The sequence below is a fragment of the Leuciscus leuciscus genome, assembly GCF_965113295.1.
Source record: "Leuciscus leuciscus genome assembly, chromosome: 4".
Classification (NCBI taxonomy): Eukaryota; Metazoa; Chordata; class Actinopteri; order Cypriniformes; family Leuciscidae; genus Leuciscus; species Leuciscus leuciscus.
Window position 1 is genome coordinate 47,580,210 of NC_138728.1, and position 72,089 is coordinate 47,652,298.

Here is a 72,089-nt window from a genome sequence, read left to right on the forward strand (position 1 = left end):
GTTGGAAACGTGAGTTCTCCCTCCCCTGTTTTCCTGGCCTGCCTTGGAGAGAAACCATTACCTGCATACTTACCATTATCTGGCCTGGAGCCGATCTGTTGAAAACGTGAGTCATCTCTCTCCTGCTTTTCGGGCTCATCTCGAAGAAAAACCATTACCTGCATGCTTACCATCATCTGGCCTGGGGCCGATCTGTTGGAAACGTGAGTCATCACTCCCCTGCTTCCTTGGCCTGCTTTGAAGAAGAGCCATTCCCTGCATGTCTATCATTGTCCGGCTTAGAGCCGATTCAGTAACGAAGTGAGTCGTTGGCCCTTGTTCCGAACTGCCTTAAAGAGGACTTGTTATTCACGTGTTCACCATTGTACAGTTCAAAGAGGACTTTCCAGCTATATACTTACCCCGTGTGTACGCCTCGACCTGAGAAGAGGGATACCAGGGTGCTGAGGAGAAGAGGTCGACGGGTGATATTTTACTTAGGAAATTACTTTTAATTAAATAAGGACGAACTTTGTACCTTCTATTTTGCTTGTCTTGTCTTTGGGTGCTCTGTTAGCTCCTCGAGGTGGTGCAGGTAACAGGGGCGGTGTGTAAGGTTCCGGTTGTCCGCCCCGGCCTGTGACATTTGCATAATCTTGACTATCTGCCGTGGTTACTGCTGAATAGGCCTCTTGAGCTCTACCAGTTTCACACGCACTGAAGCATCAACGCACGAGCTGCAGCCGGCCAGTTACGCGCATCTGCAACCCTTTCAAATAGCAGAAAGGATCACTCTCCAAAAACTTCGGCACCAGTCGCAAATTTCCCAACACGTCAAAATCAGGGCCAGGCTGCTGAAGACCTAACGCTAACTCAGGATGCACTCCAGGTCGAGATGGGATTTTACCCTCGCGGATCACCTCGAGTTGATGTTCAAAATCCAAGCGCGTTTGGATTCCACAACTTTTCCACAGCCAAATCTTTCTTGATTACGGCGTTAACCTTATATTTATCATATTCTATTTGCAGCATAAAAAGTTCTTTCCTCTGTGCAAAACTCAATCCCTCCATTGATACAGGCGTAAAAGACGAAGCAGCCGGTTTTTCTTCCGCAACACCTAACAGGGACACCGAATGCAAACAATGAATACTCAGTAACACAGTCATACACTCACTTACCTGAATTCTTGCGCACCAAGGTCGAAAAAAGCCAAAATCACCACACAAAAAGTCTTCAAAAAACTGCGTCTGCTTCAAACAAAGCCACCTTGCCGCCTCAGGATTCCAACACCTGATCGGAGCCACAAGGAATCTCCACCATCAGCTGACGTCACCTATGACGACACGCCATTCACAAAATTCTGACCCGACATCGCAAAACAAAAACAGAAACAACACGACAACCACTCCAAAACTTAAAATAACAATTAAGCGATATAACGGATCAAAACCAATCGACGAGCCCCCACTTTGTCATGACCTGGCTCTAAAGCCATGACAAAAATAGAAGGACGCAGTTTTAAACCACAAAAATGAAATTTATTAACTAAACAAAAACACCAATACAACAACTAATGTAACATAATGCAACTATGAAGTGTGAAGATCAGTAAGGTCAGTAGAATGAGGTGCATGTTTGGATGAATGGAAGGTATGCTGTTGTGTGTTGCATGAACAAAACAATTAATGCACGGGAGAGAAGGGCTCTACTAGAACAAGGAGAGTGGTAGGTTTATGAAGGTGTGAAACACCTGGGCCCAGGTGTCCCCAATCTCACTGACAAGCTATAGCCACGCCCTCTGCAACACAGAACAAACCAGACACAAGGAAACAGGCCAGACCAACAGGCCATCACAATGTGGATTTTGCATAATAGGTGCCCTTTAAATGAAAATTCTGTCAGTAATTACTCACCCTCGTGTCATTCCAACCCCATAAGACATTCGTTAATCTTCGGAACACAAATTAAGATATTTTTTATGAAATCTGAGAGCTGTTTCACTCCTTCATAGGCTGCTAGGTAATTGCAGCTGCCGGTCCAGTAAGTTAGTAAAGACATCGATAAAATAGTCCAAGTGACTACAGTGGCTCAACCTTAAGTTTATCAAGCAACGAGAATACTTTTTGTGTGAAAGTATAAATATATATATATTAGGGGTGGCACGGTTCACAAAACCCACGGTTCGGTTCGTATCACGGTTTTAGGGTCACGGTTTTCGGTTCTGTACGGTTCTTGTTGTTGTTTTTTCTTTTAATCTTTAACACTCCAAAAATTTACTTCAGCATATGATATATAGCTGAATTATCTAATTATTAATTAATTTATTTCATAAATGGGGTGTGTTTGCAAAACGCAGCTTCTCATTTCCCGTGGGCTGTGTCGGACAGTTATTTGTCACCACTTTTTGCCAGGGTTGATATTATGTCCCAGCACGGATGTACCAATACAAATAAATAAAACATTTCCAGTTAACTAGCAAAGTATTCGTTTCGTTCGTTTGTTAAATAAGAAGCAATCTAGCGCTGAAATGTGTTTTTTTTAATCAAGTGATCAAAGTGCTCGTTGCCGTTGCGATCAGTGGCGCTGATACAGTGTTCTCGTGGCTCGCGCACACACCGCAGCGGCCGCACATTCTTCACTCAGACGCGCGCTTCAGTCCGTTGAGGAGACTCTAGGCTACTCTATTCGTTCCGATGAAATCACAAAACAAAATTCATACAAATCTGTCCCTGCTTGATATACAACCGCTGATAAACATAATCGGTTTTGATGAAAAAGAAAAATATATACGAGTGCAGATTAGAACTCAGAACCTTTGACACGCTTGGCAAGTTCTGCCACTGGACCATTAAAGTACATACCGGTACGTGGAACAGTCGATCTATGTAGCCTATTTATTCACGTGAAAAAAAACAACATATAGCCTAGTGGAGTTGATCTCATTAAATGTCTAAGTAAACCCAGTGTACTATTTAAATCGATTGCTGGACATTGTAATGTTATTCTACATTTGTCTGATTTATGATTTAGCATTGTATTAGCAGTAGCACGGGCACAAGGCTACATTGCGCATGCGTCGAACCGTGCGAACCGCGCGACGCACACACGCACCGAACCGAGACAAGCGAACCGAACGGTTCGGATGTTTTTTCATGTACCGTGCCACCCCTAATATATATATATATATATATATATATATATATATACTACAAACCCGATTCCAAAAAAGTTGGGACACTGTACAAATTGTGAGTAAAAAAGGAATGGAATAATTTACAAATCTCATAAACTTATATTTTATTCACAATAGAATATAGATAACATATCAAATGTTGAAAGTGAGACATTTTGAAATGTCATGCCAAATATTGGCTCATTTTGGATTTCATGAGAGCTACACATTCCAAAAAAGTTGGGACAAGGCCATGTTTACCACTGTGTGGCATCCCCTCTTCTTTTTATAATGTCTGATATTAACATGCCTAAGACTTTTGCACAGTACTGTACATATCCACTTTGTGGGGTGTGGTTCGCTAATCTCACTTGCCATTGTCTTGTGTACACTCGAAGGTGATTTGGCTCTCAGATGAGATCCCAATTCGTCAGACACCTGACGTAATGTCGAGCGTGACTGACTAATAAGAAACTCAAACTTCTGCTCAGTATCTACAAGACATGTAGCCTAATACAAGGTTCAAAACTTTCTACGAGCCGTAATTTACAAGTTTCTGACTGGGGAAAACAAAAAACTATTGTATTGTGTTCACTTAGACGGCTGCTTAGCTCTCAGATACAAGTTGCTACTACATTTACCCACTTCACTAATTTCCTTAATTTCCTTAAATTATAAGATTCCTCTTAACTGAGATGCAGAAATATCACAGAATCAATGTTCTGAAAAAAATTCAATATTATAAAAAAAAAAAAAATCATGCAAAATAATCTGCTTACCAACACGGCCGGTAACCCATTGCTTTCGGTGAGAAACCTTTGAAATCAACTGAACAGTGTCGTAACGTCAGTAAGATGATAACTGCATGAAGACTGTTGATATTTTTATGATCATAAAGTGAGTTTCTTAAAATACCTTTATAACTTTCCTGGCTAAAATGTGTCCACGCTTTATGTTTATTTGTATGGAAAGGTGTCTTGATCTCTGTATCCATACGATAACATTGCGTGAGGAACCGAGTGATAATGTTTCCACTCCATGAACACGGCCTCGCCAAACTCAAAGATGAATCCGAATATTAGCATGTGGCAATCGGCCACCAGAGCCAATGGCATTTCATGATGAAAGTGACGATAAGCTTCTTCAGGTGGCGATTTGTGAATGTGATCAGTTTCGGGTTTGTTCCTTAAAGCAATCATTTGGAAGACTTGAAATATTTGATATTCTTGAATAAATTATTGTGACCATACTTTTATCCTCCTGTTATGTGTTTCATATTGAGAAATGGTTAGGGTTAGGGGTCGGGGTCGGGTTAGGTGCTCTAAAAATCATCTATAAAATAGTCATACCCCAGAATATCATGTCATGGCGACACAATTATACCTCAATATATAAGTTCATGATGATAAACTTCCCATGTCTGTGTATTGACGGCAAAGGTTTCTCAATGAAAGCAATGAGCTTCCGGCCGCAGCACAATAAAGAGGCTAAAGGGCGCTTTAGGCGTCTGTGTAATGTCACGCACATTTGTCTTGGACACGTGGCCATATCGGACACCTTGGGAATGAGAAGCCGTTGTCTCACAGCCTTTTTACAGTTAACAAGATGCGATTTCTCAAGAATGTACGTTACCTATCAATTCTGACTCTCATCCGTATTTCATCAGCCAAGATAAATAAGAAATCGGTGTTGCAATGGCAAAAAATCCTTATTTCCTTAAATCCTTTTTGCAATAAATCCTTATTTCAAATGCAGCGATATTACTCAATCACAGAAGTGGGCGTTTACATTGAAGTCTGAAATGAGACACAAGTCTTAAAGTGTTTAAATCAGAGTGCTAAAATCAGGGTAGAAAATGACCTATGTATGAATTATGACAGTTTTGATGTAATTTTACTAATATTAAAAGAACAACACGGGAAATAGATATTGATGTATGATCTTTTAACATGAAGATACAAAAATGAAGCTGAAATCAGTGAGTGAACTGAGAAAATGTACAGAACAAAGATATTTATTACTAGCCATTAAACCGAACTAGCAGAATGTTTTCTTATCCTGTAAGTAGTCTGGTGTTGTTGTTTTTTTGTTGTTTTACTACATATGACTGACTTATTGCTTGAATCAATACTGCAATTACACTATTTATGTTCATGTGTTAATATTTTGCTTGTAAAAGAAGTGACTTTTATGAGGCTTTGCGCTCATAGCACTCACGTTATTCCTATCTAATAAAGATTTCTGTCTCACACGGGCTTTTGGCTGATAAAGCCCAGAGTCCAATGTTAGTTTTATTCAATAAGATTTTAGTCAACTAAAATCTACAGTAGATTTAGTCGAATCAAATCTAATGGGTTTAGTTAAATTGTAATTGCATTCATTTAGAATTTCTCAAATATTTCCAAACCCATTATATACTTCCGGAGAAAACATCTATTAACCTGTAAATATGAATGATTTTAAAGTTTTAACATGCAATAAAGAAACAGATTTAACTGCTGTGACATTTAAAAAATATCTTAAAATTAAATAATACCACTTCTCCTAAAGTAGAACACGGTCTTCTTTTTAATGAATGATATATGCATTCTTTATAACAACTTGCATACATCATTATTTATTTTTTCAAGCAGACATATTTATTTGTATAAATTAAATATAATTAATTCTTATTAAAGAGCAGTGAATGGGTTTCTCTTTTTTTGTTGATGAATATTAAGGGCACAGACGGCATTAGGTTTATTACGCACTGTCACTTTAAGACCGAATGTTCAGATCCAATTGCAGTATTGCACTGATGCACATACAACACACACACACACACACACACACACACACACACACACACAGTCACTCACTCACGCGCGCACACACATGTCTCCATAGACTTAATGGTTTTTATACTGTGCAAACTGTATATTCTATCTCCTTACACTAACCCGACCCCTAAACCTACTGAAAACTATCTGCATTTTTACATTTCCAAAAAAACTCATTCTGTATGATTTATAAACTTGTTTAATCCTCAATTTAGGTCTCCACTGTGACACCAGTCCCCATGAGTCTGTGTGCATTCAGGTTGAAGTCCCCATCGGGATAGAAAAACATGTACACACTCACCTCTCTCACACACACACACACACACACACACACACACACACACACACACACACACACACACACACAGTCACACACACTCATCTCTCACACACACACACACACACACACACACACATATTCACTCACTCACGCACACACACTAACTCTCTCACACACACACACACACACACACACACACACACACACACACACACACACACACACACACACACACACACACACACACACACACACACACACACACACACACACACACACACACACACACACACACACACACACACACACACACTTACTCACACACTTGCTCTCATTCACTCACACACACACACACACACACACACACACACACACACACACAAACTCTTGATCTCATTCACACACACTACCCCTAAACCTACCCATAACAGGAAACGTTATGTATTTTTGATAAAAAACTGTTTAGTATGTTTTGAAATATGAGGAAATATAGGATAAGTACTCATAAATCACATTGACATTGTAATACCGGTGTAATACCCATGTCATTATACAAATTTCTGTCCTCATAAATCATAAAAACAAACACACGCGCAACTCTTACATCAGGCATTTAGAAACCCTCCAGCTCTATAGATCTGCTGTGGGTCATTGTATGGAGTATCTAATGTATTTAATGTATCAGGAGTGTGTCTGTGGATGGATTGTTAGTATCAAGTCATTGTTCTTGTAGCATCTTTATCCTCTAAAGACCAAACACATTAACACTGGCATTAAAAAATTAAGATCAGGCAACATTTTATGGGAAAAATGCAGAATTCCAGATATTTTCACAGGTTTCACAGACTTATTCTTGCCACTATTATCACAGTGCAGGAACTCTGTCCTTCTACAGCGTCTCTGACACACAGTCCAGACCACATTCACTCACACACTCTATCCTGGGTTTAGGGTTAGTCATGGATCATCAGTGAAACTGTGTTGGTGAATGAGAATAGACTGATGAGAGACTCTACCCATAATGCTTTGAGCTGCATGATAAATCAGTAACAGTGAGATGTTCTAGAGTCTCTTATTTTCTCTTCATTAGAATAGAATAGAATAGAATAACACAGTGAAATAACATGTCAGAATAAATGTGTGTAATGGATCCTCATATAGACAGTAAGATCAGTGTGTGTTTGTGAGTCACGACGAGTGACGGTGTGTATCTGTGCTTTTCTCTATATTTGTGTTGATGGAAATCAGTCATTCAGTTCTTATTGTAGTGTCACATAAATCATTATTACTATCAATATTACCATTGAGTTGGAAATTATCACTAACAGGCGTCATCAAAAATGCAATTCTGCACTGTGAAATAATATTCAATAGAAGACCTGAATGACCTTCATGACAGTTTCTGGACATACGAGCAAAATACATCAACTGATCAAAATAAGAAAGGGCATATATATATATGTGGTTTGAAGTGTTCTTAGATGAACTCCACATGTAATCTCTTTGTACCTGTGATGCAGTTGCATGATGGGACAAATTAAATCTCTGCGCTTTAATCCAATGAAAATCATGATGAATGTGTTTAATGTCACGTGCAGTTTTCTAATGGTGCCACAGACAGAGTACAGAGAGAGTAAAGGATGGTGTTTAATGATTTAATGGAGGATGTCAGACACTCAGTTTCTTCTGCACGTTCAGAGACGAGCGACCCGTGTGATCTATACGATGACCTTTGGCGCTTCTGCGAGATGAGCCAGTCCCACCCGATTATGACCCCTGTCATAGATGCTGTAAAACTGGGAGAGGAACACGTCCCCCAGGATCCAGACGGCTCCCGCGGGAGAAGGGAGGTCTATGGACTGGAAGCCGCTGAAGCAGATCTCCTTATTGTTCAGCATCTCCTACACAGAAAACCAGTCATAATCATTCATTCATTTAAATCGCTTTTCCCTTGAAATAGCACAGTAAAGCAAGGGATTCATCTTTTACACCAAGTACCAGCTCAGAAAATATCTGGCTCTCCAAGTACCACCATAATGACCAATATGAAAACACAGTAGCGTAGTAGGCCTAACTATTCAGCTACAGCGATACACAGCTCAAAACCAGCCAGTTTTAGTCCTAATAAGAATAGTTATTAATGTCAGCCACTTTAAACATTGTAAATACACAGTTTGAACATTAACACTGCTTACATACAGGTAAATAAAAAACTTAAATAATGGTTCAATTAAAATGTACTGTACCTAAAGGGGGTTTCATGCATTCATTGCTAAGATACACACACTTGCGGCCTGGGCTCTTCCTCTCTCCCGCTCCAAATAAATCAAAATTTGATGTAGTTTGTTCGAGTCATAATTAGTAATACCTTTTAACGCTAGATGTTTTTGCTCTTTGTATTGTTCAACTGGTCGAGGTTGATATGGGATTTAGAAAGTAATTAGTAATGCTTTTAGAAGAGAATAATTAGAACAATACACTAAATACACTGTTGAAAGTTGTAATTAGTAGCTGATAATTCATAACTTTTTAAGAGTAACTTCCCCAACACTGAAGCTGAGGTAGAGTTTGAACATGTGAATGTAAGACGGCACCAATTCATCTCAAGAGATTATGATGTCAAGCAGAACAGAGGTCAACCCGTGAACAGTGTGTCCCAAGAAACACAAAAAGACTAGTTTTATCATTTCAGAGCAAATCATTTCAGTATTCCGCTGCACTATTAATTTTATTTTAATCATCATAACTAAATCTGATGCTCTTGATTCATTAAAAAGAAACGTCGCAATATTGGCCCGCTGGTTATTTATCCTGAAATGTTTATTTTCGTTTCATCTTGCATTGGTAACAAGCCTCCACAAGCGTTCATGTTTGAGGTTGCCAGATGTCAATAGTTTAAATCCCCCAAACAGAGCTTTTCTCTTAAGAGGATACGACTTCTGCCAGGTGTTTTGCTTAATCTGTGCAATCTGGCAACCTCTCACACTCTCTCTCTCTCTACACTGCCACAGATGATCTGATAACACCATCTTCATTGAGATGCTCAATACAATAGTGTGATACAATAGCCAGTCTGTGTTTCTTCTTGAGCCGCTTGTGCGGTCTGTGTGACTAAATCTGCCAGAGATCTGTAATAAATCCAAAGATATTATAAGTGTTATGAAGTGAACAACTGCGTTATCAAGAATTTCATAACCAGCATGGTCTAATGATGATCTGAGCTCAATTTGGTGAAAATCTGACACAAAGGTGTTTACAAAAAGCTCTTTTTTCAATGACACACCAATACTTTGAAAAATACAGCATTTTATGGCAAACAGCCGACGCTAAAGGAAAACTGGGTTATTGATCTGTCACTCAGAATCTAGAGAGAGCAGTGATTTTAGGGGAAATGTTTCAGAAGTTTCAGTTTCAGAAGACCCGTAGGTGGCGCTGTGATGAAACTGCTCAGGTACCCTCAGGTCATGGTTGTCATTACACACACCAAGTTTGGCAAGGGTGGATTGGAGTTGGATGTAAAATAAAACTTTAGTCTAAATCACTTAGGCTATTGTGATTGTCAAAACATTTGGTAGCCTAACTGAACAATTGTAATGCTGTAAACACAGGATTCAGAGAGCCCTGTCAGCTGGTATTATTTAAAGGTTAAAAAAAAACCCTCAAATTAAATATAATTTTAAATATAAGTACAATGTAAAATTGCGTTCATGTTAAGTGTATTGTCTCAAATTATTGACTTAAATGTTAGTACATAACAGTTAAAGACACCCAAGATAAAGTGGGACCAAATTATGTCAAAGGGTGCAATGAACTTTGCATGGGAAACAATTTTTGTTTTTAGGCCTCAAATTTGAGCTTTGGGTGGTACTATAAATTTGAGATTGAGACTCCAAGTAAATCTTCAAACTGTGTGGCAAATTTCATAACTTTCTTATTCACTGTTCTTTGGGCTGCCATAGACTCAAGGGAAAAAGAAGAATGATTAGTCCATTACTCAAAGTCCAAAGTAAACCTTGAGTTTGTGTTTTGTTGTACTCACCCTCCTGACATACTGCTCTCCAGTGAGGGAAAACTCCACACCGTTGATCATGAAGGACACTACAGGAAGACTCCTGATCCTGGCACAGTCTAACAGATACTAAACCCACAAACAAACAAGACTTCATTTACTGAAGACGTCCATCAACATCAGTGAAGTCACATGCTCACTGGATTATCCTTTACTGCGGATAACCGCTCCATACTCGCCTCTCCGGCCACGGTAGGCGTTGCTCCGAGGAACTGCTGGAGGAGCATGATGTCTTTCGCTGGGCCGCCGATCAGAGACGTTCCTGTGTCCACTACAGCTTGACAGCCATGATTACTGCGATAGCAGAAACTCAGAGCTCCCTGAACCTTCACACTGGACACAACAAACACACTGATTTCTGCTGTCTTTGAGTTCACCTCCATTAAAGACACTCATGTCACACTCACCCATCTAATCTGATCTGCCAGTAACCCTTCTGAGTGACTGGAGCCCAGATGATGGGAGAAACGAACCGTGTTTCGTCCACTCCTCCGAACAGCAGCTCCCCTCCCAAGCTTGAGTCGCCGTTCCTGTAGTCGTGATCAGGACATACGCTCTTATAAGTACTATCATTTTTGCACATTATAGTACTTATCGGTTATACTTTATTTCGATAGTCCACTTTAGACATTCTGCTAACTATAAGTAACTTTGCAGCTACATGTCAACAAACTGTCATTAGAGTATTAGTAGACTGTCAGCTTAATATCTGCTAACACTTTATTTTGTTGGTCCCCCAACAGACCTTCTACTGACTATAACTTGGCAACTACAAGTCAACTTATACTCCTAACCCTAAAACCTAACCATAACAGTCTACTAATACTCCAAAGTTAGCTCCAAAGTTACTAATAGTTAGTAGAATGTCTAAATTGGACTATCGAAATAAAGTGTTACCTACTTATCAAACGTGAGAATGTCTCTGGGGGTGACATGTAGAAAACCTGATGATCATGTTCATGAACGAGACGTCAGAAGACATTATGGGAACCCTGTAGGGTGAAATCATTCTGATTGATGAATCCAGACGTAGTGTTTATATGAACGCTAAATAAAGTGATCGGTTGATGTGCGCATTTATGTGTCACAAGCTTCTAATCTTCTAAGACTGTTTTCTGTTGAACAGAGTTGCAACACAAGTCCCTCCCCTGATGAATAACAGTGAGCGGCGTCTCATTCCCTCTTTCAGGGAACCTAAGGCCCTGTTTACACTAGAGCGTTTTCGTTTTAATGCGCATAACTTTGGCTACGGTTACGCCTGGCGCCACTCTACTCCAGAGCTTTCAACCCTTTCAGTTTGAGAAATCTCGGGTTGTGTTTCACTGTAGACGGACCAAAACTGAGACTTTGAAACGAAGGCATGGCTGCCCACATTCGCTTCCTGATTTGTCAAGCCCCATCACATGACCATTGCGCTACTGGAATACGACAATACCAGACCAGCCTCGACGACTATGTACACAATAACATGGAGACCGAACTGCTCCATTCCCTCCATCTTGAGAACCAGAAAGAAAACCCTTTCCGCATGTCCTCGTGAGGAACTCTCTATCACAGGATCTTTGAGAATAGACTGATCCTCTCTTCTTAATATTCTCTGCATCCCGTAACAAAACATCTGAGAATATGACACCATATGACACCATTTTACAAGCTGAATCACATAACCTGCAGCATCCATGGATAAAACCTAGTTCAACACTACATTGGTCATTGTAAACTCTGAGTAAACACAATCCTGGGTTCACATTGCTCATAATTTACCAGGGGTCAACAATTAATCCTGGGTATATTTATGAACTATATGCCATATTTGCAGAGTCAGTGTCATTGACAAGACAAATGCAGCACACAACCCGTCTAAAGCCTCAAGTATAGCGCAAACCTTCATTAATCACCATTACATGCTTTATTTCAATACTTTCCTCCCAGACATTTTGTGTCTGAAAGTGAGACTCCTACAAATGCATATGCAATAAGGTCAGTCGCACAAATAACGGTCCACGCCTAATTTTTCACTGCATGTCTTTAGTAAATCCTGGGTTTACGTTCGCGCGAGCTGTTGTCAAATCTGGCCCTTAATCCATACAGGCTTCAGACATTCCCATAGCGTCAGTGTCTAAGTTCCTGATTTCAAAAAGCATCAAAGTGTGGATCAGTAAGTGATGTTGTGGTGATTTCTTACTTGAGATAGAAGGAGAACACGGGCTCCTCCAGCAGGCCTTGCGCTATCATGCTGTCGAACACAGGAGAGCCGAGCTCCTCTGCCAGCTGAGGGAAACCCAGACCCAGAACCCCGTCAAAATGAGCCAGGACGAAAGAGAAACCCGGCTCGTATACAGCCTCGCCGAACACCTGGTTCTGGACCCTCACAGAGCCCACCTGAACCCAAACAAGATATTTTCATACAATAATGTTCTTGCCAAAGTGAGGCCACTGAGGATAAGCTTTAATCCGCATCATGAAAGCCAATCCACCTCAGAAATGGGCTTTTATGTCTGAGTGTGAACGGATACCTTCAGTTGTTCTTTGGCCATCACTCCCAGGAGGTGACCGGAGCCGTAATGGATGCCGAAGACTCGTCCGTCGTGTGCGTACGTGCTCGATTCAAAGGCCTTGAACTTGTGGTGCATCGCTGTGTAAACAACAGCCAGGTCACTTCATCAGCATACGGCAGTTCACACATGAAGCCCGGGTGAATGTGTGTGTTAGTTACCGCACGCTTGGCTCACGCAGTAGGACGACGGGACCCAGAGGTCAGAGGATCCCGTGTCAAACACCACCGTGAAGTTCTGCTCCGGTTTACCCAGACTGATCTGACCGAAGAACTGCGCCTTCACAACACATGATTCAAAGCCAGTTTCAGTCTTAATCTTTGGCCTTTTTAAAAGAAATTAATACTTTTATTCAACAAAGATGCAATAAATGGATCAAAAGTGACAGTAAAGACATTTATAATGATTTCTGTTTTAGATAGATTTTGAACTTTCTATTCAACAAAGAATCCTGAAAAAAAGTATCAGTTTCAACACTGATAATAATCATAAATGTTTCTTGAGCATCAAATCATCATATCAGAATGATTTCTGAAGGATCATGTGACACTGAAGACTGGAGTAATGATGCTGAAAATTCAGCTTTGATCACAGGAATAAATGACACTTTACTGTATATCCACATAGAAAACAGCTGATTTACATTGGAATAATATTTGACAATATTACTGTTTTACTATATTTTTAATCAAATATATCCAGTTGAACAGAGACTTCTGTTAAAAAAACATTAAAAAAAAAATCTTACCGACCACAAACTTTTGAGTTTGGGATTTTGTTGTTGTTGCATTTATTCCATATCTCTATAAATATATCAATTTTAGCTGATAGTGTACTATTTAAAAGACTTAAATGCTGCCATTGTTATGCATTGTCTTGTAAATATATTGTATATTCCATAAATAATAAAATGATCCTTTGAAGACGCGAATGTTTCAAAGATAATTTAACATCTTTGGGTCATTCTACAGAAACGTCCACTTTTGGTATGGCAAGATGTCTTAAAATTGATTTGTTTTTCTAACATTTAAACTTACACCACATTATTAGACTACCCTTTGACTTTATGAATATTATGCATAAATGACAGCTTAATGATTTTTTATATTTTTTGTACATTTATTTAAAGACCGCATGTACCATTTTTTTGTCACTGGTGTTACCTTACTTCTTTGGCAATATTATTTGGTTTTTATAAAATATTATTTCTAATGTTTTTCAGCACATGTACACAGAGTTAGCGAAAAATAATAATAATGCAACAAATAAGGAGATTATGTTTTATTTATTTTAATCAGGTTTGTTAAAAGTGTGCTTGAATGATGTTAGTTCATCTGCGCTACCATCTATTTGCTATAACAATGAAAATATTTGAAAACCAGTTAAAATCAAGTAATGATGCAATCCTTTAAATCTTAACTTTTGAGTGTAGCAGAATTAAATGGATGTAACATTATTACTATGTCACATGTGACATTGCATTTAATGTGACAGAAAAAAAGACAGTAACACCAGTGACACAATAAAGTTTATCTATAAATGGAAGTCACTGGTGTTACCCATAAGAAAGGTGACACCAGTGACAGTAACACCAGTGACCATTTTCATGAAAAATTAATTTTACAAAATGGCTGCTGCAAGGTAACAAACCACATGTTGTCAATCATAGTATACTAACTAAATTAAGTAGTTTAATCCATTTGTATTCTAGTTTTTTTTACAATTACCTAACAGTAAAGTAGGTCATACCAGTGACTTCAACTAAAAGCTTCATATGAAATCATGAGATAAATGAGAAGATTTCTGCTAACTGAAAAGAGACAGTGGATCTACCATGGGCTTTTCTTCATAGATATTCAGGAAATTGGAAGAAGAAAGTCAAGTGATGTCATCAGTGTGATTTTTATTTCAAAATAAGAGATTTTTGTTTAACGGTAACACCAGTGACACAGCTCCAGGGGACCACTACTTTCATTATAAATTTAATAATATTTATTCTGCATTTTTTTTATATATATCATTTACATAATATATTTGATAGTTATGTATACATTATTGTATTTTAAATGGTGTAAAAATCTGTTATTGACCTCAAAATAAAGCATTTTCCCTCTGTACATGACTGTGGGGACGAGTACTTCTGTGGTGCTTGGAATTCTATATAATTAATAAAAATCAAATATTGCCACATTGATGGCTCAAGAAGGTGTAATTGTTCAAATAACATATTGTTTTATTTTAAAATGTAAAGAAATTGTAACCCTAAAGTGTTTTTTAAGTGTAATATTACTGTAAAGGCTAGGGACAGAAAAATTGACATTTTCATAGAATGACCCCTTTGCTGTTTTTTACCAGGTAAGATGGGATGAAGACCATCTTAAGATGTCAACCCTCATGATTTAAAGTCAACAGCTGATAATTGTAGAAACATCAGCACTAAATTCCCGTTCTAAGAAGCATCTTTCCTGACATTATTAAACTAAAACGGTCAGCCCCATTACCATCAAACCCCGTTACCCCAGACAGCAACAGTGGCGGCCCAGATCCGGCCCACATCTGGTACATATGGCCGGATCTGGGCCGACACTATGTTGCTGTTTTTTCGGTGTTTGAAGGAATGAGGTTTGGCGAGTGTGACAGCAGATGAACACAGATCTCGGCTCACGTCCATGAAGTTGTAGAGTCTCTCCGTGGCTCTGCCGCCCGTGTGCAGGTAGTGTTGAGCGGGGGGGAAGCAGTGGGCGTAGCGCCGGGAGAAGGCGTCGGGCTGGTGCTCCCGCAGGAACTCCTCCAGCTGGCCGGCGGCGCGCAGGCGACCCCGCAGCGGGGGCACGCGACTCAACGGCACCCTGGGACGGGACAACACCTCGTCACCACCAAATCTCTCAGAAATGACTCTCGTATTGATAATGACTCGGCATTCCGTGGCCTAATGTTTGTACAGTAGGCTATCTGTGTTAAACTCACAATTTATTTGCTTTCAGAAGTGACTATAAAAGCCTTTTTAAATTTGGGAAACAAAATGCTTTTGTAACACTTTACAATAAGGTTCATTAGCTAACATTAAGAGCAATACATTTGTTACTGTATTTTTTTAATCTTCACAATTTTATTTCAGAAGTGAAATTTAAGTAATTTTGGTAAAAAACAAAACAAAAAACTTTTCTTTCTGAAATCATGATTCATTTCTCCCAGTTCACATACTAAAAAACATATTTAGTTTTGTGTTTATTAGAGTTTTTCTACAAAACAGATGAAACCATTTCTTAATCTTGCAGCTATATGGTTTTAATAAAAGTTCAACCATAGTTAAAACCATGGCTAATTTTGTAGTCACAATGGTTTTACTGCAATTATGTGGTAAAAACATGATTGTCTTTATAGTTAGACATAGATTTATAGTTAAATCACAGCTGAAACACTCAAAATAGATCATTCATGGGCATTTATTGTAGTTGTAATGAGCAGGTAAGCCCGTTTTAATCTGAAAATAGAGTCAAAGCAATGAAGCGTGTTGTTCTTACCTTACCAGACTCTGAACAAAGCCCAGCAGCCCCAGCAGGATCAGACCGGTCCTCATGGTGGTCACACGCTCACTCAGAGCCGCAGTGACTCCAGCTGATGTTTAAATGCAGATGTCAGGTCACCGCGGCCCTTTCACGTGTTGATTTAACACTCAGCAAACAGACCAGAGGTGAAGACACCAGAGCTTAGGACACACGCACAAGTACGAGCTAACATTACTGTGCTTCTCTACATTTCTCTGAAATATAAACCTTATTATTCCTGATGCTCATTCCCCGTTCCAGTTTCCCCAAAACCAGACACCCTCAAAGAAAAAGACCATCACAATGTTTACAATATGAAAACTAGTAGAATGCAAGAAGCTGGAGATGTTCATCTCCTGAAAACCAGACGTTGGTCTATTGGATGTTGCTCTCGGCTTAAGCAGCTCGATGAGGAGCGCCACAGATCCAGAGGGATTCACAGCAAATTTCTGAACGTGTAAATATTTGTATATGGACATAAAAAGCTTCAGAAACCAAGACAAACACTGTAACTGAACTGAACATGTAGAGCTTCTTCACAGCAGAACCTGAATGTGTCTCATGTCACGGAGTTATTCCCCTGTTTGTCCCGGTGAAGCTGCTGTGAAACACTCTGTCCCGGTGAAGCTGCTGTAGAAGTAAAGCTGACTGGACTTGGCAAGAGACTCGAACACAACAGGCTTGGTTTGATCGTGACAGTTTTATTGAGTAAACAAAAGGTCAAAAGCCAGCGCTGACATTCAGACATGCTCGAGAAGTGCATCGACACAAGAAACTACAAAACAAAGAGAATCCGCTTCCTGTCAATAAATACACGGGCCGATAGCGGTGTGTGTTCAGCAGGGGTGATGATCCGGCACACGCTTCCTGAAACACAACACAACACACACACACACGTTAAACACACCTCAACAACCTCTCAGCTGAGTCTCCTGAACACATGAAGCTGTTATCTACACAGTTACTGAACTCAACACACACACACACACACACACACACACACACACACACACACACACGTTAAACACACCTCAACAACCTCTCAGCTGAGTCTCCTGAACACATGAAGCTGTTATCTACACAGTTACTGAACTCAACACACACACACACACACACACACACACACACACACACACACGTTAAACACACCTCAACAACCTCTCAGCTGAGTCTCCTGAACACATGAAGCTGTTATCTACACAGTTACTGAACTCAACACACACTGACTTCAGATGAACTATCACACTTTTGTCTCTTTAGAGCTGCTCCTCATATTTGATTTAGTTTGCATCATTTATCTAGATTTCCACCCAAAGTCCCCTGAGGTTTGTGTTGCGCATCCAGGGGTTTATTCTGTATAACGGTTCTCATCGCAGTTTGTGCGCATGTTTTAGCAGATTAAAAAATATGTGCCTCAATTATGTTTTATGTGCATTTTTAGAATATAAGCACATAATGTAACGTTTTCACATTTCTTTATCATACTTTTTCAAGTCAATGTAAACGGGTCGGGTATGGGATGTTTTTTAAAATGATTATTTATTGGTAAAGAGACCTCTGTAAGATTGTAAATTCATCTTTAAAAAATGTGTTTTTGTCTTCCAATAAAACTAGCTTGAGAAAAAAATTCTGTCCTTGTCCTGTTAATCCCTGGGAGCAGCTTTGACACGGTGTGTCCTGTATAACTAAAGCTGAGAGCACTGACCTGGGAGCAGCTTTGACACGGTGTGTCCTGTATAACTAAAGCTGAGAGCACTGACCTGGGAGCAGCTTTGACACGGTGTGTCCTGTATAACTAAAGCTGAGCACTGACCTGGGAGCAGCTTTGATGATGTTGTCCACGCGCAGGATCATCTCGGCCGCCTCGGCTGCGCTCAGCAACACCTGCCTCTTCACCTGGAAGCTCTCGGTGATGCCCAGATCCGCCATGTCTCCCACACAGCCCTGGGTCATGTCTGTCAGACGGCATGGGTCAAAGGTCAGAGCAGAGGCGCGGGCTAGCCTGACATCAGGTGTGTGTGTGTGTGTGTGTGTGTGTGTGTCTTACCCAGGCCAAAAGTGATCTTGTTGTCCTGGTGGGCGGCTCTCAGCTGGGACACCAGCTCTGCGCTGTCATATCCTGCGTTATCAGCGATGATGGTGGGCAGCTGCAACAACAAGCAGCCGTAAAGCTTGAGAACAGACACCGATACACATGCAGAAACTACCTAGATTAACTAATAAATGCCCCCAATACTCCAGATGCAGGGGCACAAAAAGCACTTACACATACATTTACATCACATGATATAGTGAAGCTTCTCACAGGCAAGCGGGCCGGTTTTCCCAAACGGTTCAGTACAATAATACGTTAATAGTGACTGACATTTTAGACACAATAGTGTCAGTTTTGCTCTTTTCGCCACTAAAAATAGCAAATCAAGCTGAGTGAATGATTCATCAAGTCACTCATTAAAACAGTGACTTGCTTCTTTTCAGAATGAATCAGTGTTTTGAAACCAATCGGTCGAGTGAATGATTTAATGATCCAGTCAGTGGCTCTATCTGACATCACATACTTCCCGGTCATATAGTAGTGAGTCCAAATTCACAGTAGGAGAATAGTAGCCATTCTGAAGTGCACATCCAGTGGACACCTAACTATCCCTTCAGGCAACAGGAGGATTCGCCACTGAATGATAGCATAACTTTGCAAATAATGCTAGTAGGTCACATGACAAAGCAACATAATGGTTGTAATAACTTACTCTGTGAGAATGTACTTTTAAATTAGCAATTTTGTACACAGACAGTCTCTTGCTTAATTCCTGAATGAATCCATGTATGTGAACGAATCAGTTGACTGAATGATTCAATGACTCACTAATTAATAACTTTGAACAAATCAATAATTCAATGACTCACTAATTAATAATTTTAAATGAATAGGTTGAGTGAATAATTCAACGACTCGCTAATTAAAGACTTTGAACAAATCGATAATTCAACGACTCACTAATTAAAGGCTTTGGATGAATCGGTTGAGTGAATTATTCAATGACTCACTAATTAAAGACTTTGAACAAATCAATAATTCAATGACTCACTAATTAATAATTTTAAACGAATAGGTTGAGTGACTAATCCATGACTCACTAATTAAAGACTTTGACAACTTCTGGTGGTTTAAGTTTCACATAATTCCCTTTTTTCCAATGATGTATGCATTATGTGATTGTAATTGCACTATAAATGCCTACAAATATGATGTATATATTTAATAAGTTAAGAAAAATGATAAAACTCAAAGGTAAAAATACACATGGAAACCAATTTAAGGGGAGAAATATCTCCTTTAGGAGAAGTAACTCCGCATCCCTGCACTGATCCTCTTTAAACCGCCAGATATCAGCTGACATGACGTGACGCACCATCATCAGGGCTTTAGCGAAGGACTCCATGGCCACGGCCTCTTTGCCTGGCGTCCGGGTGGCCAGATCTGACACCACTCTAGCCATCAGCATCTCAGAGCATCCTGAAACACAAGCACACCGGTGTGAGAGCGCGTCCCAGCAGACACTGGTCAGAGAGCCGCTGGCGTGGCGTACTGTACTGACCTCCGCCGAACACGGTGCGCGTCTCTTTGACGGTCTGCGACAGCACACACAGGGCGTCGTGGAGAGAGCGCTCGGCCTCGTCCAGGATCTGCTGCGTCGCCCCGCGCAGGACGATGGTGCACGCCTCTCCTGCACACGGGGAACACACCAATGACACAGCAACACAACACTGGGGCAACAAACAAGAAGACTCGAGGGCTTCCTGTGGTTCTCCAAACCACAGTTAGATGTGTTTGCCCAGCACTTACCCATGTCCACTCCTGAGAAGTGAATGAGCATGTCCTCTCCAATCATCACTTCCTCGATCAGCTTACAGTGGCCGATCTTCACCAGCTCAGGATGGTCAAAGGTAGACGTGATCTCACCGCCTGCACAAGCAAACCAGCTCAATGAGTGCTAGCTAAAAACAGTGCGCTACTCTGTTCTGAAATAAACACACTTTGTACTTCAACTTCTGTGAGTCTTTTGCCAGTCTGGTCGGGTAATGAGTCACACACAGTTGGTGATCAGGATCAGGGCAGTGCACTCTGGGATAGTTTTCACAGCGGTGTGTTTGTGTACCTGTGACGAGGGCCAAGCGCTCCACTCCTGCGAAATCAGCGTGTTCGATGGCCATCACTCCAGCGGCGGCAAACAGCTGCTCAGGGTAGTTATAGATCAGCTGCCTGAGGATCCACAACACACAAACACACACTCATCCACAAATCTGGGGTTTTACTTGGTCAAAACAATCATACTAAAGAGACATTTGAGTGTGTTTAAAGTTATGTGACGTTCTCCCCGTAGCTGCTACGAGACACACTGCAGGAAGCAGGATCAATATTAGAATTTCATATATTAAAGGGGACATATCATGCTAAATCCACTTTTTTAGCCCTTAAATGCATTTTATTGTATATTTGGAGTGTTTAGAAGTACAGAAAAGTTGAAATTATTCTCTTCAGGTGCTTCGTTGATATCTTTATATTCTGTTTTGGTCATATTTTTCAACCTGTTCCGATTTTTCTGTTATCTATGACGTTTTGTGAACTATTACGTCACAGTATTTGCAGCGGAACTGCCAAATAAGGACATTGACTCCCGGCCCAACACTTCGAGCAATCCGCCATTTTCATTTCTCGCTGCAATTTTGTAGTCCAAGCTAAAAGATGCAGAAGTTACGAGAGGGTAAGTTAAAATGTTCGGTTGTTGGATGTAGTAACCCACACGCTTCATTACACCGTCTAATGTAGATGAACCGCCGCGCTTGTGACGGCGCATGTTTTACTGAAAGAACGATCAGAGAGAGAGAGACCCGGTCGCGCGCGCGCACACTCTCTCTCTTCGGAGCCAGGCGAAAATGTAAACAAGACGCCGTCTCCAAACTAGACGCTGTCTTGCTCTCTCTCCCTCGCACATATTAATCAAAATAAATCGACACGGTGGTAAAAGGTCGGAAGACCAAAGTTTCATAATGTAAATACAGTAACACACCATTGCGATACATCCATATGAAGACGTTGTTCTGCAGGTTCGTCGTCTTCATTTTCATCTCGCTCCGGCTCCGACTCTGGCTCGAACATGTAAATTGGCTGGCTGGACAAGTCTTCCGTTGTTGACATTTTGTTAATAACTTGTGAATAAAAAGTTTCTGTGCCGCTAGATAATCGTATCTCTGCTATCAAACTACAAAAATGGCCGAACAGGGTGGAGTTGAACCGAGTGTCACCTCTGCAACCTGGAGAGGGGGCGGGGTATGAAGTGTCTCAATTGTATTTAAAGAGACCGCACCAAAACGAGTTGCTCTCAGACGCACATCAGAAAAGGGGTAGAAAGGGGCCTGTGGAGCTATAAAAATGAGGAATTCAGACCCAAGCATTGCAGTTCCGCTTTATATAGACTACAAATGTATGATTTATATGTAAAAAGGAACGATTTAAAAGCATGATATGTCTCCTTTAATAAAAAGCTGGATGACTTGTGCTGCTAAATGGCATCATTCATTTTAAAACGTATATGGGAGGAAATGCTGTATAACTGTTAAAGCTCTATCTGATTATGCTACGTTAGCCAATTGACAACATCGTTTTGTCTAAACAGTTGCTAATAAAACAAAATAAAATAATAAATTAAAGCGTCTTTGGCGTTTCCATGTTTTCTACAAAGGTAAAACCAGACACTGGATATTTTATAATCAATAATCTGCATTTTTAACTGAAATGGTCGAGTGAATGATTCAATGAAACATTCAATAAGACAGCCTCTACGTCAGTGATCTCGATATCAATTTAAGGGGGCAAATTTGGGCCCTTAATGAAACCGCAGAAATCAGCCGATACTAGGGGTGTACCGAAAGTTCGGCCGCCGAAAATGGCATTATCGGTTTCGGGCCGAAATATAAAAACAGCCGAAAACGAAAACCCAAAATGAATGTCACCCGCCCTCCCATCCGTGCGCAAGCGCTTAGGTTTCACTCACGGTCGAGCTGTTATCACGCGTCTGCCTATCAAAGATTAAGCATGTCAGAGGGCTGTCACTTATTGCACAATCGATCGGACCAACCAACACAAGTTTCGAAAACGAAAATAGGGAATCGATTTTAACGGCCTTCTCTCGGAGCGCGTCCAGCTCGTCACGATACGCCCGCAACAACTGCAGGTTCTGACACACACACACAGCCTATTTCTGCATAATATAGTGCATAATACTGTATGTAGCCTTCAGTAATGTTTTTCATTGATGTTATGGCAGTCCACATTGCTGACTTGTGCGTGTCTCAAGCGGCCTCTTTACGTTCGTCCTAATGCCCGTTTAGTTGTCCGTGGATTTGCCTATATTTGGCGTTGAAAACGGATCAACGCCAAATATAGGCAATTTACTAACGATTCAATGAACACTTATGTCTCAAAAATCGAACAGGATTTTTTCACAAAAGTGACAGCCCTATATGAGAGGACACCAAAGTTGCTGACACAACTTTTTGCACAACTTTTATTTGATGGAACATAAAACTTGAAGAATAATATTATTTGGTATTATTTATATTTATTGTTAAAAATATTTTGTTTTGTTATGTAACTGTTAATAAAAGTTTGATTATTATATTGTGATTTTTCATTTCAGATCCACTAAATTCAAACAATTTAAATATATATATATATATATATATATAGTATAAGTTTTTAAAAGAAGCCAGTTTCGGCAGAGGATTTTCATTTCGGTGCATCACTAGCCGATACATCAGTCGAGGGCTGAAAACACACTCTGAAAGTGGCGTCACAGCACCTGTTGATGAAGCAGTTGATGCCGTGCTTGAGAATGCGCTCCACCTTCTCCTTCATCTTCTCCTTCTCAGCCATCTCGATCTCGGCCACCTTGGCTGTGGAGTCCACACGCACCCTGGAGCCGAAGATCTGCGGGACACACACACACACACACACGTTACTGGTGTTAACGGTGCCGCGTCAGTGCTGGCGCTCAGTGCCTGAATGAGGCCGTACCTTGATCTTGTCCGTGTCCATGCCGGTGTTGGCGATGAGGATGTTGGCGTTCTCGATCCTCTTGGGCTGGTTCACTCCGATCCTCTTGTCCAGCAGGAAGCCTGTGAAGAACAAGAAGAGCAGTCACATGACCATTACGCTACTCGTGTGCCGCCTTCTGATTGGCTGAGCCACACACAGTTAACCAATCGCACAACTTTCACAGATCAATTAAACACCTGTTGTTACTGATACTTTACAAACACTTATTATTTGAGATAATGAATATAAAACTATAATGAGACCTAGTGATATGTTTTGCAATAGTATATTTTGTACACAAGCAATAAAGAAATATGACATGTTTATAATGAGGGAAATTATATTTATAGAAAGATTAAAACACCCATTGTTTAATTAAGTTCATTTTAAAGACTATTCAAAAACATTACAATTCTGCCAAAATAAAATAAAAATCTATCATTTTAAATGTTCAAATACAGACTGATTAAAATTTTTATTGGGGAATATAAAAATATATATACGTGTAATTTATATGGGTGAAAAACTAGTCATTTATACTGGTGTTGAATCATCCGGATGAAGGCAAGTATTTATTGAAGGCATGACTAATTATTATTTAAAGGGATAGTTCACAGAAAAATGAAAATTAGCCCATGATTTACTCACCCTCAAGCCATCATAGGTGTATATGACATTCTTCTTTCAGACAAACACAATCTGAGTTATTAAAAAATGTCCTGGCTAATCCAAGACTTATAATGGCAGTGAATGGGAGGCCAACATTTGAAACAATAATAAAGTGCATCAATCCATCATTAAAGTAATTCCTAAAGCTCTGGATAAAGAAAAAACGTCCAAATTTAAAACTTTTATAGCTATAATAAGTAGCTTTCGTCTGAAAGAAGAAAGTCATGTACACCTAGGACGGCTTGAGGGCGAGTAAAGCCTGGGATAATTCTCATGTTTGGGTGAATTAAGCCAGTAGGATCAGCTGTCCGTCACACACCCTCGTCCAGGTAGGAGTCGGTGAGGCTGCCGCCCAGCTTCTTGATGACGTGGATGGCCTCCAGGTTCCCGGAGCCCTTGAGCCGCATCACGGCCTGCACCGCCAGCCGGGCGAAGTGGTCCTTGTGGTGCGTCAGCAGCTTGGAGGAGAGCGTGGTGCGTGCGATGTTCAGCAGGTCCACCTGGAACTTCTGCTCGTCGTTCCTGAGGAGAAACACACACACGAGCTCACGTCCACCGCCTCTACTGTTCACACACACACACACACCGCCTCTACTTTGTAGGCTACGACTCGATACTCTTTTGCTACTGTGTTATAACTTTCTGCGGCCAGTGTTTCTGGAAATGAACGAGGGTAAAACCTTTTTAAGACCTGACTAAATTAAATTTAAGATAAGATATTACATCATTTAAAATCTGGCCATTTTTAAGACGTTTTAAGGCCTTAAATTTAAAGTTCCGAATTGTAGACTTTTATACTTTAAGACCCTGCAGGAACCATGTATAGATGTCGCAAAAGCACGAACAAAACAAGATGCCAAATGTCTGGTTTCGGGATTAGAAGATAAAAGATCGTGAATAATATGGTTTTCAGGTTTATTTATAAAACTGTGGAATATTTTCTTTTACATAATTTCAAATTTGCAAGTAACGGAAGAAGTGAGACTGAGGGAGTGCAAACTTGCTTATAAGTTGTGAAGACGACGCAAATTGATCATCTATAAAGAGATCTCCTATACAGCATAACCCCTTTCTCCTCCATCCTGAATAAGCTCCATCAATCTCTCTCACTATTGATGAATATCAGATGATGTCACCAACGTCTCCTCACTGACGTCACTCACTTCTAAAACTTGTCTGCCGCCATCTTGAGTACCTTATTCGGCAAGATCGATATGTCAGTTGCAAAGGAACTAGCTAGCTATGCTTTCACAACACGGTAACATAAATATAACTTAAATGTAACATAACATAAATCTGTAACGTTCGTTATTTTGAATAGAAATCATCACTCAAAAAGCATTCATTCACGTCTTCTCCGGTTTATTTGTGTTCAAATACATGCAATACAGTATCCGCCAGGGCTATTAGTCCAATGGTAATCAGTGTTTGGTGTAGGCAATCAGTACAGTGATTGATATGACCAATGAAAACTTTAGAATCAGCTGCAGGGCGGGATTTCCGCTGAAGTGGTTTAAAAAAAAAAAAAAAAAAAATCACGCTTCTGTTCTGCCTGCGGTCCTGCATGACTTCCTCATTCTGACAACCGTGATAACAAAGCTAAAGTAACATCTCTTCACCTGAAACAAGAAGCAAATAAATGCACGGTTTGAAGTATATGTGATTTGTGTGTGATTTTCGTGCGATTGGGGAATTTTCATATGAATAAAGAATGTTTACAGTATGCATGCTAGGTAAGGATAGGCCATAGCTTCATATAAAATGTTAAATATAACATATTTCTAAATGTTTTTTTGACTTGAAACCATTTTAAACCGCGACCGGAATATGATACAAATCCTCGATGGTGTTTTAAAGTGAGTTAAAAGTAAAAGTGTAATATTAATCAATTAAATTGTGTCATGTAACTTTATGCTACCTGTTGTGCTAATGCACCTGCTGCAGGAGCTATTCTATTCCATACAATAATTTTTGTTAAAGAATTCAAATAATGTTTCAAGAATAGTTATTTTTTTGTTTGTTTTCTAACAAGACTTGAGATAATAGGTTTGTCAGTACCATAGACAGTACTCGGTAGGTACTCAAGATGGCGGCCGTCAACTGGAAAAAGAGCGGATGACGTAAGAGGTCACGTGACTGATATTCATGAATAGATAGGTATACCATCATGTTGAGGGAAATGTGTTCAAAAGTCTGAAAATCTGCATGTAACTTTAAGGAGCGTCACTAACAAACACCTTTTTTCTGCAATCAAGCAAACCTTTTAGGGTGTTATTCCATAACGTTTAGTTTGTAAGTGTGTATGACTGTTCAGAACAGAGCTAGGTAACCATGTGCTGCTATCATCTTTCAGCTATAGGCTCAAAAGTGTCTAAAATTGTCACTACCGAAACAGTCATGATTGAACATGTCATCATTGTTGTGGAAGTGACAAAAGGGAAGACAAATTAATTTATTTGGGGAAAATAAACAATTTTAGTACAGTTATGCAAATCATTAGTATGAATGTTTCAGTATTGCGAGTTAAGATTCTGTAAAGTGATGTGATCTCTACCAAAGCATTACTGTCACTAGCGAATGTGTGCCGTCACGACCGAAACATGCATGATTTGTCTAAAAATAAAGTTACACTGAATTATCAACTAAGATGTTATTATAGCGTTTGGTTCAATGTTTATTCAAACTAATGAATCCTTAACTTTGAAACCAGGGTGATTAACCTAATGCCTTTTACAAAGACAGATTGGATTCAAAATACTACAAATCTTATAAATTACACTTGAAATATTGTTAAAGTTTTAATTATAGATTTACCTGTGAAAACTTTTTTTAAATGAAAAAATATATTTATAAGGTAGATGTAAACAAAATATGAATAGGTCAATTAAATTATGTATTATTGGGCTTCGGTAGTGACAAATTTGGGGAGAGGAAAAATATTCCAAAACTTTCTGAAAATACAGTATGAGAATGAACTGCACAATTACTAGACATGTGTGCCTTGGATATTATACAATTTGCATACATCCAACATTTGTGGGAAAAGACTTTTCCAACTCTGACTTTGAACCAATCCTGTAGAATGGCCCATATACCCTTTTTTTTGCCGATCCAAAAAATGATCCGATCCGTGGCTATCACACACACTCTCGTCCAACACACACATCATTACCCATGATCCACTGCTGCCTCCCTCAGGGCGTCACGGGCCGCTTGCGTGGCCTTCCTCCAGCCGGAGATGATGATCTGAGGATGGATCTTCTTGGCGATCAGCAGCTCTGCTTCCTAAGGTACAAACACACACACACACGATCAAGCCTGCGCGGCATCTGGCGGGAAACACAGTGTGTGAGTGTGTGTGTGTGTGTGTGAGAGAGAGTCGTACCCGCAGCAGCTCAGCGGCCAGCACCGTCACAGAGGTCGTGCCATCGCCCACCTCGTCATCCTGCACCTTCGACATGTCTGTGCAGGGTCATCAGCACAGGTTCATCACATCAGCAGACACATACCCACATCATGATGTATATATGAACAATATTTCACAGGAATTAATCTCTGGTGTTGCTCTGTCATTTTAGACAAATTTTTGGGGGGAATTTTTAATCGTAACTTCATCAGAATGGTATGAAACATGGTGGCCTTGCACTTGCTATGTGGTCAACGGCAAAAAAAATGTGGACTAAATGGTTGTTAAAAAGACAAAGAGTCACACTCGTGTTGTTCGTGATCAGCACAGGAAATTAATGGAAAATACAGAGCATTTTTTGTGCGCTACGATCTATAAATCAGCCCCAACGCAGGAAAAGGGGGTGAAACTAACATCAAGAGCGCAAAACACACACACACACACACTCTCTGATGCTCATATTAGATTAGAACTTTAAAAAAAAGAGACTTTTGTCAAAAACCTTTTATCTTTGATAATCTCTAAATATAAATCCAAATGCCTTATAAAAGCAAGTACTTGTGTCTGAAAACACTGTTCTCCCAGTGACTCCCAAATGAACAATACCAGAAGGTTAATGTATTTTTATTACTATTATTATTATCATAGTGAATACACACACTCTCTCTCTCTCTCACACACACACACGGAGACTCACCCACGAGCACTTTGGCGGCGGGGTTGTCGACGCCGATGGCCTTGAGGATGGTGGCGCCGTCGTTGGTCACGGTCACCTGACTGTCCCTGCCGCCGCCCAGCAGGATCTTGTCCTGTGAGGTCAGAGGTCATTAATCAGCAATATTCACCGGTTATGATCACAACGGGGCGGCCGCCGGCACACGTACCATGCCCTTGGGTCCCAGAGTGCTCTTCACCAGATCCCCGATGGCAATGGCGCCGATGAAGGACGACTGAAAGCACACAGAGAGAGAGCTCTCGTTAGCCATAATCACGGTTATTAATAATCACGGTTATTAATGATCACGTTCACTGCACGAGTCTCACCAGTCGAGCCGTCTCGGCCTTCTCCTCGTCCGCTCCTTGTCTGAAGATGTTCATGGGGGCCATGGATAGAGACGCCTGCACACACACACACATTATTAACATGAAACGGCATCTGCATTACACGTGTACACTTCTGATATTAATAATGATGTGTGTTTATCATGCAGCTCATCTCTGAACCATGATTCAAGTCAGCCAGTGTCCCTCCGAAACTCCTCATAACATGAATGCGTGGTCATTCTGGAAACCCTATCTATCATAGACAAGTGACTATAGTGTTGATTAAATATTATTATGGCATTTTCTCCATCTCTATTAGAAAGCTTTCTAGAGAGGGTATTGATTCATTCTAGAAACTGTGATTTTTAATATTATTATTCATTTCGTTATTATGCTAATATTAGATACTTCCATAATTAAATCTTGCTATTATTATTTGAATAATTATCCGTGTAATTATAATATAACTGCACTCTCATGCTCATGGCAGTGACGTCAGTGGCCACGCCCTCCACAGAAAGCGCTAGAAACTCCCTGACGATGATCCGCTATTTAATACTATCCATCACAACACAAACTATCGAAACACACACGAGTAAACTCAGCACACAACAAATAAAACAATGAGATGTGCTAATGAAGGGAAACACGTCCATTAGAGCATCATACCGCAGTCGGCTGAACTCATTGTTCGTGTTCACGCGCATGCCGCGCACAAACCCTCACTCTTTAGCGTGAATAAAGTGCGACTGCCGCGGCAAAATCACATTACCGAGTCACTACCGTCACACGCGCTGCACTAAATCACATCTCACTCATTATATCTCCGCTGAATTATGATTTAACCACAAAATCGCTCACCATGATGATAATAGGATGTGCAGAAGAGACGCGCACGAGACAGGAAGAACAGAGCAGGGAAATGCGCGACAGATCTACCGCTTCCTGTCTGCACGCGAACACTTTTCAACTTAAAAGTCCCTGTAGTGCGCTTACGCGTTTAACAATGCATTTTTATTTATTGATTATTATTTATTTATCTACTTTAATAAGCTAAAAAGATAATTTAATAAATGTACTTTCAGGATGTTAAAGAGAAGTATTCTGTGTTAAACAAGTTGTTTTAGTCTATTGCAGTTTTAAGAAATATTAGACTTTTAATCATTTAATTATAGGCCTATAATTCATTGTATAGTCTACCTAAATGTTTTAAAATCTATATTAATGAGAAGTAAACTAATCAATAAAATCTTTTAACGTCATCCCAGCTAACAATTTTTCGTTCCAGAACGTTCTCGAACAGACATCCTATGCTATATATATATATATATATATATATATATATATATATATATATATATATATATATATATATATATATATATATATATATATATATTGCATAGTATCATAAAATAAAAGCCCCTCAAATTCTATTCTAAATAATCAAAACATATGATTGAACAAAACCTTTCCGTGTTTTCACTGTTATATGATAGGGGGCGCTGTTAATACTCTATGAATCTCAACACAATGTTTCTGTGTTTTTGTTCATGGCTTGTTTCATGTTTTGGATTTTGTGTGTTACATGTTTTTTATTTTTGGACTTTCAATGTAAAAACTGCTCTAAAGTTTTCACCTTCGTCGAAGGTGTAACGAAACCGTTACAAAATGCACTTTGTGGAAGTGTATCTCCTGCCTTCATTGATTATGTTGTACAAGATGTTGTCAGAGAGTCAATGAAAGGATGAACTGGGAAGAAAACAGTGTATGCTGGCTGTTCTGACAGTGAAAGTCAAGATTACTGTAGTTATAAAAGTTCGTCAAGATGTCAGCAAAGCACAGAAACACATTTGACAGTCACTTTAATAAAATAGTGAATTGTGTCACAGTTGTGACTTGTGCCATTAAACTACTTTTCCTCAAATGATCATTATATTGTTATCAGCATGTTATCCTGTTATTCCTCACTAATTTTATACATAATAAATGCCATTTTGTTCACATGCAGAAAAGTGTCAGCTCCACCATATGCCACTAGATGCCGCCACAATCTCATCTGCAGGAAAGTGCAGTCAAACCAGTGTACACAGGCTCCTTCTCATGATAAACTGGGACAGTTGAGCTGGAAAATGCTTTCATTGGTAACATTTTAGATTAAGGAACATTTTCTAGTTTTCCCCAAATAAACTCATTAATAGTTAGCAGCCGATATCCTAGTAATATGCATGCTAATAAACAACTAATCCAATGTGAATTTTGTAAAGACCACCCGTCGGCCCAATGATGCGTGCCGTTTTCGAGACGCCGAGAGCTCCACGTCCTTGACAAACTTCGACTTGACAGAGCTCTAACATGTGCTTTATTAGACAGGTGAGCAAATGTACGTAAAACTAATCAATGTTATATAGTTCAACATGATGAAATGTTAGAATATGATCAGTATGTTATTCTTATGTTGATCTAGCTCACTGCTAGTCTCATATAGCCAACAAACTAACACACAGAATAACATTATAACTTTGCTTTGACTTCATCTAGATGTTACACTTCGGCTGACCAGTACAATTCCAACAAGTGTTATTATATCAAGAGGAAAACAATGAAAAATTACTGCTTCACAACATCGTCCTGTGACGCTAAAAACCTGGAAATGGAGAGATTCTCTCATCTCTAACTCATGAAGACAAACATCCCTCAAACCACACAATCATGAGATTAAACAACAATAGCAAGCACTGCAAGAGCAGGGAAATAAGTAAAACATAACATGACAAATGAATAATAATAATACAATGATTAAATGATGAATAAATGATAAATCAAATGACTACTACATAAATTACTGATTATGAAATTAATGTATGGTTGCTTTCTTAAAGTAAAACACACATGTTGTTATTGAATACCCTTAGATCCTTGACATGTCCTCATTACCTTTAACTGTTTAGATATTATATCATAAAGTACACAAAGTTGTTGGTGAACAATCACAGTTATGTTATTAGTTATGAGTCAGTTGGCTTGGCTATCAAGCTGTTGATGACATGAAACCAATATCAAAATCAAACCTACGCCCTTGGTATTGTTAACTATTATGATTAAAGCTAAGATTAACATTGAATGTAGATTATATGAGAGCATCTCCTTTATTTAACAATACACACTTAAGGCTGAAGACAGATGTAGTTTTTTCAGTGAAATCGTGTGTGGTCAGGCTTAGAGCAGTGATAATGGTGAATCGTCATCATTAAATCTCCAGCAGAAGAAAGCAAAGCAGCAAGATGATCAGAGAGGAAGCAGTCTTGGCACTGGAGTTGCAAAATATGTCCACACATTTACTACAAGAGGAGAGGAACACATGGGAGGATAAACATCATTAATGCAATAAAAACTGCTCATTTAATTGCATATTATATATACTGTATATATATATGTGACCCTGGATGACAAAACCAGTCACATGTCACACGGGTATATTTGTGGCAGTAGCCAACAATACATTGTATGGGTCAAAATTATCCATTTTTCTTTTATGTCAAAAATCATTAGGATTTTAAGTAAAGATCATGTTCCATGAAGATATTTTGTAAATTTCCTACTGTAAAAACATTTATTTTTGTGAGTGAATGCTGCACAATCGTGAACATAAATGAACAACTTTAAAGGAGATTTTCTCAATGTTTCGATTTTTTTGCACCCTCAGAGTCCAGATTTTCAATAGTTGTGTCTCTGCCAAATATTGTCATGTCCTAACAAACCATACATCAATGGAAAGCGTATTTATTCAGCTTTCCGAAGATGTATAAATCTCAATTTCAGAAAATTACCCCATGTGACTGGTTTTGTGGTCCAGGCTCACACACACACACACACACACACACACATACACACACACACACACACACACACACACATATTTGTAAAGTGCATGCAATAAATTATTTCACAAAGAAACGGGTCTTTTGAGGCAGTTCTGTTAGTAAATATTAGACAGACTGCTTGAATCACTCAAAGGACACAAATCCTTCACTAATTCAACTCACTGAATCTGTCAGAGATGCTCTGGAAACATTTCTGGATGTCCTCAATTGTTGTAAAACCAATTTATAAATAAAGCAAATAGAGATTGTAACTGAAACACATCCAGATGCATCATAATCAAATCAAAGTTACTCAAAGCGTTTGAGTTGGACCCAAACTGAGTCGGGAAATGTGTATGAATACGCAGCCCTATTAACGGTTATTACGTGAAACTCCTGTTCATCATTTCACTGCCGTAACAGATTGCTGTTCTCGTCATAAAGCAATGCTCTGTTGTGTTGGGATTCCCCTTAATGAATTAGTTTAAACTAATGTTGTAGTCTTACCACTCAGTGGGCTCTGGTATAGGTGTAGTGCTAGGTGTAGTTGTAGATGGTGTAGTTGTAGAGATCGTCTGAGGTTTGGAAGGTGCTCTAAGAAACACAAAAATACTGTTAGAGTTTTATCATCAAATGCATCAGTTTATCTCTGAACAACTTCTTCAAACTAGATGTACCGCATCGCGGTACAAAATATGACCGCCGCTCAGGCCTGCACTGGCTTTCCACAAAAATAAATAACGTGGAGTAATTTGGCTGTATTGCGTGTTTATGTATATACCTAAAAAAAGTAATAGTATGTGCATGTCTGTGTGTGTGTGTGTGTGTGTGTGTGTGTGTGTGTGTGTGTGTTTGTGTATGTGTGTGTGTTTGTGTATGTGTGTGTCTGTGTGTGTGTGTGTGTGTGTGTGTGTGTGTGTCTGTGCGTGTATGTATGTGTGCGTACATGTGTGCGCGTGTGTGTTTGTGTGTGTGTGTCTGTGCATGTGGATTTGTATGTGTGTGTATGGGTGTGTGTCTGTGCGTGTGGATGTCAGTGTGTGTGCATGCTTGCGTTTGTTTGTATTCCTGCATGTGTGTGTGTGACAGTATCATCCTAAACCAGCAACCCTTCGCTCAACAGCACCATCTACAGGCCGATGAGTGTACAGTCACTAAATGTGCACATAAATGAATTTATTTTATACCCCCCCATGGATGAAATTCTACAAAACTTAGCAGAGGATACCCCCAGAGGATGTCAAGTTAATCATACACATGAAATATGGTGCAGTTCTGAACATCTCCACTGAAGATAGGGGCGATTAAAGCAGAATAATATTGCATTTTCATTTTTTATGGGAGGGGCGCAAATCACAAATGAGTGATTATGGGCTAGGTTGATGTGGGCCCTTAAGAGCAACATACCATAGAAATTTCTTCATCCTCGGTGCCACGGTTCAGGTAGTTATTTAGGAAAAACTGCATTTTTTGGGGTTCGGGGGGGGGGGGGCAGGGGGGTGGCCCCTGGGGACCAAACGAAATTTTTCCGTAGAAGTCTAGTGGGGCTACATGCCCACCAAATTTCATGTTCCCCGGTGTTTCGGTGTCCCTGGTATCGTTGACGAAAAATTTACGGGGGCCCCAGCGCAGGGGGGGGGAAGTGGCCCCCGGGGACCAAACGAAATTTTTCCGTAAAAGTCTAGTAGACCAACATACCATAAAAATTTCTTCATCCTCGGTGCCACGGTTCAGGTAGTTATTTAGGAAAAACTGCATTTTTTTGGGTTTGGGGGGGCCCAGCGCGGGGGGGGGGAGTGGCCCCCGGGGACCAAACAAAATTTTTCCGTAAAAGTCTAGTAGACGAACATACCATAAAAATTTCTTCATCCTCGGTGCCACGGTTCAGGTAGTTATTTAGGAAAAACTGCATTTTTTGGGGATTGTGGGGGCCCAGCGCGGGGGGGGGGGGTGGGGTGGCCCCCGGGGACCAAACGAAATTTTTCCGTAGAAGTCTAGTGGGGTTACATGCCCACCAAATTTCATGTTCCCCGGTGCTTCGGTGTCCCTGGTATCGTTGACGAAAAATTTACGGGGGCCCCAGCGGGGGGGGGGAAGTGGCCCCCGGGGACCAAACGAAATTTTTCCGTAAAAGTCTAGTAGACCAACATACCATAAAAATTTCTTCATCCTCGGTGCCACGGTTCAGGTAGTTATTTAGGAAAAACTGCATTTTTTGGGGATTGGGGGGGCCCAGCGCGGGGGGGGGGGTGGCCCCCGGGGACCAAACGAAATTTTTCCGTAGAAGTCTAGTGGGGCTACATGCCCACCAAATTTCATGTTCCCCGGTGTTTCGGTGTCCCTGGTATCGTTGACGAAAAATTTACGGGGGCCCCAGCGCAGGGGGGGGGAAGTGGCCCCCGGGGACCAAACGAAATTTTTCCGTAAAAGTCTAGTAGACCAACATACCATAAAAATTTCTTCATCCTCGGTGCCACGGTTCAGGTAGTTATTTAGGAAAAACTGCATTTTTTTGGGTTTGGGGGGGCCCAGCGCGGGGGGGGGGAGTGGCCCCCGGGGACCAAACAAAATTTTTCCGTAAAAGTCTAGTAGACGAACATACCATAAAAATTTCTTCATCCTCGGTGCCACGGTTCAGGTAGTTATTTAGGAAAAACTGCATTTTTTGGGGATTGTGGGGGCCCAGCGCGGGGGGGGGGGGTGGGGTGGCCCCCGGGGACCAAACGAAATTTTTCCGTAGAAGTCTAGTGGGGTTACATGCCCACCAAATTTCATGTTCCCCGGTGCTTCGGTGTCCCTGGTATCGTTGACGAAAAATTTACGGGGGCCCCAGCGGGGGGGGGGAAGTGGCCCCCGGGGACCAAACGAAATTTTTCCGTAAAAGTCTAGTAGACCAACATACCATAAAAATTTCTTCATCCTCGGTGCCACGGTTCAGGTAGTTATTTAGGAAAAACTGCATTTTTTGGGGATTGGGGGGGCCCAGCGCGGGGGGGGGGGTGGCCCCCGGGGACCAAACGAAATTTTTCCGTAGAAGTCTAGTGGGGCTACATGCCCACCAAATTTCATGTTCCCCGGTGCTTCGGTGTCTGGAAAAACTGCATTTTTTGCAAGCGGCAACCTCCCCGTCTCTCTCTTGAAACCAACACGGAAGTGAGTTAAACTGCAATTCATTGACTGGCCGCTTGGCCTGGCTGCAGAAGTGAGTCAAATCTGTATCTCCCTCATGTTAAAATTACCAACTTTACAGCAGAAAAAAATATGTTTACAGCCTGGATCTCTATGTGGCTTTGGTCTATACAGCTAATTTTGCCCTTCATAACAACTGTGAGGGGGGTGAATTATTTTATAACTCGTCCGTTTAGTTGATTAATATTTAAATTTAAGGGTGTGGCCAGTGGCCACTTGAGTGACAGATGGATTGCCGCTGTCAGTGCTAGCCGTTTGTCTGCTGTTACTAGCTGTCACTTCACCTCAGCAAATGTTGCTGCTGAACTTGCCTTCTCTGCAGTGTTTGTGCTTTTTTTCGGGATTATTTCATACAATTTAATACTTGGGTACAAAGCTCACGTCTTTGGATTCCGTCGTTATCATTCGATAGAACAACCAGCGCTGTATTTCAGTTGTTTTCCTCCGTGAACCTGTACTAATGGATGTCTGACAATTTCGTTGCTTTTGGGGGTTTTCAAATTTAAAACGTCAATAAATACTCGTTCGTTCTGCTCTCACGGAACAGATGGATTATAATATGCTTATGTACCGTCAGATGAAATCATGCAGGCGTCGGCGCTTTCTCCGTCCATGCTATAAATGCACATGAATGAGCGCGGATTTTCTAGCGCATTTACTTGCACTTCAAAGGATATATATATGGTTTAACCCATTTGAGAGACGGCCAAAATCAGAATTTAAAATGGACTGAATAAGCTTTCTACGAACTTGAGCGATGCCGCGCTGACGGACCATGAAAGAGTGACGGACATGTATGCACATAAATCACTGTCACACACAAACACTCTTGAAGTAATACACAGTCTCACTTGTAGCCATGCCTTTTAACTATTATAATATTTCGAAGGGCAAAAATAGGAACGTTTAATTGGCTTTACATCATCAGCTAACTCGATCACGTCGAGCTAGGTGATTTCTGATAGCCAGGCCAGGCTCCTCAGCTCCACTCACGTCACGCCCCGCCTGTTTGCCTATTTTCTGTTATCCGGGAGTGACGCAAGGCCAAGATGGCGACAAGATGTGCTTCGGTGTCCCTGGTATCGTTGACGAAAAATTCAGTAAGGTGACGAAAAAAAAAAGAAAAAAAAACTTTGACAATCCCTATATGACCGCTTTCGCTAGCTATGCTAGCGGCGGTCATAATTATGCAAGTCATCCTTCACCTCCTTTTTTTGTTACGATTATTAGTTCAGAATAGCAGCGTAAGCTTCCAGCCTTACAGATGAGACTATATTCACACAGTAGAGCATATTCTCTCCTACATTATTTCTTAAATATAGTGATTATTTGTAGAGTACTTTACATCTTCTTTGATTTGTGTATTTTGAATAAGAGAACAACAGAGGATAAAAGGATACTCACCTTGAGGCACAGGGTCCCTGCCTCAGTGCACTTGTGTCAGTAGAAACGTTGAAGTTCTTCACTGTTGCTTTAGGGCAGGCCAGAGAGTCTTTCTGAAGAAGCCCTGAGATATCTGGATTGGTCACAACATTTATAAAGTGAGACACAATGGAAATATCATTCCTGCCCAATCATCATTCTAATAACGCCAGGTTGCTCTTAATACCGCAGTTGAACTTGTTCTCTGTTACTTCACAAATCCTACCTTGCATGGAGAAGAGAAGTATGAGGTCACCACCCTTGATAAACTCTCTTCTAGTGAGATCATCTTTTGTCAGGAGCGCAACAAAGGCTGATCCACCCAGAAATACAGGTCTGCGCCAGTAATAGCTGCCATCTGTTAGAACACAACATGGCTTATAAAATAACCCTAAAAGTTGCAGATAAAAACTTTGATTCTCATCTAAGTTAAATGTTGCACATAAATACATGAAAAATTACAGAGAGATAATCAGATTGCATTAAAGATCTAACCATTATTAGTCAGAGCAGGGTCAGTGGTGATGCTTTGCTCAAAGGACATGCGCTTCTGTATGTGTGGATTCTGGTCAAGGATCTGGACGGTTATTTGTCTCCATGGACAAGGCCACTGCAACTCGTCATCATATGCACCAGATACCAAATAAACAGATATTGAAAGTTGATTCCTATTATCATTTAACCGAGCCCCAAAGCGATAACCATCATTGAAGTAATACAGTGGACTGTCGAAAAATCTAACCCCACTGTCCAGCTGCTTCTGAAAGTCTCTTATCTGCCATGTGAGCGGACACTCGGTCTCTGAAACATTGATATCATCCAGTGAGAATCCTCCACTGGAGTTTCCAGCTCCTTTACGGCCTTCAAACACAACTTGGAAAGATGTATTTGCGTTCAGTGGCACGTGATGCAGCTTCCAGTAATAACCAGGGGTTTCTGCAAGAAATGAAGCGGTCAGTAACACTGAAACACAGGCCTATATGACTTGCAGTCTGTAAAGTTCTGCAGGAAGAGACGGACCTGTGATCTGATCCATGAGTCTGAGAGTTCCTCTGCTGTCTGCTTCATCCTGGTACTCTCGGATCCAGATGTTGAGCTGGTCAGACTCATTCCCGCTGTGATAGTAGTAGAACTGCAGGCACTGGACTTTGCAGTCTCTTGTAGGGGTCAGTGTCTTGCTCTCCAATCTGGCTGCGTCCCCCTGGCTTCTGCCCTCAGTGCTGAAGTGCATGAAGAAAGACGTCCCTGCAGGCATGAAAACAGGAGTGTGTGGTTTGGGGAACTGGGAGGTACAGTGACTGCAACTGTGGATGGAAGTGAAGTGATCTCACCATTCTCCTCTTTGCCCAAGTAGCTGTGGTCAGTCACATTGATGCCACTCACTGACTTCACTCTCTGCCAGCCATAATCAGCAGCAGAACAGACACTCATCTGACACAGAGATTCATCATCAAAACTACAGTGGTCAAGGAAAGAGATGGAGGAATCTGCAATGCAAACAAACAAACACTGAGACTAAATCAATTCACTACCATTTCAATTCATCACAATGGTCCTTGGTCTCCCTGGCATCAAATATTGGTCCGGGTGAGATATCCAGCAACCGCAACTTCATTTTAGTCTTACACAGAATCCACAAATTAAAATCAAACCAAACATTAAAGGCCACAAAGGAAAACTGTCAAATACTCACTGCATTTATAGAGTTTGTTGAGCTCAAGCGCATCATATTCACTCATTTCCATTAGTTGTCCGATCACATCTTGAAACTCGGGATTCTTGGTAATGATTGTGGATCCATTACCATTGCTGAAGGCATTTTTATCAAAATGCATCACAGAGTGATAATCATATGGAGTGCCTTCGGTGCCGGACACGTTCTCACTGGATTTATTGAAATAACTCTCATACCCTGAACATAAAGACTATTGCAGTTAATAAAGTGATTAAGCATGTAAAGCATAATTAATTATTTTTTTTATATAAAACGACATGGCAACCTCTGATGATGTTTTCATATCTGATTGTCACATAATCATCTCTGTCATATCGTGTCTGCTCATGGTAGAATCCCAGTGCATGGAGAAACTCATGCTCAACAATGGCTTTTATTCCACAGCCATTCCCAATGGAAAGAGTCTGGCCTCCAGGAGATGTGCGTCCGATATATGACCAACACCTGCAAAATAAGTCATTCACACAACACACAGTCGGATAAAGCTACCAGTCTAATTATGTTGTCAAATTATAAGTGTCCAAACTTTTGACTGGTAAATAATAAACTCAGATGTTTGACTCTACAGATTCGGTATAGCATAGGCTACATCAGAAATGTCTGTAATATATTCCTAACCCTTCACGTCTCTCCACAGAGATGTAAAACTCTTCTGCTGCTCTGGGCTTAAAGTCAATACATGATTTCAGTCTGAACTGCTCAAAGGCTCTCAAAATGACTCCTCTGTAGTTCATACCTATAAACACAAACAAAACTGAGTGTGAAACAATATAAAATTTACATTAAATGTTAAAAAGTTGATTGAAGCGTAAGTGAGGAATCTGAAATCTTACTGAGATTTACACTCAGCTCATAGGGGACGGGAATATCCCACCAGGACTGATTCCCTGGAGTGGCGCTCGCTTGCCTAGGCTTTAAAGCAGATCATTTCAAGTATCCGGATTTCATTTATAGACTTTCCTTCATTTATATATATACAGACTTACCTTCATGATGTCTCCTTCTGTGAGATTTAAACCTAACACCACAAGAGTGGTTACAGTAAATATGCTTGAATAAAGCATGAGTAAAAGTAATAACTTATAAACAAACAGAGATAAAAGTGATCTTACTGCTTATATAAATGTATTTGGGTTCTTGAAATGCTATTATAGTTTTACCTTTGTTTATATCCGGAATGCTCTTCCATTTCTCATAAATGTCTTGGAGAAAATTATATTGAAGTCAACAAAAGACACAGAGAGGGAATGAGCACTGTGTGCATTGAGTGCAGGACAAAATTTAACTTTAGTGAAACATTATGAAAGTAAGACGATAGATGAGCAATCACATCATCAGGCAGTAATGAGCAGTTAAAACAGGATATTTCATCCTGAAAACATATTATAATAACTTTACAACAGATGAATGTGACTGTACTGTACTTACAAGGTATGTTCTGAGAACATGAGATATAAAAACAAGACAAAGAAAATAATTAACATAATTTTAAGCCTTAAAAATCAACAGCTGTTTATTGCTTTAAAAATTATGATCTGGACAATGACTGTCCACTATCTAACTTACATCTGATGCTTGACCAAGAGCCAAAGCCAAGCTCAGCAGAAGAAAAGCACATACATGCATTGTCACTGGAAATCATAATGAACACATTTGATTGATAAAGTTTCATCTTGTCACTTATTAACCTGCAAGCTATTTAAGTTAAATGTAACAATACATATATTTAATATTAATCAATGATTAGAAGACCATTAACTCTGGAAACTAAAAGAGGGATACATACCAGTTTGCAGTCACTAATGAGGCTTTATGAGCTCAAATGTGAAGCGAGAGTCTTTTAAAGAGCAATGCCTAAAACCCACCCTGAAACTGACTGGAAAAACCAGCTAGATTGCAAAATTAACGTAACAGAAGTGTTTGTTTGATTGCTCATTTTGGACTTTACTTAAAGATTTCAGACTCCATCATTGATATTTAATATTTTGACATTTGGCTGTTGTTAAATCACTAAACCACAGCTTCACAGGGCTTGTTTTTTGTTAGTTTGTTTACGCATTTGGCAGATGCTTTTATCCAACGTGATTTACATTGCTTTATGCTTACAATCAGGGTTGGGAAGGTTACTTTTAAAATGTAAAATGTCTGAATCCACTTTAGCTAGTTTAACAACAGGAAAAGTGGTCGGCGCTCCCAGCACAGCGTCGCAATATGAAGTAATAAGGAAACAACCGAGAGAAATATATGTCTACTCCGTCAGATTTAAGGTTTGATCTGTGTGTATAATCTCGTTCACGGTAGAGAAAGCTGCTTACATGTACAAAAGTAACCGTGAAGACTAAAGGTGCAGTCTGTAAGTGGTTTCTCCCGCCTCCTGCTCCTCAGACTGGACGGCGCTCACAGGGGTTTGCCAGTTTGAGAACACGCAACAGGAACAAACGCAATGGACAATGAGAATCCATCACAGACCAAAACAATAACAAACATTCCAGCCTGGAAACGCACATTTCAGAGTAAAATTACTGGCTGTAGAAGTGTTTTTTCAGAGAAATGAGTATGTGAGCTTAGGGTTCTTAAGCTCACACGCAATTCAACCAGTTCACACGCTCACACGCCACACCGTGTATTTCTCACGCTGAAAAGGCAATGCAGTGAAGTTTCCTGCCGCCAGCACATATCTCGCGGCCAGATTGCGTTCGTAACTAGGCAACATAGATGCGCGAACACGCGGAAGTTGATGGAACATTCTCGGCCACCGTACGTTCGTTACTAGGTAACCAACAACATCGCGCGAACACCAAGCGGGAAGGAAGTCGACCGGAAGTTGAAGCCGGCCGCGTGCCACCATCTTGTAGCAGAACTTCACCTGCTGTTAGCATCCCATTGACTCCCATTCATTTTGGCGTCACTTTGACACCGCATAACTTTACATCTGAGGTGTTTGAAGACTCCATTTGTCCATTATTTATTTCTAAAGAAACACGACCATGTATAAAATGCTCCAATTACCTTGTAGCTTATGTTATGGCCCTGTAGAAGCAGTTTTTGTAAAAGTAGGCTAACGATTGCGTCATAACCACGCGACTATCTGTCGCGAAGTAGAGAGATTACCGTATGGACGGGAGGAGAAGCTCGCGGGCAATCGGAGGGACGTAGAGGCAAAATGACAATATAATTAATCAGAATACCTAGCAAAAGTTTCTCCTGCTCCAAGATCATGGACACCTCCTACTCACACTCTCCGTCTCTGCAAGATTCGGAAGGGAATGATTCAGATTTCTCTCGGCACAGCTACTAGAAGACAGACGGGTTGCTCACGTCACATCTACGTCGTTAAGCTGTGTTTGAGTCTGCGCGTCAGGAACGGAAGTCCTAAAAAATCGCTAAAAATGGGCTTCACTTGTCTCAATTGAGTTCCAATGAGATGGCTCTGTCCACTTCTTACACTGTCTATGGCGAACACCCGGTGTAATCAGAGAATGTCTAATAGGAAGAGAATTGGCACTCTCTGGTTACTTCCGGTTTCTGGACTGGCTGCAGTAACACGTCTCTGTCCATGCGGGGGCGCTCGCAGGCGAGTGCAGAATGAATGGAGGTCTATGGTGCTATATCCATCAAAATCCACTTTTCTTAGGATATAATTTTTTGTCTAGTAATTTGAATGTTGTATTCGAAAGGAGATGCAAAGAAATTACACATTGCTGGGTTTTAGATTTTTTAGAGTCACTTATTTGCTTTAAAAAGTATTTTAACCCTCTGGGCTTCTTCGTAAATGGGTCACACTTAGCTTCCTCCCGGTCAAAAACGGACGAAGCCTTAAAATTTAACTTTATTTTTTTCCCAGCTTAGGATCTCAGCATTTTAATGCATCTAATTACATTTATTAACTCCTAAAGAGTGCTGAGTAATCCCTCTAAAACCGAGTGTACCGCCAGCAGGCGCCACCTAGCTGCGAAAATATTCATTACCATATTTTTTTTAAATCCTGCCTTGATTAACACAAAGTTGATGTCATTTGAAAGCTTAGAGTCTGAACTTTACAGTGAATGTATCCACTTTGAAAAACTCGTAAGTATACTGAGTTATTTGCTGATAAACAGAATTTCTTTTTTTTCATAATCTATAAAATAATGTACTGCAATGTGTCAAAAACATCATACAGCTCATGAAACATTCTCAGATCATTGAAAATGGCACTTCATTTTTTACAGCATATTATTACAATTAAAATGAGCCCAAAATTAACATAATCTATTGCTTTTATGACAAGATATTCTTCATTGAGAAAAAATTGCCCATGAGGGGGTGTCAAAGACTGTACAAAAAGGCTATCTCTTTTACAAATGCTGTAACTTTTGATTCCTTTGTCCAAAAATTATTCTTTTTTTTTTTATCCAGATGCAGCTAACATGTAGGGGGACTTCACTAAAAAAGAATTTTCCTCCTACCTTATTTCCTCCTGAGTTATTCCATGACAAATAAGAAAGATATGCAAAATCATAATAAAAATTATATATATATATTGTCTTTTATCCGCAGTTTCTCTCAATGTCCAAATGTAATGTAATTTATATTTTCAAAAAATATAAAAAGAGTTCTTTCAAACGATACCTACCTTTTGACTCTCCTTGCTATAGTTTTGGAATTATTATGAGTATATAATTTTTATATAGTTTGGAGCAAAATTTGCTGTTTCAGTCTTACCAGTTAATTTCTCTGTGTTTTATTTGTGTGTGTGTGTGTGTGTGTGTGTGTGGGGGGGGGGGGGGGGGGGGGTCTTATTTGCACTCTTGATGTTTTAGAGTGTCACCCCTTCATTGCTGTGCACTTTTTTTCTGCACAGTGGCTGATTTGTAGTTTGTACCACCAAAAGTTTCTCTGAGTTTTCATATTTTTTCGTATTTCCCATTCATTTCCTATGTCGGTCATTTTTGACCGGGAGGAAGCTAAGTGTGACTATTTTTTTTACGACCCTTTAACATATCCGAATCATGTCCATGATTTTTTTGTGTGTTCACATAGCTAATACACCAAAAGTCACCAAGTGTCATCCCATTGCGATGAAGCAAAATACGTTTTCAGTCATTTTTGACCAAAGAAGCACAGAGGGTTAAAGTGTCAATGACGTCATGCACATCGTACGACCAGAGATACTGCTTTACGGCAATCCTTGAGTCGCTTTGGTGATTTCGCGCTCTGCACTTTCTTTTCTCTCAAGGCATCGACAACACAGCTGACACAGGTAAACACACGTGCTAGAAGAGTTTTTGTTTTGTATGTTTCTGGTCCCGCTTTGGATGCCACGATGCCATCAGGCGGTCTTCACTGACCAATCAGCGTTCATTAGCAGAATGCTAGCGTGTTATGGGCAACAACAACTCAACCTGTAAGAAATCGAAAGGACATAAGTACTCTTTCATTCAACTTTCGACCTATAACCCATGTTGAACTTGCAAAACCTACAATAAAATCTGAGATTTCTCAACGGCAATCGGGTGAAAGAGACTAATTTAGCCGTATAGCCCCATAGACTCCCATTCAGTCTGCACTCGCCCTCGATCACCTCCAGTGGAATTCTAATGGAACTGCAACCAAGATCTATACAACGGGGCTAATAGGAAGTGCCAAGGCTCTCCGTTGACGGGCTCTGGTGTAATGCATTGGTCAAAAAAAGTCAGCGTTAGTTTTTTTTTCTGACAGACCAGCCCATGAAACACGTAGATCAGCGGCCCATTGGTTCTTTTCTTGATTGACACTGGGCTGGCCCAATCACAACTTTAAACGAGTGAGCGAGCGTGCAGCAGTGTCAGTGTGTATCTGTCAAAATAGTCAGCGAGATGGAGAAGAAACGCAAGGAATGTGCAGAGAAATAGTGTGAAAAAATAGAAACAGGCCCTTAAAGCAGACACTGTAAACTGTGTCAAAATATGTGTTTTCTGACCTTCATCAGCTTCAGTGGCAGATGATGATAGTGAGGAGGACCAGGAGAGAGATGAGAAAGTGTAGAGCCTGCGGACTGCGGTAAGCAGAACTACTTTCAAAACACTTAGGCCATGTCATGAGTGTAGTAGGAACCCATAACCCAGTTACAGATTATTTCCACATCTGCATGGTTGACGATTACCGCAATTCACTAGAAATGTAATGAGAGGCGTTTGTAAACCATGTTTTCCGCCAAAATAAAAGCTTGATGTAGTTTGCGTCAAAATAAAATATCATGTGCTTATGTCTTTCAAGAATAGAAATTGGTACAAAACTAATTATGAAAGTTTCCTTTATTTTTTAATGCATTTGTTTTACAAAATATGGATATTACTGTCATTGGATTAATATTATAACTATTATTATTATGTAGTGTAACTGTAATGTAAATAGACACTGTAACTAAAAGAGGTTTGAATTTTTCTCTGTTTAATTGGCACACTGAATATGGGTTGGAGCTTTTAATTTTGAACTCTCAAAGTGCACCAAATTGATGAATTTAATGTCCCCAAACCCCCCTAGAAGGACCGAGGTCCACCCACCACAGTTTTACCAAAAATCCTGTGAGAAACACTGGTATTGCTGTACCAATGCAGCTATAGCTTGTTTTTTGGATTCATCACTGTGGAGTATAGTTCAACTGTATTAATAAATGTCAAATTTTTACTTATTTCATCTGTTAACTCTCACTCGTTACTATACTCACTCATTACGTGGCATTAGTGGTTTTAAGGAATAGGGGTATGCATATACTTAAGGGCGTGCAAAGATGAGTGGTGTTTATGATCATATAGTGGGCCAGTCTGGGCCAAAATGCCAGGGCCGATTTTTTTTGTCCCAGTCCAGCCCTGCTCTTGTGTACACACACAAACACAAACACACACCTTAATACTCTAATATGTAATTTGTTCACAATGTCCCACCACACAATAAATCATTATACCATTTTGACTAGACACATTCAAAATACAAAAAGATTTGGTTTTCCAAACTGTTTGGAACAATTTGTTATATTTTTGTAATTTTTGTATTTGTAATTTTGAAATATAACATTAAATAGTATATTTGATGTGATGAATTGCTCTGTCATTTATCAGATTTACCAACTGTTATAATTTCAATTTGTGCTGGTTAATTATGAACAATGGGTAAAATTGGGGGGCGGGGACAGGCGGGGGCGGGGCTCCATTATGGCTCCTCCCCTAACCGCATGTGATCTCACTCCAAGCTTTTGATAAAACTTGAGAACCCTGCGAGCTTAGCATGTTTCCTCAATACATGCTAACATATTATGGTATTTTTATGCTTTAGTAGAGTGAAAAAGTTACAAACAGCACCTTTAAATGTAAAGCTTTTGAGTCTTTATCAGCTTTTCCATATGTGGCAACGTGATGGTTACTCTCAGGGTTTGTCAAGAAAAATAAAAAATTTACACCAGGGAGAGAATTACTGATACCAGCAACCCAGCTCCAGAGAGCAGACTTGAAGCTACACCTCTAAAGATACCCGACTACGCCACCCCGGAGGCCAGTCTACCGGGGAATCAGCTTTCGTAAGAATCACTGAAAAACACGGCAAACAAATGGTCATCCAAACCATTGGAGGCCTCGGAGAGAGTGTGTACTCCACACAGAGCTGAATCTGCGGAAAGCCAAGTTAGCGTTCAGCTGATATTCACAGTGTCTAGCGCTGAAACAAACACACTGGTAGTAGCATAAAGCTAGTCCAGCACAGCAGCACGCTAATATAGTTCACAGACGCTACACAGCCGATCTGGATCTGGCCATAACGAGACAGTCTGCAGCCCAATGTTGAACGAGGAACAGAAATGTGACAATGTGCGCCATGTGGGCCCGGAACAAACTTGTCAGATCTGCCAGCGTTGGCTCCCGCCCTCCAGACTCCTCTGTGACAATCTCCTCACCATCCTCTACGGTCTCCACCTCCCCTTCCTGTGCTTCCCTTGGCACCAGCCTTTGTGTCCCTTTTCTTCCAAGCCGACTCATAGCTCAAAAAAAAACAGGGAGGACGAAAAAGGGGAAAAACCAAAAAATAGGAAACCTGCGCCCTCTGCAGATCCCACTTCTGACACCATATGTGTCTTTATTAATGTTTAAGAGATGGGGTTTGGGGCTGGGTCCGTGGGACTGTTTCTGGGGGACGAGTCTGAGGGAAGAACAGGAGACAATGGTAAGGAGAATGCAGAAGACAAAAAGGTAAGTAAAATAAAAAGTGAATCCCCAGAAAAAGTCCCATGGTCCCAGCCCCAAACCCCATCTCTGCAATCATAATTAATAAAGGCTGGTTTAAAGTACTTCTTCCTGCCTCTATGTATTAAAGGGATAGTTCACTTTGAAATTAATTTTTGATATGTTTTAGCTTACCTCAAGGGCATCCAAGATGTAGGTGTCTTTGTTTCCGTAGTAGTTTCAATTGTGATATTTTTAGGTCAAACCGTTCTTGTCTGTCAGTCATATAATGCAGGTCTATGGTCACGGTCTCAAAACACAAGCACAGAGTCCAAATTAAAACAATTCCCCACGTCCAAATGAAACAATTCCCCATCATAAGTACACATTGATGGCCTAAGACACGAAACGAGCGGTTTGTGTGAGAAAACGAACAGTATTTATATCGTTGTTATCTCTTGAAAACAGCACACGTCCAAATGATCTGACGGCGCGGGCGGGAATAGATATATACACTAGATGTCGCTAGGCTACGGTTTCGTTCCAATGAACTGCAGTAGCCAAGGCGACATCTATGTATATATCTATACCCGCCCGCGCCGTCAGATCATTTGGACGTGTGCTGTTTTCAAGAGATAACAATGATATAAATACTGTTCGTTTTCTCACACAAACAGTTTACATTTATGTTTAAATAAAATAAATGGGATTCAAATTCAATGGGACTTTTTCGGCCGCTTTTTCGCCCCTGGGGCGAACACCGTACCCCCGAACTAACATGTACAAGTTCAAATAAAGTTGACAAAAAAAGGTTTTTATAAAAAGATAAACCTCACATATTTCCGACTTTAATTTATCTTTCAATCATGCAATTCAGCATTTTGAAACAGAATATGCTATTGTTCCTCATTCCCTGCATTACTGCAAGAGATAAACAAGATAGATGTGACAATTTGCCATGAATGGTTACATTCCTGTATGATTGGGTTTTCAAATATTTAATTCCCTTGCAGTACAGATGAAAGAAGACGGTGGAAAGAGTTCAGACCTGCTGAGCTGCATGTGGTTATGGCCAAAGGCTTTTGACTGTACAAAACGTCTCACGCAAAAAAAAAAAAAAAAATCACACCATGAAAGTGTACACTGTTAGCTATAAAGAAGATTGTTTGTAGCTTTAGATGTCATGGTTTGGTCATCAAGGCCTATTAGGCCCAAAGTTCACCTGAAGCCAAAAACCTCCACAAAATACAGTTAATGTTAACAATTATCATCCAGTTTTATACATGTTTGGTATCATTTGAAATGTCAGTGCGACTGGTACAAATGTCTAATTTCCAAATAAGTAAAACAAAAGGTAATAAGGTTTTTAAGAGTTTAAAGATAACTGACAGACAAATGATCACACACCCCCAAAAGGTGCAACCTCTGAATGCAAATTTCAGTAACACTTTATAATAACTGCATGCTATTAATTATTAGTTAAGCATTACTAAACAGTTTATTCATCATTCATAAAGCATTAATAGACATTAATAAGCAGTTTATAAATACAGCTATAAATGCTTTATTCTTGATTTATAAGCATATCTATAATGTGTTTAATAATTGTATTTTCATACTTTATTAATGATCAACTTACCATTTCTAAATGAAGTACAGCATTATGTACAAACCAGTTACATTATTTACCATTATTTACAAACTAGGTGTTGTCATTGATTAATAAGATCATTTAGAAAGTGTAAGTAAACGTAGTAAATTTAGGTAGTTATAAAGCATTTAGTAGCGGTCAGTTCACTATTTTTGTGAGCTCATCTAAAGTGAGGACTAGTTATGCCTTGTAAAGCATTTATAAAGGATTTAAAGACTCAGTTTTCTTCTAAACAGAAAAAAGACACAAACAAACACACACAGTGATAGAGAACATAGAAATATTTAACAGTCTTTAAATCTCCTTTATAAATGCTTTACAAGGCATAACTAGTCCTCACTTTAGATGAGCTCACAAAAATAGTTGAGAGACCACTACTAAATGCTTTATAACTACCTGAATTAACCCTGAATTACAATAGAAATACATGTTAATAAAGCATTTATTAACACACTAAGTAACTATTACTACACTCTGAGAAATGAAATGTTGTATTTAATTAATAAAGTTATGTCAACCGGTCCCACAAAACTTAGGTGCTTAAATGGAAATGGTAATATACAATTAATTGTAACATAATGGTTTAAGTAAATCGTTCATAACTGTGTTAATTAAATGGTACATTACACAATTATTTTGAATAAATGTAAATTATTGTCTTGAATTTAATGATATAGCTTGAACTAACATGACCTGATTAAGTTCAATTTATTAAACAGAAATAAGCTTTGCTAATGTTATACATTTGTGTTGATTGTACTTAATGACTGGGACTTAGTTGCTCGGTTAAAAAAAAAAAAAAAACTACTCAAGTCACTTTAATTAACTTTATTCACCTTTGGTTTTGAAATATAATTAGTCAAAAAGTAATTTTGACCTTCAAGGTGCATTACTATATCTGGGATTATCATGACAAATATGTAAGAAAAACTTGCATACAAATACAAATAGTATTACAAATAAAATTGAAGACACCAACATAAATCCACGTATAAAATTCAAATAGACCAATATAAATAAAAATTCAAAAATATAACTTGTTGGTGAATCTCTTTCACCATCTGATAATGTTAAATCCCATTATAGCTTTATAGTCCCAAAAGTGAATCTGAACTTTGACAACAACAAGAATGTTTAAAATGTATTGCCTGCCGCATTAAAAAAATAGAGGCAAATCCTTTTTGTTTTTTAGCGTAATAAACTGCTTTAACTATAAACTTTTCTCAAGGAAGAAAAAACAATTTGACAACTCGGACTAACATGACTTTCCACTAAATGGAAAAATGATTGTTACTGCATGTCCACTATGTGCCAGATTTCATTTGATGTGTCTCATCAAATTATCACAAAATACATCATTGGCATTGGGACAATGAGATATACAGTAAATTTATCCTTTTTTTTTTTACTGTCAGAAACACAATGAGCCTAAATAATCATGTATATGCAGTAGCCTAATATATTTAACCATTCCATTTTAGTGGAAATTTTGAGAGTCAAACTCCTGCCAAGAACAAAATATATTTTTAAACAAATAAATGTTTTACCTTGAGGCCTCAGTAAACTTCTTCACGTTTCAATTCCCATCAAAAGGATGAATTCCAAAAAAAACCCCCAAAAAGCAAAGAATAGACCAATATAAATAAAAATTCTAAAATGTAAAACTTGTCTGTGAATCTTTCACCATCCGATAATGTTCAATCCCATTAAAGCTTTAAAGTAAATCTGAACTTTGACATCAACAATGTCTAACAGGTGTTGCCTACCGAAATAAAAACTAAAGAGGCAAATCCTTATTGTTTTCTATATGGGAGGGAGGTTAAATTAACTGAAGTTTACAAGCAAGAGGATTTATGCTGCAGAAAATTCTCACTTCACCGTTAGAACATACTAAGTTCAGACTGTACATACATGCTGACTTATCAAGAACATTTTTATGAAAAATAAAAGGTTTATAGTTTGCATTAACAGGAGAAATAGGAAGTCAGCAATGTTTATGTAACAAAAAACAATCTTCACCTTAAATTGTTTGAGATGGCTTCATAACAAACCAGTGTACGTTGTATTTCATGTTTTGATCTAATTAGAAATCAGAAAACAAGAGAAGTTTAAATGGCAATTACCACAACCAACATTGTCTTTAGATTGCTAGATGTTTTGTCTAGCAGCAGTCCAAAATCCAAAGAACTGAGCCTCCCCAAGCAAGTCAATGACCAACTGCAGTCCTGTCTGCTTATTACAAACCATCATTGATCACAGCTTTATTTTGTCTAGCAGCAGTCCAAAAATAAAGTAACAGTCAACTCAATTAAAGTGTCCAAAGCCAGGTCCAGTCTTGTCTGGTGCAGGTGATTTTACTCATGCAGTTTGTTTTTGAGGACCTGCACTTTAGTGGAGAGCTTGTTCCCATCCAATTTCATAAACACTTTCTGTAGAAATTCGAAAAGTGTATCGCAGCTCCTTGGGATAGCTCAAATTTAAACAGTAGATCAAGCCAAACAGGACTGCACATCCATTTGCAACCTCTCTCAGATCTCGCAGCACTGTGCAGCCTTCAATGGCGACGCCAACATCCTCAGGTGGATCTGTAGCATCTGCTCCATCATGTCGAACAATGTAGACACCCAAAGCCAGTCTCTCCATTTCCGTCATTGCGTCAATACCAATATCCTCAATAGCCTATGACAAAGAAAGAGACCCATTATTAATTATGCATCTATGACACTAGTAACAAACCCAAAAGATGTTAAGTTTACAATTAGAGAACACAATACTCATTCCCAAGAAGTATATTTGCTTATTATTTTGCCTGTGTTTAAATAAGACAGATTTTTATTTCTTTGGCTTAACTTTAGAAAATGTTATATACTAACGTAGAAATTGTTGTCCATTATGTTTTTGGTTGATTAATCATCATAATTTTTTTTTTGAAAATGTGATATATTGCCAACATTGGCAAAAATCAATTTAGCATAACATGCATGTTCTGAGCCTACAACACATTTCAATTCACAGGTTTGTGAAATAAAAATATAAAAAAATACATATTTTCTGTATCAATTTGTCTATGATTGACAACGAATGCAACTTACCCAGTACTCCTTAATAAGGCTGTCAGGCTTTTCATTTAAGTAGACGCACAACGCCTTTAGGATGCATGTCCGTCGTACTTCAACACTGGGATTCTGTGGGAAACCGACAACTGATTTTGAACATTTTATTTGAGGAAACTGCCATTATCACATTGACAAATCTATTACGACCTTATTCTACCATGCTTTTAATTAATTGATTTGTGCAATTTTCATGAAATGTCAGTTGTAAATCTGCAGTTCAGCTTGTGGTGTTGAATCTGCATTTGTCAATTGCCTGATACACACTCATTCATTTTAAGGACATCATTTTGAGAAAATAATTTCACTGTTTAGCGAGCCACATTTTACACAAATAGCTCAAGTGTTTCTCAAGCTTATACCATTGACACCTTGAAGGAGGCAGTATTGTTCAGTTTGAGCTAAAATAAACGTAATTGAATGGACGAATGAACAATTGCATCAGGCAATTCAGAAAAGCAGATTCAACACTTCACAAGCAGAATTGCAGATGTACAACTGACATTTCATGATAAATGTGCACAAAATATAAAGTATCCTTTTTATAAATTAAAAACATTTACAGAAATACATCTATTTGTACAAATCATAGAATTTTGTATTTGTGGATAGCAAATCATATTTGTAAATAGTGTAGTATTTGTATTTGCAAATAATTTATCTTTTCATAGAAAGGTTAAAGACCATAATACAAAAAAAGCATAATTATGTTTATAGTAAATGTTAAACCCCCAGGGGTCAGAGCCCAATACACCCAAAACACATTGTTTTTGAACTCTGCTATGAAGGGCATATCTTTAACGGCTTCCTGTCTTCTATAGGCAAAGGTTCTTTCCATTTTACTTTTGATTAGCTGTTGGTGGTTGTTCTTTTTCACCTCCAATATAAGTGCTTTTCTTTCTTCCTCAAGGCTCTCTTTAGTTTCGCCTGCAGGGTAATCAGGACAATAGTTGACTTCTGCTTTACGTGGCTTCTTAACCTGGTTAGGTCCATGACTCATGGCACCTTGCTTTTCTTTTACAGCGTTGATGCTCAACTCGGGGCAGCCAATGCTCCTTAGTCTGGTGCGGTAGTTTGCCATTTTGTACTTTAAACTAATTTTCCATCCATGAAAGCCAGTGACAGATCCTTTCTCCTTTAAAAATGAAAACTTTGTTATCAGAGCCTGCGCCACATTATCAAGCTCTGTACTAGAAGGATAAACTTTGTATTTGATGATTCCTGATGCCAGACCATCTAGTATATTGGACCTCAGTTTGTTACTTGTTGTAAGAAGAGTTCCACTGCTGCAGAAGGCTTGCTTTGCCTTTTCTAACTGAATCTGCAGACCTGCCAACCTTGAAAAACTTTTTTGAGTAGCAACTTACTGATTTATTGTCGAAGTTCTGGTTCATGAACACGGCGGCACGCATGCAGAAAAATATGCTATTACCGCTGTCTTTGATGTCAATTTGGCTGGTTGGGTATTAGTATACTATAGTGTATCGTTTAGTTCACATGCTTACCAATCACTTCACCTGGTCCTAGGCCATAGTCATTTCCCCACTCACCACCATATTCAGTTATTCAACATATAAATCCACTATCACATTTTTAATGAAAAGATATATATCCACATCATAGAACATTCACTTCAACTTGGACATCTGACAAAAGGGAAGTGAAAATCCCAAAAGGTTTATGACCCTTATCAGAGACCTTCATAGACCTTCAACATCATATAAATAACTCAAAATCACAGAAGAAAATATGTCCTTTTGAACAGTGACAACTGGCAAACTATTGAAAGAAAGATAAAATCACTAAAGCTGTGCCATGTCCTTTCCTAATAAACATTTTACTGTTGAGATGTATCACTTGTGGCAGTGGCAGCTGCTCTAGACTGTTTTGCCTCATAGGTAGCTGACTTGGCCTTGCTGAGAAGCTTGTCGCTGAAGTTCTCCATGTGGCAGACAGTGCCCTTAGCAGCCATGCTCACCTTTTTCATAACCAAAGCACTGATCATATCAGTGCTCAGGCTGGCTCTGTATTGGGTCTTGTTCTTGGTAACAAGACTGAAAACCCTCTCACAGTCAGCATTGCTATGGAATATTACTAGTATTTCAAGTATGACTGCTGAGAGCTTGGCGAAGACCTCCCGGCCTCCCCTCTTCAACAGGCCGATGTCTCTCCAGGCCTCATCAATATGTTTCCTGAGGATGCTGGAATCAAAGCTGGTGGTTTGATACATCCTGAACTCATCCTCTACCTGATCCACTGTTACACTACCCGGCAAAATGGAAGGAAAGCGGCTGATGAAGAAGTTAACAGAACAGAATTTCACTGATTGCCTCTTCTCTATGTCGGCCACAACAGCATGCATAAGCAGCTCATCCCCAAATGGAAATTTGGAAAGCATGTAGTCAGCTGCAGATGAAAAGAACTTCCTCACATCCCTATAGAATGGCTTCAGCTCTAAGTTACCCTGGCTTTGGATAAAGACTTGGGTCTCATGCCCAATTGAGAGTTCCTCGTCAGGCAGCTGCTTTTTACTTGTGATGGTTGGCTAAGATGAGTTCATTCATTATTAACTGATTAACCTGAAGGTTATGCTTATTGAAAATGTCAAAAGCTGTACTGTGTGATACAGACACTGCAGCAGAGGTAAAAATGAAATGTAACTCTTCCAGTAACTCATCAACTGTAGAGCTTGGTACATGTGACAAAGTCTCTAATTTCAGAAGGACTGATGCCAATTTTTTAATTATTGTGTCTTGCAAGTTCTCATTTTCTGTCTCAACTTCAATCAAATTGTCACAATCTAAATCAGAAGCAATTTCAGCAGTTGAATGCTTTTCAGATAGTTGATGCTCAGCATTTGTATCACATCCTTTCAATAGTCCAACTTTAAAGTATTTTATAGTGCGATGTGCATGCTTCCTATTCTTATGGGATTTGAAAGTAGTATATAATATATTGGTTTGAAAACAAAAATTTTCAAACATACAAGTTATTGTTTCATAACTCCTCAGATGGTTGTTTACATGAGAAAAGTAATCTGTACTAGATGTTATTTCACTTCCTGGACACAAAGCGCATGTCAATATTACTTGTTCTGTAGTCCTTAAATGTAAGACATCAACATGACATCGACTCAAATGAGTTTTAAGTGCATTCCATGTTTTGAATGAGCATGGGCATTCATAGTATGTGCATGGATATCTGGAGTGTCCCTGACCATAATGGCCATGGATTAATTTATAGTGTTTTAGTAATTGGTACCTTGTAGATTCACTTTCAGAACACTGTTTGCACCTCCACATTCAGAGCCTAAAAAAAGACATGGAAGTGTTAATGATACAGAGTCCCTTCCAAATCTATAGCAATTATATTTGAGCCACTGGCTCATCTCATGATGGGTGCAGTGTATGCCCGCCTTAATAACAGACAGCAGCACTAATTTAATACTATAATGGAGCTTAAAAAACAAAACCAAAAAAACAATACTATTTAATACTGTAGCCTACTGGAGCTAAAAAAACATTAAAAAAGAACATGGCTTTGCCATGTGTTATATTAGGCTAATGTTAAATATCAATAAAAAAATAAAGCGCAATGTTTAAAGCTAAATTACAACTAAACTAAACTAAAATAACTACACAGAATTCTAATATTTCAGTAATTTAATGACCACTTCTAACACTTAACTATGACAAGGATACAGGCTAATTCTGTGTTAATTAAGCTAGCAAGAAATCGTTTTAAACTATCAACAAAGTATACATCTAAGCACAAAAAATATTTCACAAATGTACAATTGTAAAATATATTACTAAAAAAACGTTCTACTTACCAAATAATATATGGATGATAACGGATTCAAAACATTTACAAAAGTTGGGCAATAGTTAGGGAAAGTTAGGCTTTTTTTTCCCCAATCTGCAAAAAATTTTCTTACCAATAGCTTTTTTTTACCCATGTGTTCCTATAGGTGTCTAGTAACACCTCCCAATTTATCCACGGCCAAATCCTCGGGGAAACGCCTGGAGAGGCGATCAAAGTTGGGGTGCCCAAACGGCCTGGGTAAAAATAATGATTATTTTTTTTTTTTTACCTTTTGAGATGTCTAACTAGGGTTTTTTTAGGGGTACTGAATCTATCCCAGCCGTTAGTTTTGAGTAAAAATGACTCCAAGTCCATACAAAAACCACATAAAAATGGTTTTATTGAACAATTACAAAACAAAACTTACTAAATCAGTTTAAAATTTCATCCAACTCCCCTACATCTTCCTCACTCCTGTTATCATCTGGCTGGTTGATGTTCTGGCAAGAGTTACCATGACAGTTCCCACAAACAGAAATACGCTTGAAGCCTTGCTTTTTACAGCAGCACCTGAGAGTGTCACAGTCCAACGTGATCTCATGAGAATACCTGTGTATTTTTATGTAAAGTGTAATTCTACCATACGTACATTTACTACGTTTTATACACACAGAAACGTATAATACTGACGTATTTACAGCACTAAAACGTAAAATATTTACGTATTAACAGCACAAAAAGGTAAATTATTTACGTATGAACAACTCTACGGACGTACATACGTATTCTTATTTATGCATATTAAAATCGTGGCATTAATGTTTTGACTCTATTGCATTCAAATGCCTTATCAATTACGTTTTCAGTCGCATTTATTAAATGCAGTTTAGCCTATACTCAAGAAATAGGCTAATAACCATTCGCTCTGTTCGTGCCTTCTGCTGCAAACTCGTTTCGGAGGATTAGCCTACATGCAGTTAAACAAGAATACACTTTAAAACCTTAAAAATACCTTATTTAATCGTTTAACCATTTTGTAATATTTAGTTTATTTACAGTGAGACACAAAATGCGTTTTCTCCAATAGAACAATAATACACCAAAACCCAACATAAATTCACAAAAGACATCAATTTTATTATACTTGATATAATCCAAATCTTTAGAATCCATACGTTTGCAAGAAAGAGATCCAAATTCAGCCCTTTATCCAGTGAGTAATCTTCATCTCCATTCCACAGGCTATCACAGCAGCGCAGTCCGTAACTGTCAAATCCCGCACTCGTGATGAATTCAAATTCAAAAATTGCCCCTCAAGAAGCGTTACGACATATTTTACTGCAGTTATATCAAACGCTCATTGGCTCTCGCCACAGATTGCGTTATGCCGTATTTCAGTCGGTAAACTACATTTGAAATGGAGAAGCGCGCGCGCCTTCACACAGAGCGAAGCCGGATTAACATTTTCATGGATTAATAACTTAAATTCTGCTCTGTGCCTCATTCAAAACTATTATATACTGAAAGAGAGGACTGTGACTGCAGCACAATAATTTATTTATTGCGAAAATGTCAAAACCGGTACCAAAAGTCTTTCACATGACGATTACACGTATGTTGTTTTTCTTCATAATTGTAGCCTATGTAGTTTTAAGAAATTGTTATGGGTAGGTTTAGGGGTAGGAGTAGGATTAGCTGCAAAAAAAATCTTTTAATACTATATTGTTAATAAAATTGCCATTTCCCTACACATCTCTGTACGTTTTATCCTTTTTATATTCAGTATAAAATGGGTAACGTTATGTTTAGGTTTGGGAGTGGGGTTAAGGGATCTTCCATTTATCTATAAAATGGTAAAAGGTAAATTATACAGATATCTTAATGATATGAAAGATTCGTAAATATTTAACGTTTTGTAGCTGTAAAAACGTAATAATGTTACGTTTAATTGTTGCAGATACGTCCATATCATACGTTTCAGCATCTATCCAAACGTACAAAACGTACGTTTTCTATCTTTGAAAATTATGTATTAATACTATGTATTAACAATGAGATCAGGCTGCACAGTCCCCTGCACAGTTGCAGCTGACAAACTTCAGAAGGTAGTGCAGAAGGGCTGCACGATTATGCCAAAAATCATAATTGCCGATTATTCCCTTGAAATTGTAATTGCGATTATTAATTACGATTATCACAATTTACATTGAATATATATATATAAATATATATATATACAGTCATACTCAGAATTAATCATACCCCTAGTAAATATGATAAAAAATGGCTGTAAAAAATAAATCTGCATCGTTTATCCTTTTGATCTTTCATTAAATTTTTTTTGCAAAAATCTAACCTTTCATTGAAGTAAAAGAACTGAAAGTGGGGGGTAAATCACATTATGAAATAAATGTTTTTCTCCAAAACACGTTGGCCACAATTGTTGGCACCCCTAGAATTTTTTTATGAATAAAATATCTCTGAAGTATATTCCCATTAATATTTACCTTTATTTAGCACACTAGGGTGGACTAGGAACATGAAATTGTCCAGCCATGACTTCTTGTTTCAAAGGAGTTTAAATATGAGGAAACACAAAGGCAAAATTCCCTTAATCATCCATCACAATGAGTAAAACCAAAGAATATAGTTCTGATGTGCATCAAAAGATTGTTGAGCATCACAAACTAGAAAGTGGCTGTAAGAAAATATAGCTAAAGAATTGAAAATCCCCATTTTGACCATCAGGGCAATAATTAAGAAGTTATAATCAACTACAGATGTTACGAATCTGCCAGGAAGAGGACGTGTGTCTATACTGTCTTAATGCACGGTGAGGAGGAAAGTTTGAGTGGCCAAAGACTCTCCAAGGATCACAGATGGAGATTTGCAGAGATTAGTTGAGTCTTGGGGTCAGAAAGCCTATTAAAAAAACAACAATCAAACAACCCCTACATCCCCACATGTTGTTTGGAAGGTTTTCAATAAAAATGCTCCTCGCTTTCAAAAACAAACTCCAGCATATTCAGTGGTCAGACACGACTGGATCTTCAAACAACACAGGGTTCTGTGGTCAGATGAGACTAAAAAAAGAGCTTTTTGGCAGCAAACACGCTAGATGGGTTTGGTGAACACAAGGATAAAAAGTACCCCATGCATACAATTTAATATACCATTGGATCTTTAATGTTGTGGGCCTATTTTTCTGCTGGAGGTCCTGGACTTCTTATTCAGATACATGGCATCGTGGATTCTATCAAATAAAAATCAAAACCTGACGCCTTCTGCTAGAAATCTTATAATGGGCCATGGTTGGATCTTCCATCAGGACAATGATCCAAAACAAACATCAAAATCAACACAAAAATGGGTAACTGAGCACAAAATGAAGCGTCTGCCATGACCGTCCCAGTTCCCTGACCTGATGAGTGGGGCTGAACTGAAGAGGAGAAGCACCAACATGGATCTGGGAATCTGAAGGATCTGGAGAGATTCTGTATGGAGGAATGGTCTCTGATCTCTTGTCAGGTGTTCTCCAAACTCATCAGGAATTATAGGAGAAGACTTCGATCAGTTATCTTGGCAAAAGGAGATTGCAAAAAGTATTTAATAAAAGGGTATCAATAATTGTGGCCAACGTGTTTATACAATACTACACAAATACACAATACTACCAAGAACTGTTAATGAAACATGGAAACTGCTCCTGGTGAATAGAATGAAAATCATCCCTGCATGCAAATCTTTCTCAGCTAACACACGTACCAGTAACGTAATTTATTGGTATTTTACTTTTATTTCGTGACTTACTAATTTACAACTTAACGAAGTTGCATGCTCATAGTTTCCTTTGCACTTTATATACAGTGAAGCGATACACAGCTCGCGCCGCCGTATTTGCACGTGCAATTGAAGAGTGTGTGCTACGAGCACAGTAGCATATAATGGCTGACAGGAAAGGAAGGTCCATTTTTCTGATGTGAAAGACTTTTTATTTCAGCGTACACTTGCGTCACTGCCTGGTAGATCCTATTGTGCTGGGTTTTCTTAAGTAGTCGTGATTCGCCTCTCATAACATAACATGCTCTAAACCAGACTTCAGCAACCTAAGGCACGCGGAGGGTTAATCTCTGGCACGCAAGCAAATGCGAGAGAAGTGTATGTATTTCATTCAGATAAAGTAGTCTACCTGCACACAGATCTACATTTTGATGTAATAATTCCTCATAGTAAAAAAAGCTTATTTTATTAAGTTAGGGGTAGAGATGCACTGATTGATCCGCTGGTGACCGAAATTAGCCGATTTTCATGTGATCGGCCATAACCGGCGACCGGCCGGTCAGTCAGACATATGCCGATTTTATGCCGGTCAAATGCACTCGATCGGGCTCCCCATGATTAACATTGCGCAACACCAGCATCACATGTGCACACGGAACGAACATGTAGGAAACCTCGTGAATTACGGCCGTTTCACGCATATTTTTTTCGGCGTGCATGTTAATCAATGAGTGCATTCACACCGGTAGCAGGAGCAGCGCGTGAGCGCCCAACAGGAGCGTCGCGTAAGCAGCAGTGAAGTGGGGTTTCGCCGCCTAGTCTATTTTGTCTGCGCTGCTCACGCTCAATTAAAGTGAAAGCACACATTTGATGGACAAAATAAATATGATTTCAAACAAAAGTGGCCAAAATGCACAGAATGTGCATGTCTAGTGTGTTTTAACAAACACAGGTTATGGTTTTAGGTTACGTCAGAAAAGAAAATGAAGACTCAAAAATAAAATTTACCCATTTAAACTTGTTTTTATTATTCAGTTTGGTTAAAAGGATATGATATTTTATTAAAAAAAAAAAAAAAAAAAAAAAAAAAAAAAATATATATATATATATATATATAGGCTATATATATTTCTGTGTCTTGTAAAGTGGTTTGAAAAAAATTAATCGGAATCAGCTAAAATCGGTATCGGCAGGTCAAACTCAATGAAAAATCGGAAATCGAAATCGGCCTAGAAAATTGTAATCAGTGCATCTAGCAGTAATAAATACTATTAAATTGTTTATCTAAATCTAAAACAAATTTCAAGAGAAATGTTTACATTTCTGTACTATTTCTGTTTAAGCCATTATGAAAATGTAAAATGTTTGTGTATTTATATGAGTGTGTGTGTGTGTGTGTGTGTATATATATATATATATATATAGGCTATGTGTGTGTTGTGGCACAGTGATGAACTCGGAAACTTGAAAATGGCACTTTATGACAAAAAGGTTGCCGACCCCTGCTCTAAACCCACGCACGCAGAGTGGATTTTCTTTTGTAATCGCGGCTTTGAACGATTACGTAATCGTGGCATCCGTAATCGGGATTAGAAATTCGATTAATTGTGCAGCCCTATAGTGCAGTGCAATGGGATCTGTTGTAGGGACTGGTGCATAACCATGTTCTCCTTGCTGCAGTCCACATTCTCACATTCTGTGGAAATCCACCTGAAGATTTGGAAGACTTAAGATTTGATATCTTCAGCAAGCGGGCCGCAGCCGGGAGCATCAAGCCTGAGAAACTGCCTCCGACTACAGGAGCTGCAGCACAGCACTCTCCAGACCAGAGATCGGCTACTGCTACAAAGTCCATCACTGGATGTCCTTGAGTATGGATGGAAACAAGGAGAACAAGGGTATGCACCAGTCCCTACAACAGATCCCATTGCACTGCACTACCTTCTGAAGTTGTCAGCTGCAACTGTGCAGGGGACTGTGACACTCTCAGGTGCTGCTGTAAAAAGCAAGGCGTCAAGCGTATTTCTGTTTGTGGGAACTGTCATGGTAACTCTTGCCAGAACATCAACCAGCCAGATGATAACAGGAGTGAGGAAGATGTAGGGGAGTTGGATGAAATTTTAAACTGATTTAGTAAGTTTTGTTTTGTAATTGTTCAATAAAACCATTTTTATGTGGTTTTTGTATGGACTTGGAGTCATTTTTACTCAAAACTAATGGCTGGGATAGATTCAGCACCCCTAAAAACCCCTAGTTAGACATCTCAAAAGGTAATATATATATAAAAAAAAAATCATTATTTTTACCCAGACCGTCTGGGCACCCCAACTTTGATCGCCTTTCCAGGCGTTTCCCCGAGGATTTGGCCGTGGATAAATTGGGAAGTGTTAGATACCTATAGGAACACATGGTAAAAAAAAGCTATTGGTAAGAATTTTTTTTGCAGATTGGGGGAAAAAAAGCCTAACTTTCTCTAACTACAAGGGCAGGTGGAAAATGGATGCGTCGTCTCGTGCATGTGCGAAATTGCAAGTACGGAAAGCGCTTTGGGACAATCTTCAACCGCTAGTAGTAGTAGGTTTAAAATGATCTGGTTAAGTTGGTTTGAATCTGTGACATTTTGTAGACTTGAAATATTAATTTAATTTTAATTAACTATTAAATTAATGCAATGAAACTTGCTTATTTTTACTATATAAACATAATACTTTTAGTAATTTTACCATAAAACTAGTATTTAAATTAAACTACACCCATGCTTCATTTCTAAGAGTGTATATGTCTGAATAATAATATGTATTTAAATAGTTTATTAATCATTTACTTACACTTTCTAAGTGATCTTATGAATCACTGACAACTCCTAAATAACTGGTTTGTAAATGATGCAATACTTCATATAGAAATGATAAATTGATCATTAATAAAGTATGAAAATACAATTATTAAACACATTATAGATATGCTTATAAATCAAGAATAAAGCATTTAGAACTGTGTTTATAAACTGCTTATTAATGTCTATTAATGCTTTATAAATTACAAATGAACTGTTTACTAATGCTTAACTAATGATTAATAGTGTGCAGTTATTATAAAGTGTTAGCCAGATGTCTTTTTTTAACACATGTTTCCATGTGAAAGGTTTGCCTATATAATGAAATGCAGCAGGGGATTCTGGGCCTTTTCTGTACCTCAGATTGGCCTCATGTATTTCTTAATGTTGGGTTGCATCTCTTCTCTCTATTCCAGAGAATTTGATGTTTTGTATCGATTATCTTTGAATTGATTATGAAATTGGCATGATACATTTATCTGACATAATAAATTGTTACATTTGATTATTCTAACCAACTTTGATGTTATTTTCATTAAAGAGTTAAAATGAATAGTCAAACATTTGCTCACAATTAATGATCCACAGATATCATTAAAATCTTTTCATTTATGAAGTCAGATGAAATAACGAGAGAATACATATTCAAATGTATTGCATTTAATCCAAAAATACTTTTAAAAAAAATACAGAAAAGACAGTAACACGTAAAGACCTTCCAAAGGCGCTGGTCGGATGCCGGACTTTGGGCCGATCGAGCGCGAGCTTACAGTCTCAAAACAATGATTAAAAAAAGCTGTGATTGGATGATGACAGGTGTTGTGATCATTCTCCAGTGTCGTGATCAGCACTGCTGCTGTTGTTTCAGTCAGTGGTTAGATCAGCGTAGTAGGCTAGTCAAAAAACGGGAAACGGGAGGTCACGCACAGGACAAATAAATTAGGCCCAAAATACGGGACGTCCCAGCTATTCCGGGACATTCATGAAATGCATATTCATGTTTTGTAAATGATTAGTTAATCATTAACTAATCAAATGTAAATGACTTATATCTGAATCTACAAAACATATATCAAATAATTAACATATCGTCTTATTAATCATTTATGAACGCATAGTCATGTTTCATAAATGATTAGTTAATCACTTGTTGCAAATGACTTGTAACAGAATTTACAAAACATACATAAAATGTTAGTATATCACTTGCTAATCATTTATGAATGTTTTGTAAATGATTAGTTCATCATTAACTAACCACTTATAAATGACTTACAACTGAACGTTATTATAAAGTGTTACCCAGCCCTTTTTTCTCCCATAAATGAAAACCTTGCTTGGGGTATTTTACATGCACAATGCCAAGAGAGGCATAGTCTAGAAGTAGGCCTAACAGCTGAACTTCCAGTCAGTAAAATAATAATAAAAACACTTATTTAAAGGTGGTATATGTATAATAGGACTAGTAATATGTAGATATTTAAAATAGTCAATATGATGGCAATGTAATAACACACAGAGCCTCACAGATTCATGCACACAGACAAGGGCTCACCCTACTCACAAACACAAATACACTCAGTAATGGACTTAATAAAGCCAGCCGTAACTATGATTTTAGATAAGGCTTGCTTTACTAAGACTTGAGCGTATTTTTTGTAAAGCACCTTGAATTGCACTCTGCTGAAATGTGCTATATAAATAAAGTTACCTTACCTAACCTTACCTTACCTTACCTTACCTTACCTTACCTTACCTAACCTTACCTTACCTTACCTTACCTTACCTTACCTTACCTAACCTTACCTTACCTTACAGATGAAAGAAGACAGTGGAAAGAGTTCAGACCTGCTGAGCAGCATAATATGTGGTTATGCCCAAAGGCTTTTGCCTGTACAAAACGTCTCACAAAAAAAAAAAAAAAAAAAATCACACCATGAAAGTGTACACCGTTAGCTATAAAGAAGATTGTTTGTAGCATGGTTTGGTCATCAAGACCTATCAGGCCCAAAGTTCACCTGAAGCCAAAAACCTCCACAAAATACAGTTAAAGTCCACAAATTTGCTATTAAGAGTTGATTTGACTCTTCTTAAGACAATCTTCAAAAGAAAAGTTTTTAGACATGATTCTTCAGATTATTGTTTGATTGAAAACCTTTCACAAGTTCAGAGAAACACTGCAGCAGCCATCAGTTTGTGATTGAGTTTAGATTCACTGAGTTTAATGTCCTCCAGTAGCCGAGAGCAGTTTAAAAGCTTGAGGCAAATCATGATCAACGAGATACGCTTTGCTGATGACATTTACAATGACATTGCATATTCATTTTTTCCCCTGCAATGTGTACAAAGAAGTTTCCATGCTTACCCTTGTGTTACTATTCTACATGACAAAACGGTCAGGACCGACAAATAAGGAGAAAGCTAATAATAAAGAAGCAGACAGAACAAGTAAACATGTAAATCTGTAAATCTTACGTAGATATATCAGTTTCCCTCTTTAAACTTTTTCAACTGCCATTTCAGAAGATTTTTTAAGGTTTTCACTTCTCTTTATATCAATACATATATACATAAAACACTGAAATGCTCCACATATGATGGATAGAGCATTGATACGAGAGCAAATGTGTCCTTAGTCAATGGCAGGTGCTAAAGAACACAGACAAAGGCTTCTAAACTTTGAATAAAAGTTATAGTGTCTGCTTAACTATTGCCACTTCTAAAAGTACAATCATGTTTTCCTTTATCAAATGTTTTGCTGTACATTCAGGTAATTATTTAAAGTTGGGCAGAATTTGACATGCTATTATAGCACTCAGTGAAGTCCATAACACACTCTTTTACAGTGTGTCATGGATCTGCGGTCAGGGCATGAAACATTAAATAAAAACTTGTAAAAAACATATTTTCTGATTGAGATCAGTGGTGTTGAGAAATGAAGCGACAGCTTTTAACCTCCTCCCAGCACAAGCATGAGAAAATTAATGTGTAACATTCAAAGCATGCTGCGGTTATTAAGCAACAGGTGAAATAACACACTTTCTTGCTTTTCCCCTGGTGTCTTCCAGCACAAGCATGAGAAAATTAATGTGTAACATTCAAAGCATGCTGCGGTTATTAAGCAACATGTGACATAAGGTGTTATTTGTGTACTTTGACAGTAGTCTGACTCCAAGCAAATTTACAAATTGTGTTTATTTTAAATATATATCTTCCAATTTTAGCCATTCTCACTGTTTTACTCATGGTGCATCACAGAAATGTAGTTAGGATGTCTCCCGGTTTGATACTAAGGATCCAAATTCCCTACAACTCAGCTCTTTAGATCAGGATCATACATTACAGATACAGCATCTCCGCCTTGAAGATGTACACAGATTAATAATGCAAGAGTGCTTTGAAGACTATAGCCCTATTCGCACGGGATTAGTATTACCTGGTGACCTCTAGTAATTCGTAATAATTGCAGAGGTTGTCTGTGATCTTAATCCCGTGCGAATCGGTCATGTCTGTAATTTGTAAAGTAATAATTCCCCCGCAAATGACCTACCATATTTCGCCGAAAACGGAGGTCCTGGGATAATATTAGTCCCGTGCGAATCGGCATCTCTGATTTGGCCAGGATTTGGCGGGGCTTTTTTTTTTTTTTTTTTAAGGTATCTTTTGCGCCTTTTTATCCATCTTTCGCGAAGAATGGAGGGTGCGTTGGAGTGTTTTGACAGTGTTTTGGGTGCTGGGTCATGTCGCTATACACCATATACAATTTGCAGAAAGAGAAAGATGAAAACCACCACAAAAGCGAAGACAAAAAGAATGATTAGATGGAGATGGATGACATGTATAGCAGCATGCGGTAAGCAGGCTATACTTTTTATGTTTGTATCATACATCTAGAGATAACAAGATATCGCCAAGCAATTGCTTATCAAAAATAATGCACATTCAAGCGAGGGCTCACTTCATAATTAGAGGTTAAAGTCCCTGTAAAGTCAAAATTAAGTATGTGTTCTGAGTTTGTCATACCACCGAAAAATGTGTTATTAGCCACCCAGCGCAATTTAAATGATTAAAAAAGCCGCCAACTAAATAAAATAAGCTATCAAAATCTCGAAAAAATGAGCAGTAGTCTCAGCTCTCAAACGCTGGGGGCGTGTCCGCTGGCTGCGCTGAAACCACGCCCACTCGCGGGAAATATGACTCGCGCACAGCTCGTGCATGTCGGCGCGACGGGAGGATGAAGGCCGAAGCGGACAGCGGGAGATAGTCGGTTCGGCCCCATTCACCAGTAACAGCGGATTATCAGTGAATTCCAGTTGTCTCCAACGAAAGTAAACTATCCTGATCTCTACAGAGGCGGGTGTGGTGGTGATCATCAGCTCTCCATCAAGGTAACGTTAGCTCTTCACAAGATAAATCCACCTCTTCTTGATATGATCATTTTTCGGAAATTTAAATAAGGACACCGATCTGTTTTCTAAGTGATTGCATCCAGGGAATACGCATTTACATGACGAAGGCATAGCCAGAGCCGTGGCCATAGTAGCTAGCAAACTGTAGGCTGTCTGATATTAGGTGTGTTCGACATCGGCTGCGGCTGGATGTAACCGATCGGCGAGAGTAGCTGCGTGCAGGCGGGGAGGAGCTGCAAACGGAGACGTGAAGTCGGACACTTTCTGGTTCCCGTAGTGACCGCTCACGTGGTGTTTGCATACTTTACCACAGCTGCAGTGAAATAAATGCAATATTTGCCAAATAATACACAGATGTTTCATTTCATGAGACATGTTCATTCAATACTTTATGTACTGCTTCATACAGCGTCTGTTTGAACAAGAATAAAGTTCAACATAAGCAACTATCAATGAAGTGGAGTCTACGTTTTTTAAGCAGTTTTAATTTGATAAACATGACACAATATAACATGACAACGACATGAAAAGAGTGTTCACTGTTATAATAAACTGATTTGAGAGCATTAGAGGAACTAAAGGTGTTCGAATAAACACGAAACACACGTGATCGTTGTCATGCGGTGAATCCGGCCAATCGTGGAACAGCTGTGTCGTCATCAGCCCTCCTGCAGCCCAGTGCAGCCGCTCTTGAGAAGCTGCGCTGGCTGAGTTCTCCGGCTACTCTCGAAACGCTCTCGCGGTACTTTGATGCCATACGTCACAGTCACGTGGCGTCAGCGCTGTATCAAGTCGGACAAAATTTCTAACCGGCATGCACTGCTTCAAGTCAGCCGCCGATCGTTCTGCGCAGAGCTGCATGAAGTCGAACAAGCCCAGTAACTCGCGATTGAGCGATAGGCTTAGTGCGTCATCAAGTAGGGGCCCAATCAAGCTCAGGGGGTCGCAGTGCGTCATCAATCCCCCGTTTTAGCCCCGCCCAAAAAATCCGGCTCACAGCAAGGGTGAAAAACTGTTTAACGGTCTAACTCCACAATTTAGTACTTCACAGTTCTCAGTCTTTGTAACATGTTTTAGCAATACATTTCTAGCACTTATAATGTGTTTAGAATTTTTTTGTAGAATTGCCTTTACAGGGACTTTAATGTTACAAATAAATCAAGCGTAAAGCTTGAGCTAAAAGATTTTAACCGGGTGAAATGTTTTTTTATCCATCTAACCGGACCCTAAACCATACGCAAAAAGTGTACAGTGCCATATAGTCGCCCATTGAAAACATATTTCCACTGGGCTACAAGAAATGTAATATGGGTATAAACAATTTTTATATGGTTAAAGTTTATTTTGTAAAGTATTTTCGTTTATTTATCATTGCTATCCGTATCTAATAGCCTACATGGCACATTTAAATAAAAAATGGCCTATGAATAATTATAATAAAAAATAATAATAATAATAATGCTTGCCCATGTGTAAACTGTAAAGATACAGTGAAGAATACAGACAACAGTAAAGATATGTAATAAAAATGTGCTACACAAATGCAAGCAATATTGGCAGTTGTTTTTTTCTGGTGGTCTGCTTGTATAGTTATTAAGTGAAGTCAGTCAGGGCTGGGTTTAGGTATTAACTTTAGATTACCTGAAAATCAAAATGTCATTCTTAAATTTCTTAATACTTTTGATGTTATTGTTCTCATTTGAATCGTTTTCTGTAGCTTAGGTACTTAAATTGGTAAAAAAAAAAAAAAAAAAAATGTGGGCCTTCCTCTGATTTTGATTACTTGCATCTGTGTTGAATATTAACACTGCAAACTGACATTATGTACTGATGGCCTTCTCTCTTTCATAGCAAATTCATGGTACAATGAGAGAACAACACGGGAGCGAGGCCCTTCCTTTTGGGAAACAGAGGTGCTCCAGAATTTTCAAGACAATGATTGGTACCTCAACTTCAGAATGCCCAAAGAGACCTTCAATATCCTTTGTGACCAGCTGCACCCATACATCAAACCCCAAACTACCAACATGTTGGATCCAGTACCTCTAGAGAAGAGGGTAGCAGTTACAATCTACAAGCTTGCCAGTAATGTTGAGTTCCACGATGTTACCAACCTGTTTGGTATTGGAACGAGCACCGCCTGTAATATTTTCTGGGAGGTGTGCGAGGCACTGAGCAAACTCAGGAGGGTTTTTGTGAAGAGGCCAACAACTGTCCCTGAAGTCCAAGCCATCATCACAGGATTTGAGAGGAAGACAGGATTCCCCATGTGTGCTGGGGCTTTGGATGGCACACACATACCAATCATAGCCCCATCAAGCTATCCCACGACTACTATAACAGAAAAGGACGGTACAGTGTTCTTCTTCAAGGTCTTGTAGACCACACTTACAGCTTCCTTGATTTTGATGTTGGCTGGCCTGGGAAGTGCCACGATGCATACGTTTTTGAGTGTTCCCGTCTGTGCCGCAAGCTGGAGGATGGTACCTTTTTTCCTCCAGTCAGCAGGAACATCCAAGGGGTCGACATACCTGTCCTGATTGTGGCCGATTCTGCCTACAGCTTGACTAGCAACATAATGAAGCCATTCCCGGAAGGTATAGCGAGGGGTCCCAGGGCAGCCTACAACGCCTCCTTGAGCCGTGCTCGTATCCATGTTGAACACGCATTTGGCCGCCTCAAGGGCCGTTGGAGATGCATTATGAAAAGAAATGACTGTCAAACCCAAAATGTGAAGTATGTTGTGTCTGCTTGTGTAGTGTTGCACAACTTCTGTGAAATGCAGAAAGTTGCTTACCAGGAACCCCTGGAAGATGTGTTGGATCAGCCAGAGGCAGGACCAGAGCAGCAGATATTTTCTGCTCTCTCCCCAGCAGAGCACATCCGGGAGGCCTTAGTAGCCCATATTAATTCAAATCAGTAAAGTGCAAAGAAGCTTTGGAAGCTCATACACAAACTATGCAGTCAAGACGCACGTGAAATTGAAATCAAACATTTATTTATAGTGCAGAGCATCCTTCATTTCTGAACTTGGCAATTCACATAAGTTTTAAGTTTTGTTCAACTTTTTTTTTCAGTGTTTTGATATAAAAGAAACATTTTTTAAAAAATATAACAGAAATGTGCAAATATTGCTTTCCTAAAAGAAAAAGACACATTCGGAATTTGTCCAGCCGAAGTTTTTTTTAACACACCTTTTTCCCTACATAAAATGTGCTAAATTTTGCTTTCTGTAGGGAAGCACTGAAACCATACAAAAATCAAAGTAAAGTGAAATAAATAAAATGGTGAACTGCCAGACCTTCTAAACACACTAAATATAAAAGGCCTAAGAACAAATAATGCTTTCCTGCAAGATGTTAAGGCACAAAAAGCTAGTTGGGTGGGTCATTGTAATAGTGCACTTGATATGCTGCTGGGGCAGGGGGTCCAGGGGTTGTGGATGGAAAGTCCATGCTCTCAGCTGATGGGCGTTGATGAGGTAGTGTATAAGGGTAGTAATGTGGGGCTGAAAAAGGTGAATGCTGGGACTGGGGCCTAAAGCACTGAAACATCTGGAGCATTAGCGCCCTGTTCTCTTCTGCTCTCTTTTCATCAGCTTCCATCTTCTTTATTTCAAAATCAAGACGTTTCCTTTCCAGCTCCATTCGATTTCTCTCCATTTCTTTCTCCCATTCAAACCGCTCCCTATCGTAGTCATGGGTGTTCTCATTTTGCAGGAGACGGTCAAGACCCTTGTCAATTGCCTCCATTATCTGTGTTTTTCGCCCCTTTCTTCTGCGATGTGCTGCAAAGACAAAATATTTATTTCAGCAAATTCCAATGTTGAAACCTATAAATACTGGGAACATTCAATGCTAAAGTGATTAATTTAAATTCCTTTGGTAAGAACTATGTAAAGGTCAATTAATGGTTTGTGAATATACCTTTGGGACATTTCTTTTGGTTACATCTGTGTGCCTGGCAATGTCAGTGCCCCACGCAATGTGCCAAAGTTCAGTTGAGTGATGCACCTGTTAAGAAATGGATGTATTTGAGCTCTCATAATTCCTTTTATTTTTATTCTCAATTAAACTGATGCTGTGATGTGTGGTATGTATATTATGCTATGATGGTCGTAGGCTACTACAGTATAAGCAGGGTGAGGGAGACGGTCCTGGGATTTTGTAAGTGCAGGTTTATTGCCGTCCACCACAACATAGACCAGACAAGTCTCGTTTCACATCCTATAATTCTATTCATACATGAAAGTGCACACACAACAAAGCATCACTGTAGATGAGAAAAACAATAAAAGTTATTATGGGAGCTAAAATACAATTTCCTGCTCTTAGCAGGTGCATCACTCAACTGAACCTAGTGTGTGGTAGTGTGCCAAAGGTACACTGACAAAATATTGATACTTTTAAGTATCATAGTACAGCTAACCATATCATCCATTCGCTCATAAGTAACTACCTACATTTGTGTAGCTTATTGAAAACTATTACCAACATGAGAGCCCACCTTGTGGCTTGGGTTCAGCAGCAGGAGGAGGTGGGGGTGGTGGGGTTTTGGAGGCTGAGCCATGACTGGATGCCTCATCCTCTGCATCATTTTCCCTTGAGGTGTTGTGATCATTAGGGCTCTCAGATGAACCTGCTGAAAACAAAAGAAAATCAAGCAGGTTCACTCAGTAATAATTTACTATGCTTCTACTTATTTCTTTATTTAACTATAGAGAAGATACAATGTCTACATTTAAATAAACACAATATAACGTGACGGTATTATGTACTGTACAGGCCAGTGTAGGTTGCTTACCACAGTCAGATTCCTCATCTGAACTCCCCCCGTTATCCATTCTTATGTTATCCATTCTTATGTCTCCGGGGTTGTTCATAGGTCGGCAACCTGTATAAAAACAATAGAAAACGAATGTAAAACTAATGTGCTTTGCTGTGGATCAACAATTGGAAAGTGGTTGTCTAAATTGTGTGGCATTACTAAAGTTAGCATAAAGTTAATGTTACTATACGTTGTTGCTAAACTGGCTTTTACTGTAGCACGTTTGCATTACGTTAACCTTGCAGTAAGTTACGTTAGCTGTTGAAAAGGAGAAACGTTTTATAGCAGCTACACTGGCTATTACTGTACCATGTGTTAGCTAACGTTAGAAGGGAAATGTGGATTAATCTTACCGAGAACAGCGTCCAGTTCATCAAAATAAGGACATTTAACGGGGTTTGTTCCGGTCTTCTTGTTGTTTTTGAGGCTATCACGGTACTTTCTTCTCAGGTAGTCCAACCTTTCTGTACATTTGGTCCAATCTCCAAAGTCCTGTATAGACGGGCACTGGAGGACGAGGTCTTTGTAAATATTTTCCCAAACGGTGTGGTTGTGCACCATTTGTTCGAATTGCCTTTGATAACGTGGTTCACCCCAAACATCGATTAAAAAGAGTGTCTCCTCACGCGTCCAATGTCGACTTTTCTTCTT

At 39.2% G+C, this 72,089-nt stretch overlaps 4 protein-coding genes and 1 long non-coding RNA gene across 8 annotated transcripts in view; 1 reads left to right on the plus strand and 4 right to left on the minus strand.

Annotated features, from left to right (window-relative positions):
* Positions 1–7,760: 7,760 nt before the first annotated feature.
* nots (nothepsin) lies at positions 7,761–16,455 on the minus strand (the record flags this gene model as incomplete). The annotated part of the gene is made up of 9 exons (XM_082167502.1): positions 7,761–8,152; positions 10,291–10,389; positions 10,500–10,653; positions 10,728–10,850; positions 12,506–12,702; positions 12,837–12,955; positions 13,037–13,154; positions 15,541–15,804; positions 16,405–16,455. The coding sequence occupies 9 exons, from the start codon at positions 16,453–16,455 to the stop codon at positions 7,970–7,972; spliced, it is 1,308 nt and encodes a 435-aa protein (XP_082023628.1). The 3' UTR covers positions 7,761–7,969.
* A 649-nt stretch (positions 16,456–17,104) lies between these two features.
* cct2 (chaperonin containing TCP1, subunit 2 (beta)) lies at positions 17,105–29,588 on the minus strand. Its single transcript, XM_082167235.1, has 16 exons — positions 29,500–29,588; positions 28,639–28,713; positions 28,479–28,544; positions 28,292–28,403; positions 27,574–27,650; positions 27,361–27,473; positions 24,508–24,710; positions 23,499–23,599; positions 23,284–23,411; positions 20,581–20,684; positions 20,268–20,387; positions 20,020–20,148; positions 19,834–19,937; positions 18,471–18,570; positions 18,237–18,378; positions 17,105–17,290 (listed from the first exon to the last, which is right to left on the minus strand). The coding sequence occupies exons 1-16, from the start codon at positions 29,500–29,502 to the stop codon at positions 17,260–17,262; spliced, it is 1,608 nt and encodes a 535-aa protein (XP_082023361.1). The 5' UTR covers positions 29,503–29,588; the 3' UTR covers positions 17,105–17,259.
* A 1,996-nt stretch (positions 29,589–31,584) lies between these two features.
* On the minus strand, positions 31,585–40,689 carry LOC309496991 (meprin A subunit beta-like). Of its 4 annotated transcripts, none has more exons than XM_082167223.1 (15): positions 40,634–40,689; positions 40,414–40,478; positions 40,008–40,049; positions 39,834–39,865; positions 39,681–39,759; positions 39,466–39,583; positions 39,113–39,291; positions 38,806–39,024; positions 38,444–38,599; positions 38,133–38,357; positions 37,608–38,048; positions 37,339–37,470; positions 37,095–37,206; positions 33,009–33,095; positions 31,585–31,979 (listed from the first exon to the last, which is right to left on the minus strand). In XM_082167223.1, the coding sequence occupies exons 2-15, from the start codon at positions 40,463–40,465 to the stop codon at positions 31,889–31,891; spliced, it is 1,965 nt and encodes a 654-aa protein (XP_082023349.1). In that variant the 5' UTR covers positions 40,466–40,478; positions 40,634–40,689; the 3' UTR covers positions 31,585–31,888. The 4 variants fall into 4 exon arrangements, with proteins under 4 accessions (XP_082023349.1, XP_082023350.1, XP_082023348.1 ...); XM_082167224.1 differs by having other exon boundaries at positions 37,608–37,722; positions 37,855–38,048; positions 40,414–40,640; XM_082167222.1 differs by having other exon boundaries at positions 40,414–40,640.
* Positions 40,690–42,960: 2,271 nt separating this feature from the next.
* On the plus strand, positions 42,961–43,918 carry LOC309496227. Its single transcript, XR_014205069.1, has 2 exons — positions 42,961–43,152; positions 43,652–43,918. It is a non-coding gene; the product is annotated as an uncharacterized lncRNA (long non-coding RNA).
* Positions 43,919–69,587: 25,669 nt separating this feature from the next.
* The window catches only part of LOC309497617 (uncharacterized protein), a 3,263-nt gene continuing 761 nt past the window's right edge, over positions 69,588–72,089 (minus strand). The window contains exons 1-4 of the mRNA XM_082167893.1: positions 71,792–72,089; positions 71,415–71,504; positions 71,118–71,252; positions 69,588–70,398 (exon numbers count right to left, since the gene is read on the minus strand). The exon at positions 71,792–72,089 is cut by the window's right edge and continues 761 nt beyond it. Of these exons, the coding sequence (XP_082024019.1) occupies positions 69,986–70,398; positions 71,118–71,252; positions 71,415–71,504; positions 71,792–72,089 (936 nt within the window). The 3' untranslated portion in view covers positions 69,588–69,985. The remainder of the gene's footprint in view (positions 70,399–71,117; positions 71,253–71,414; positions 71,505–71,791) is intronic.

What these genes read in the sequence shown, in the direction of transcription:
- cct2 (XM_082167235.1), bottom strand. An exon ending in CTCTGGGACCCAAGGGCATG is followed by an intron (nt 28,404 to 28,478) that starts GTACGTGTGCCG and finishes CTGACCTCACAG; the next exon opens with GACAAGATCCTGCTGGGCGG. An exon ending in TCGCTAAAGCCCTGATGATG is followed by an intron (nt 18,571 to 19,833) that starts GTGCGTCACGTC and finishes TTGTTGTTGCAG; the next exon opens with CTGCCCACCATCATCGCTGA.
- LOC309496991 (XM_082167222.1), bottom strand. Translation starts at nt 40,519, where the DNA reads ATGAAACTTTATCAATCAAATGTGTTCATTATGATTTCCAGTGACAAT. An exon ending in CTTGGGCAAAGAGGAGAATG is followed by an intron (nt 38,358 to 38,443) that starts GTGAGATCACTT and finishes TCATGCCTGCAG; the next exon opens with GGACGTCTTTCTTCATGCAC. An exon ending in CAGGGACCCTGTGCCTCAAG is followed by an intron (nt 33,096 to 37,094) that starts GTGAGTATCCTT and finishes TGTGTTTCTTAG; the next exon opens with AGCACCTTCCAAACCTCAGA.